General features: G+C 44.5%; 1 long non-coding RNA gene across 3 annotated transcripts; it reads right to left on the bottom strand.

Annotated features, from left to right (window-relative positions):
* Positions 1-26,115: 26,115 nt before the first annotated feature.
* LOC124250617 (uncharacterized) lies at positions 26,116-56,784 on the bottom strand. Of its 3 annotated transcripts, XR_006891584.1 has the most exons (5): positions 56,710-56,784; positions 50,240-50,378; positions 31,225-31,403; positions 30,040-30,137; positions 26,116-29,362 (listed from the first exon to the last, which is right to left on the bottom strand). It is a non-coding gene; the product is annotated as an uncharacterized LOC124250617 (long non-coding RNA). The 3 variants fall into 3 exon arrangements; XR_006891585.1 differs by lacking the exon at positions 50,240-50,378 and having other exon boundaries at positions 56,710-56,778; XR_006891583.1 differs by lacking the exons at positions 50,240-50,378; positions 56,710-56,784 and adding an exon at positions 32,766-33,223.
* Positions 56,785-72,089: the final 15,305 nt, after the last annotated feature.

Genomic DNA, 72,089 nt, shown 5'->3' with positions numbered 1-72,089 from the left:
TGCATGCACTGCCTAGGGGAACTCACAGATCAAGACTGATAAAAATTACATGGCAAGGCCCTGGGGGCAATTGTAATCCTTTTTCTAATCTCAGGAAGATTCGAAATAGCATCACGGTGACACAGCGAATGAGAGGACATCACCCCTATTGCAGCTGTCACTTGTATCTGCAATCGGGTGAATTACAGAGACTAGCCACGTCCAAGAATTACTGCACTTTTTGCATGGTTCTGTGCATGGCCCTTCTTAAGGTGGAATTGCTCAGGTTTGTGTTCAGACTCTGGAGAAAGCTTAGGAAGTTCCGTGCTGCCACCCAGTGTTCAGAGCGTGGGCCCAGGAGAAGCAGCTGAAGGCAGACAAACATCCCAGGCTCAGTAGGGGTTGGAAACATCCTGAAGCTACAGAAGATGCTGGAAAGCTTTCACAGGCCCCAGCCAAGCTTATTGTAGAGGTCACATCCTACATCACATCCAAGGTATTAAATGTACCCAGATCCCACACTAAATAAATTGACATGTAACTATCTAAGACTTGAGTTGAGTTGTTTTTGAGTTGGTTGACATGTTGTGTTTTGAAATTTAGTTGAATGTTTATTTTGATTTTGCAATTTTCTTTTTGAATTATGGATCCAATATGGAGGTTTTTGGAGGTGACGAGCGGCTCTTAAACATTACCCTAAGACAGAAATATTTGAAAAGGTCCTGGACCCTGGGCTCAGTACCTGTAGTACCTGCTGCTGTGGGGAAGGCAGGCAAACAGAGGAGTACCATGGAAGAAGGGAAAACACGGGGAGTATTGGATCTGATCACCTCTGACAACCTGTGCAGTACAAGTATTAGTCCTTTCTCATTTCCATGTAAAGTACCAGCCTCAGTCTGTTGAATTTGTCTAGAAGAGTCCTAGGCAAACCATGGCTAGGATCTCTGACACTTTAGTGTTAAGATTTCATTGTTAAATAACAAAATAGAAAACCTTTGGTCAGGTGTGCTGCCCAATGCAATTGCCAAATAAGGCCCCTGCACTCCCACAGTGATGGGTTGGGTTTAGCTGCTGATAGACAAGCAGCCAACATGGAGTTTCACGCTCTTGAGTCCCTGAATCCCTCCTAAGGTATGGCAAGTAACTTTTTGTTTTGTTTTGTTTTGTTTTGCTTTTTGAGGAAGATTAGCCCTGAGCTGACATCTGCTGCCAGTCCTCCTCTTTTTGCTGGGGAAGACCGGCCCTGAGCGAACATCTGTGCCCATCTTCCCCTACTTTTATATGTGGGACACCTGCCACAGCATGGCTTGATGAGTGGTGCCATGTCCGCACCCGGGATCTGAACCGGCGAACCCTGGGCCGTCGAAGCGGAACATGCACACTTAACTACTGCGCCAACAGGCCGGCCCCTAGCAAGTGACTTTTAATTACATAAGATAATAAATGGTAAAGCCCCTCACATAGCTCCTGCCAGAGAGACACAACGTGCAAATATTAGTCTTCTACTCCTCCCACTTGGACTGTGCTTCTGGTTAACAGGGTCAGCCAGCTCCTTGGTGTGGGAGCACAGGGGTGAAACCAGAGGATGCAGAAATAACCAGCTTTGTGTAAATGAGGGCAAACTGGACCAGGAAAAGAAGTGACGAATTCAGGCTGGAAGAGGCCGCGGAGCTCATTAGATCCATCACCCTTCTCTCAGGCAGAACTGGAGTGAATCTACTTTGGCCACCTTGTGGACCGAACGTCTCAATTCTGCACATTTGTGGATTTAGAATTTCAATGGATTTAGGACACAGGGGTTTATATTCTGTGAAATAATCTCTCTTTTTTTTTTTTTACCTCCTTCCATTACCTATTCTTTAAGCTTTTAAATTTTATCTTCAACCACACTGGTCAAGACCCTATTTCTTCCATTAACTGTATGTGATGCATTTTACTACGAGCCTCTGTGACCCAGCTTATATAGAAGGATTATGGGATCACCTGATTCAGAGTTGGCAGAACCTTTATGAACAGAGTCTAGCTCCATCTAGAGCTGGAGTCTTCTTTACAATACTCCCAGTAAGTGCTCTTTCAGACTCTACCTCAATACTTACTTATTAAGCAAGGAAATTGTAACTTTCCGAGGCAATCTGCTTCCTATAAGTAGCACAGAAGTACAGCTGCCAGAAAGTTCTTCCTTCTACTATCCCTGTAAGATTTAAACTAAGGTGAGTCAGTCATGCTGAGCGTGGGACTAGGCATTTAAACTTCTCTGCTATGGGATACAAGTGGGAGCCCTACGTGGCCCTCAGGGACTTCATGGTGGACTGGCAACATTCCGTGGAGAGATAGCAAAAGCGACGCCCCACTCTTTCCCCTCCAAATGGCTCCAAGGAGTCCAGACTTTTGCAGAAGAAGTTAGTCTATGGAATCAAGGGGACATCGAGCATAGAAAACCATGGGCAAATCTTGCGTTTGTGCCAGGGCTCAGGGCTGTTCTGAGACCTTAGAACTCTTCTTTCTAGAGGTCATCCAATAACATTCTTAAAACGCCTGAAACCAGGATCCTACAGAAGCCTACGTGTTCGCCTCCGCACACCGAGTATTAAACTCTACTCCAGTGCCATGGTTGTTATTTGCGGTTTTAGATGTGAGTGGGGGTGTGTCCTAATGCTGGAAACACAGTCCTGGGCTTCTGAAATCTAGAAGAAAAAACCATCCAAGTGTGAAGGAAAGGCAACAGTTGGCTTTCAATTCTACACCATCTGCATTTAAAAACAGAGGAAAATTAGCCCTGAGTTTCTGCATCAGTCGGAGGATGTGCTTCAGAAAGTAGACAGTAGCTTTTGGCATTTCATTAACTCAAGAGCTAATAACTGGTCTGACTAGCAGCTGGGCATGGTACTGATGCTAGGGATACAGGGATGAACACAGCAAAAATACAGATCCTTGACATATCAGTTTAAAGGAAAGGTAAATGATTAAACAACTAGAAATGTTCTTATAGCCAAATTTAAGGAGTAGGGATTATCCTTATGGAGGATATCTCAGTCTACTCGTAATTATGCACTTTTCCAAGCTTCAACTATGTCCTAAAAAGGTCCCTAAACCAAAAGCTCCTCCACATCCCTTCCTACTACCCCTTCACCCAGCTGGGCCCAATTGTGAGCAGTGGTTGTACAGGTTATATTAATTTTCTGTTGCTGCTGTAACAAATTGCCACACACTTAGTGGCTTCAAACAACTCAAATATATTCTCTTTCAGTTCTGGACGTCACCAGTCTCTGGGCTAAAATCAAAGTGTCGGCAGGGCAGTGTTCCTTCTATAAGCTCTAGGGTAGAATTTAGTTCCTTGCTCTTTCCAGCTTCTAGAAGCTTCCTGCATTCCTTGGCTTGTGGCCTCTTCCTCCATCTTCAAAATCAGCCATGTAGCTCCTTCAAATCTCTATGACTCTGACCCTCCTGCCTTCCTCTTATGAGGACCAGTGATTACATTAGGCCTACCCAGATAATCCAGGATAATCTTTCCATCTCAAGATCCTTGACTTAACCACACCTGCAAGGTCCCTTTTGCCACATGGCCTCACGTATTCATAGATTTGGGGAATGAGGACGTGGAACCAATTTTGATGAGGGGGCCTCTATTCTGCCTACCACATGTATCATTTCTTGTTTGTTTTTTAACACAAATAATCCATGTTCTTTACAGAAAATACAGAAAAGTTTGAAATTAGAAAATAAAGAATATGACCACTTTTAAAATATCTCCATTTTGTTCTTTAAAAAAAAAACAAACCCTACTAAATATTATCTAATGCACTTCCTCACTTTACAATCTAATGTAATCAACCTCCCACATCAACAGATGTGACTATATATGAGCATTTTAATGACGGTACAATGTTCCATTATGATACTGTCCTATGATTTTCGAACATGTAGGTTGTTTCTAGTTTTCTGTACATACCAATAATGGTGTTATAATGTTATTCTTCATGCATATTTGTATATTTGCCCAATATTTTCTGAGGGCAAGTTCCCGGAAATGTAATTATTGGGCCAGTGTCTGTGGCTGCTTTTAAGGCTTGAAATACATATGGCCAAGGTGCCCTGCAGGAAGTCAGTGCCAATTCACAGAGCCGAGTGCAGAGCACTCCATTACCACGCATGCTCAGGAACCTGCCCGGGATCTGACTTTCAACCCCTTACCAAACCAGTAGACTGATTGAAATCCCATTATTGTTTTAATTCACATTCCTTTGATAAGCAGTAAGGTTGAACATTTTTCACATATTTATTTTCTACTTACAGTTCTTTTGTTATGTGCCACCGTAAGTCTTTTTTCTGTATTAAAATGCTTGTATTTTTCTTAATAATTTAATAAATCTGTAAACTAACTCTATGTCGTATTTGCCACAAATAATTTTCTCCCTTCTGTGCTTATTTTATCTTATTCATTGAGTTTTTATTGCCCAGAGGTTTCAAATTTTTTTGTAGTTAAATCTATCAGTCTTTTTATTTATAGTGTCTGCCTTGGGTTTCATGCTTAGTATCATGATATCATGGTATCACGGGCCTCAGCCACCCTAATGTTACATAAATATTCTCTGGGGGGATTTTTAATCCATCTTGATTGTTTTGCCTAAAATACATGTTAACGCCATTTGCTACAAGGATCCTGTTAAGGCAGCCACGTGAAACATGAGGATGCAGCTCCCTGCGAGGTTGACATCAAGCTCTAAATAACGGGCACATTGTGTGGCTGTGTGCAAAGGCTTGGCAGCAGCGCCTCTGATTGGGGTTATGCTTGAGGTCCTAATTCATTGTGGTTTTTAAACTAAGTGAAGAGCCTTCAGAAAGAGGATCTACCATCTCTTTCAATTCAGTTGAGATCAATATGACCCTGCTCCTATCTTTCATGGAGGAACAGTTTAATTTCATTTTCCGTGTCATTTATTTCCGCTGCTCTTTGGATCACTGAAGTGTGGGCAGAGATTTTACGAGATGGGGTCCAAGCCCGTGGAGTTCTTGGCTCTGGCTGTGCTGCTGTGGGCTCCAGCCAAGGAGAATCAGGGAGTGGAGGGCTTCAGAAAGTAGAACTCAAAGAAGTTACTGCAAAAGACCCAGGGCCTTCTGTCCACCACTCAGGGGAGACCTTCCGTTGTTCTTGCCTGATCTGGAGGGGCAGCTGTGGACTCCTTCAGCAAGTGCTCCCTGCTGAGTTTGGGCTGGTGCCAGGTGGAAGCAGGAAACCCAAGCTGGCATGGTGGGCACTCTGCTGACCAGACAGATTTTGCTGTACTTTGCAAACCTAAAGATTTAGATGAAAGTACTTCTATTTTTCCAAAAATCTGAGTCCCAGGACTTTCCGTTGAATAGAGGAACAACATGCTGAACAGTCTGCTCTCTCCCTAGGTCTGCAAAAGTAGGTGGGAGTAGAGAGTCCCCTGAGGACAAAGCCTCATTGCTGAGCATCTCCCTCATTAAAGTAGGAAAGTGGACCACACCTGCTTTTTAGTGCATTTACTCAACAAGCCGTTACTGAGAGCCTACCTCCACACCTTTGTTTATGCTGTTCCCTCTGCCTTGCATGCATTCCTCTGCACCCACCTAGTGAAATCATAGTCATCAAGGCCCAACCCAAAACTGCCTCTAACTTAAAGCCTTCCTCAACATCTTTCCAACACTGCCATCTTTGCTGCCTCTTCCTCCTCTCAACCCCATCTACCCTGCAGGATTGCATAGTGGCTTTGGAACCAAAGGGACTTGGGTTTAACCTGATTCTTCCACCTCATCACTTCGGTACATTTGGGACCTTTGGAATATTGACTTAACGGTTCTGAGCTTCAGTGTCTTCATCTGGAAGGTGGAAATATGCTAATCTTCATAAGAGTGCTGTTTTGCAGATTAAATGAGATCACACATGAGATAAATAAGAGCAGGTCTCTGGCTTCCAGATGCTTATATTAATTGGTTAAAACCATAACACAGTATTGCCATCGTAAAAGGGATACAGAATGCTTCATCAGTACAGAGAAAAAAGAGCTCTTGTCAACCTGGAAAGATCAGGAAAAGTAAATGGAAGAGGGAGCATTAAGCCTCTTGAAGAAGAAGTAAAAGCCTACCAGGTAAATATTCTGATTGGGGCCGGCCCTGCAGAAGAGTGGTTAAGTTTGCAGGCTCCGCTTAGGTGGTCCAGGGTTTTGCCGGTTCGGATCCTGGGCACGGACCTAGCATCACTCATCAAGCTACAACTAGAAGGACCTGCAACTAGAATATACAACTATGTACAGGAGAGCTTTAGGGAGAAGAAGAAGAAAGAAAGAAGAAAAAGATTGGCAACAGATGTTAGTTCAAGTGCCAACCTTAAAAAAAAATTAATTAATTAAAAAAAAAAAAAGATTCTGATTGAGGGAAGTCTGTGAGCCAAAGATGAAGGGGAGAAAGGCAGGCTATGTCCAGAGAAGGAAAAATAGCAGGCTCCACCAGAGCTATTTTAAAAGTAGATTATTTTGTTTTTGTTTTAAAGCTTCAGAAACCAAAAGTTTCCGAGCACGGCCTGATATCCTTAGAATTATCTTTAGAAAGGTCAACTTGGTGATTATGTCCAGTACAGTTTAGAAAGGGTTCATTGGCCAGTTAAGAAGGTAATGCAGTCATCCATATTGAAAAGAACAGCCTTAATTCTGGAGTCAATAAACCTGACCCAAATTGCAACTTGTTTGGTTATGACAAAGGGAATGGCTGTATCAAAGAGGGCTTATTCTCAGTGACTTGGAGTATGGTAGGGCCATTAAAGAAAATAGAAACCCTTAGAGGACCACCTTTTGACATGCTGGGATGGAGATCCCAGGAAGAAGAATCATTCAGTAAGAATGGAGGTTAAGAAAAGGATTGGCACCCAAGATCAAACTTGAGGGTTTATCTACATAAATGGGAATGAAAATTGTGTGAATGGATGAGATGCCCAAAAATAGAGGAATAAAAGAGGACCAAGGATAGAACCTTAAGTAATGTCTACAATTTAGGGAGTAGAAAAAGGAAGCAAGACCAGGAAGAGCAATATCGCATCCACCTATAATATTTTCCCTTAATCTGCAATGTTCACTGAGATTCCCTTTGTTTAAATTACCATGATTCTTCAAGGTCTAACATAATTCTTACACGAAACAATTATTAATAGCTTGAATTTATTGAGCACATACTGGGTACCAGTAACTGTGCTAAGCACTTTGTATGTACAGTAGTCCCCTCTGTGGCTACACAGAGGATATGTTCCAAGACCCCCAGTGGATGCTTGAAACCTCAGATAGTACCGAACCCTATATAGACTATGATTTTTCCTATACATGTGTACCTATGAAAGAGTTTAATTTATAAATTAGGCACAGTAAGAGAGTAACAACAACTAATAATAAAATATAACAATTACAACAATATATTGTAATAAGAGTTAGCATAGACCCTAGTGACCTCAGCATACGATCTTTTTCTTTCCTTATTCAGTCAAGAACTTTCCCCTTTTCACTTAAGGGAAGCACTTTATGGCTTCTTTTTGGCATGTCCCAACTAACAGCATCACTACCCTTGAGCTTTGGGGCCATTGTTAAGTAAAATAAGAGTTACTTGAACACACTGCATTGTGATACTGCGCCAGTCCATCCGATAACCGAGATGGCTACTAAGTGACTAACGGGAGAGTAGCATATACAACGTGGATACAATGGACAAAGGCATGATTCATAGCCTGGGTGGGATAGAGTGGGATGGCATGAGATTTCATCACACTACTCAAAACAGTGTGCAATTTAAAACTTATGAACTGTTGATTTCTGGAATTTTCCCTTTAATATTTTCAGACCACAATTGACTGCAGATAACTGAAACCCTGGAAAGTGAAACTGTGGCTAAGGGGGGACTACTGTATTAACTTTTTCCCATAATGATATGATGCAGGTACATTAATTATACTCATTTCACAGATGAGGAATTAAAATTCAGTGCGATTTAATGATTTGCCAAGGTTCAACAGTTAGTAAACAAAGCTAGGTTGTCTGGCTCCAAAAATCAAACTCTAACTTCTTTGTTGTATAGCCTTTAACTAGTCTCCAGTATACTTGAGGCAAGATCAAAACATCTTTATTTTTTGAAGCTCTATGGGTGATCCTAGGAGCACCCCATTTGAGAACCTTGCTACATACTGCACAGGTTCACAGCAAATCTGACCTCCATGTTGACAACACGTGGACTAATTGCTTGACTTCTTCAGATGGAGATAACTTTACCTTGCAGGGTCAGCATAAAGAGCAAATAAGGAAAGCAGGGCAAAGTGCCTACGTGCTATTCCTGTTCTTGCTGTTGCTGTTGATAAGCACTCTTCCACCTCCCCTCGAGCTCCCTCCTCTCCTGAAATCTATTCCAGGTTACTCTCTGCAAGTCCAAGTTCTCAGGCATCACTCATCTGTCATGTTCTGTATTTAACGTCCTGCCCACCCCAGGGAAGCAGCAGTTTACAGGGACTTCCTGGTGATGCAATGTCAGAGGTCTGAATACTTGGGCAGAGACAACCTGGCTAGATAGGCCATGCAGCTGCCCCATGAGTTGGACCTGAGCCCTCATTCCCTTCTTATTTCTGATACGCCTTCCTAACAATGCCAGTGCCTTTATTTCTGTTCCCAGTGAGGGGCAACATCCTTACATCTCACCTTCAAGAGACTATGCCATCGAAGCAGACATTCCTCCCACACCAGCCAGCTCCTCCCCTTCCCCATCGGGAGCTGATGCGTTTGGTTTGGTCACATTTGGGGCCTAATTCCATGCAAGGAGCTAAATCCCGGCAAACACGGCCTCTACCAAGACTTTCTCTTGGATTTTACAATCATCTGCTCCTGCCAAACCTCCGCTCCCATGCTCTACTTCCAGGAGGGGAAGGCATATGGACCGTTATTTTTTGCCAAAACGGATCAGAAAACAGAACTCAGTTCTCATAAAAATTGCACAGTACCTGCTTCCCTTTCTTTGCTGACAATAAAAATGAAGCCGGAGCTCTGGGAGCTATCTTTCTTGAAGGAAATATTTTTCACCCAGATCTAACTCCTAACTCTGTCATTTCTCACCTGCTCAAACGCCTTGATCACTGAGGGAGAGGACTATAAATAACAGAAATTATAATTTTGTTAAGAATCGTGTTTTATACACAATCATATGGAGATCTTGCCATTGAAATCCACTGATAATTTTAGAACTTTCCTTACAGAAGTGGAAAAGAATCCACAGTATTTTTTTTTTATTTTAATTACTCACTGAATGAAATCTGAAAGTATTTAATTATTAGATTTATGCCTCAAGATAAGTTCAATGATAATTACAGGATGTCTCTTTTTTTATTCTAATTCCAAATAATTAAATCCCAAACACATTGGATCATTATGATTATAATTAGAATAAAGGTGTCTTATATTTGAAACCAAAGTCTGGCTTTTTGTGTAACCTTTTTGCACCTCATCAAAGGAGAATGCCTTGGAAAGAAATCTGTTTTAATATCTCTAATGCTTCTTTAAAACAAAATAAAAAACATAATTGTCTGCAGGAATGCTTTTCCATTGCAATACTCGCAGAAAGGTGAGGCCCGAGCTTTCGCTTTGTTTGCGGTTCCAAGGCATGCTGTCTTCTCTATCGTCATTTGTCATCCGTTGACACAAGGAGAACTCAGAAACCAGGCAAAAAGATGAAATAGATGCAGTCCGAATATCAAGGCAATTCAGGAAGAGGATCTGTGAAATGATCCATCTCCCCCATCCCCGATTTGTCAATCAATTTTGGGGTAGATTTTCTGAGCCCCCCCTCAGTTAAAGATGAATGGATGAAGATGGGTTGGGATTGGGTAGAGGCTTTAGGGGGAGCCACACGCAGACTAGAAAATCTAAAGTGAAATCCCATAAAATAAGATCTCTAACTAGGGTTCAGAAGGTATTTAATGCTTGGAGCCTGGCAACAATAATTAATTGAGAGAAAATGTGCCTTTCCTTTCCCTGTGTTGATGAGGTTGGAAACACCAGTAGGATGGCTCAGAACAGCATATTAGTTGGGCTTACCATCCTGTGGACACCCCTACACTCTGCTTTGGGATTTGGGAAGCGGGAAGGGTGGTGGTTTGTGGTTTCAAGGAGGAGCTGCAGGGCGGGAGTTCAGGAAGGAGAGGAGACAGGAGTCTTTAAAAGTAAATAAGCCAGCCCCAGATGTCTTCCCCTGACTAGTAGGCAGAGAGGAGAGCACTTGCTTATTGGAAAGCATTTGAAGGCTGGGGGGCTGAGAGTACGGGAGGAGGGAAGCGAAAAAGCTATAAAGAGAAGGCTAGAGAGCAATCAAATACTTAGAAAAATGTCACATTGAAACCTCCAGCTGCCGGCGGCTGGAGGGAAAAGAGTTCCAGACAATAGCTGAGGGAACAAGTTGAATCTTGTGTTCATTCCTGTGGTTAAAACAAGTCTGTACGACCACAAGGAAAATTCCATTCTCCTCAGACCTTAACTCCTGCTTACCTGAGTTGCAGACACTTTCTGTGGAAAGGCCCCTTAAAGTTAGAACTGACGATGCACAAAGGCCCGACGGCCCTCCTACCCCAGACTTTCTCTCATATTCACGTCCTCACATCTTGAAAATTACCCCCTCTCCTTTGAGGGGCCTGGTTGCCGCGTTGACTAAAGCGTGAAAAATAAAGCAGGCTTCAGGGGAAGGACAAGTCCCATTGCCGCCACTCCCCACCCCCACGACCACAGCCGCATTCACTTTCCAAACCTTGAGAACCATGGATGTCAAATAAAATTATTCACTAATTCAATAAATGTTTACTGAATGCCTACTATGTTTCAGGCTCCAGACTAGAAATTTAGGGAGGACAACCAAGGTCAAGCTGTTGTTAAGAACTTCCAAGTTGGGAGGCACAAAAAATAGGAGAGTGTATGCTGCTAACTGTAGCACATCATACATGGTGAACACTGGACATGGTCTTTTCCTTTCCTTCTCTGGGGCGTTCGGGAGTCCAGCTGACAAGTGGCCTGCCTGCCGGAGTCAGTCAGGCAAACATCCCACTTCACCGATATTCCCACATCTGCTTCTTTGCATCCCCCCAGACAAGCCTTAGGCTACCTTGCTCTGTAACTCTCCTGTTGGAATAGGACGATTATTAATAATTCTCCTGGGTCCAAGGGAAGATGGAAAACAAGTTTCCTTTCTTAAATAACCCCTGTGATACCCAATTCAGGGAGGTCTGCTTAGCACAGCCAGCAGAGGCAGAATCCACTGAGACAGGCGTGGGTGATGGGAGGAAGTGCATCTCCCCAGTAAGAAAATAAAACATCAATAATCTAATACGATAGGAAGGAGGCAAGGTTGGTAGACTGTGGCACTTAATGGAGATTACAACTTATTTACAGTCTAACTGGGAAAGGTTGCGACCTGACTTGTCATCTGTGCTTGTCTTTTAAAAGTTTCAGTAAACTCTAAAATGTGTTTAGGAATATGTAAAGAGAGCTACAGGAATTGATCAAGGCCCTCCGAGAGCTCGCAGAAGGGGTGTACTCACAAATTTTAACAACCAGTTTTCCCTGGGGGAAAAGTCCTGCTTTTTAGCTCTCGCCAATTTCCACAGTATAAATACTCTCACAGTGGTTGATTTTAAGGTACCAACATGAGAAGTGGGGAAGTAATGCATACCACCAGCTCTTGCTAGCTAACGTGAGCTGACTCCAGAACACCAAAGCCTTGCAGTCTAATATACTGACACAGGTAAACACAGGACACACAGACAGAATCTCCTGGTCAGTTGGCTGATTGGCGTCAGATGGAAAATGTTTAACCAGGACTCAGAAGGAGCATGTTTTGGGGGTAGCAGGAAAATTGACTGCACAGTCAAGTAGAGACTGAGAATAAACAGTGTCTGTATTTCCCGCTTCCGGTTACTCCGAAGCACAGAGAACCATGGGAGGTCAGAGCCTGCAAAGACCTGGGAGATAATCAAGACCAATGCCCCAATCCCCTGCCCTTTCAGAAGGGGGATTGGGGCATGCAGGAGAGGAGTGAGTTAGATAGCCTCTTCTTCAGACATACACTTTTGTTGATGGTTTCAGTTTCTCTGACATTAGGCTGGGATACTGAACAGGAACCTTGCAAATAAACTTGATTACTAAAAAACAAAATCAACCAGAATTCCCTGGGGCCCTCCAAGCACCCGTAGAGGACAAGTGACTGTCTATACAGCTGATGGAGAGTGGGTGAAGGTGCCACCTGGTGAAGGCACAGGCTCTGTCCCCATTTGTTATTCAATGACTTGCCCTGGACACAAGCTTTCTGGCAGAACAGAAACAAACCCACAAGTCTGCCAGCCTCTGGCTGCCTTAGCCTTTGAATCATCGGTGAGGAATAAGTTCTGCCTAGGAAGGGAAAAAAAATACATTCCCATGTGAAGAACCCCAGCAGTAATTTGCTGGGCGGGAGAGCTACAGCTGCATCTTTTGGGCAAATGTAATGGGATGGCAAAGTCTTCAGTGCTGAAGGAGCTCCAGCTCCTTCCTGCCTGTAATTCATGATCCCTGAGACAATTATGAGCAATGAAAAGGCATAAATCAAAGCAACATTGAGTAAAGCTAGATTTGGGAAAATAACACATTACATTTAAATATCCATATATATTTAATCTGTGTTTAATAATGCAAGGAATACATTAGTCAAGGTTTAGGCAGATTCCACACTGACGTTAGTTACAGAACAGCCTGGCTCTCTGAAGTTTCCCAGCCTTGGCATCATAGGAATGAAAACTTCTGCAGGAATGGAGCATGTCATTGCAAACCTGGGGCACTGCAGAAATGCAAACAGAGGAACTGCAGAGGTCACCACAAAGTCAAGCTTGCTGCAGAGAATAGAACTTGGGGTGAGCAAGAGAAATTCACAGTTCCAGGCTCTGGACTGACTTTCTCCACGTGCCACCTTCTGCATGGCAGGGCAGGGAGCGGGGTTAACACCATGCAGGGAGAGAGGGACCAGGATCTACTATTCCAGCTGTTGTTTTATCTCAAATCTCCTCTTCTGTCCTTGGGCTTTCATTCTGGACCACCAGATGGAGAATGGCTGCCTGGGCCCTAGGGAAAAGTCAGAACATGTCCCCAGGGGCAACGCCCAAGCTCAAAGGCTCTTGCTGCCATCTGGAGAGGTGAACCAAGTGAGTGTATTCAAGGATGAAGGAGGAATCACAAGCATGCCCAGCTTTAGTGCAATCATGCTCCTCCAAAAGCGGGAAAGGGAACCGGTGGGGACACAGTATAGTATATGCCAAGTGGCATCTAGGAGCTGGAGAGAAGGAATAAGAGGCTGGCCTGCCAAGATGTAGAAGAAATCTTCCCGCTGTGATTGATCGTCACCCAATACAACAATCATAAAGCCCCGAGTACTTTGAGCTTATCATGAATCTCTTATTCCACTTTGGGCAACTCATTCCCCAGACTCCAGAGTCCCACTCTACGCTCTAAGTCACTCACAACCTCAACTAAGGCAGTCTCAGGAACAAAATTACAGGAGGAAAGTATCTCAAAGACTCTCTAACCCAATCTTCTGATTTTACAGATAAGAAGACTGAACCCAGAGAGGCAAAGCAGCTCATCCAAGGTCACCCAGTCAGTAAGTGGATAGTCAGATGAAAGCCCGTGTCTCATTCCAGTGTCCACATGGAACACTGGCCCTCCTGTGAAGTACTGTTACCAGTTTTGAAGGTCTGTAGCAAAGGAAGACAAGTATGCATTAATGTCAGGCACTGTGCTAAGAGCTTGAGTATATATTATCTCTAAAAGATTAAATACTAACCTACCTCAATATAAGTTTAGGATCAAAAAGAAAGCTTGACTAATTCCAGCTTTGCCATTTTTTCAACTGTATGTTATTGAATTGGTCACTGTACTTCTCCTGCCCGTTACCTGTAGAACCTCCAGATGTCATCAACCAAATCACAGAATGAGCGCTCAGCTAGTCCAAAGCACAAAGAAAGAGATGAAGGAAAGGAAGCCTAGATCGAGGAAGAGAATGAAGGTGCCTCTCACAAATGCCTCGGGGAAGCAGAACTGTGACGATGGTCCAGATATGAGCCAATCTATATTCTTGAGTAAGTCATGAGACACCTCTATTTCCCCACCTGTACTTGGGAACAACTCGTCCTAACTCCATTCCCTGTGAGAGTCATTCCACGTGTCAAAACAGTCCAAGCTGTTCCCAGAAAACAATTGTGATAGACACCTCCTTAGTGTGTTTCAATCTTCCTTCCAAGAGCTGAGTCTGTAAAGATTCAAATTTTCTGAAATTTCCTCATCCCACAGGGCTTCTTCCTTGGAGGGAAAGTCAAATTACTTCTTAGTGTCTCTTTCAGTTAAGCACAACTCTGAGAAGCATGCTCATTCTAGCAGTTGGCACTTAGAAAAAACACAAGCCATGATTCACCAGTCGTTTTGAGCCAAGTAGCTTGAATTTGCTCAGGGCAGGAAAATGGCCATGGGGGTGGGATGGGGAAGGGAGGGGAGGACCCACATAGATGATGGCTAAGAACTATCCAAAAAGGCAAGTACAGGGGAGACTCTCAGAACATATGCTCCTGTTCTTGTGGCTTCCCTGCCAGAAGCCTCCTAAATCATTGTGAAATGGCTGCTTTCTGCCTGCCTCGATCATGTATTATGGGGCATTAATAAATAATGGGAGATTGTAGAACCAAAAGGCGGGAAAACCCAAAGGGAAGGTGATGGAGAGGCATAATTTAACAAGTAAATGAAAGAAGCTATTAAATCATAGTTAAATTATGCTGGCACCAGAAAAAAAGGATTTCCCACTACAAAATACTTTCCATAAAATATTAGAATTTCTCTCCTGGCTAACGGAGGCATCTCCCAATCATAAGGATAGAAATCTGTGGCCTGTGGCTCCCAATAGATAGTGAGCTTCAGCAAGGGCCCTGAGGATAGAGTTTCTAGGATGGATGCACATATACCATTTGATGCCCCATTTATGATCCAGCTATTGCTAGTGGCCTCAGTAGCCGGTTCACTAATTTTATGCCTATTTCTTCATTGAGTCCCTTAGAGGAGGGGAAGTTGAGGTTACCAAAGTTGTTGCTTAAAAGTAACTCTTTGATTGTATATACAGCTGTATACTTTCTCAAGCAGCATCATATCCATTAACATTTTGACATTTACTATAACTCTGTCAGGTAAGAAATGAACTCTTTCAGTGGAGAAACCATATTTTGTTTATATTTTTGCGCCCAGAACCCGGGAAACCGCACATTTAATAAGTATTGAATTGGATGGCCGCATGCATGCATGCTTGGAGAAATGAGTGAAAGAATGAATTCCCATCTAGTAGCTAAGAAGCTCGGAGAGGTTGAGTGACTTGCCCAAGACCGAACTGTATAGTGTGGGAGTTGTAACCAGCAACCAGACTTTCGGAATCTCAACCCTGTGCTCTTTCAACACAACATGTTGTCTCTCTTCAAAGTCACACAGTAAGCTAGATCAGAGCCAGTATATGGAACCCCTGTAAAATCACAGAAGCAAAAAGTAGGCACATTTTTCTTTGTTGAGATTGCGGTTTTGACTGTGCCGTAGACTATTGTTGAGCATTTGAAGGACTTGGAGAGTCTCTGTATCTGAAGGAAGTTTCTGGAATCCTCTGGCAGAAGATCCACACAGAAGCCAGGACACTTCGCAGTAAGGCCCTCCCTTTCCTTGCTTGCAGGGATGTTTGCTATAGTCTTGGCAGGAAAACTTGCTGTTATTCAATTTCTCAGACATGCTTGGGCCCCAAGCCCCAGTGGGAGCAGCATGTGTGTCAACACGCCAAGGGAATAAAGTCACAGCAGAGTAGATTTGTTTGGACAGGCAGGCTTAGCGGTCTGACAGGGTGTGCAAGCCATCCATGCTACCCTGCATTTTAAGAAGGAGCTACTAGGTAAATGCATCAGGTGGCCGGGGGCTAAGTGTATCCAGGGTCCCTGAATGGTCAGGGGTACAGAGGGTGGTTGAACACCTTTCAAGACAGTGAAGGGGACTCTGAACCTCTCTCCAGACAGTGGCGGCTCAACTCAGCCATGCTTGCTTAGAAGAATCTTCAGACCAGGAGAGAAGACAAGACATGCCCTTTAGAGGCCTGCACTTACCAGCAGGAAGTATGGTACAGCAGAAAGAGACTCTGTGCCGTGGGCTGTGGAATCAGAGAGAACCAGCCCCCACCACTCGCTACTTAAGTAATTTTGAGCAAGTTATCTAACCTCTTTGATCCTCAATTTTTTCCTCCTTTAAATGGGAATATTTGAACCTACCCTTATCAATTAGTATTAAATTCAGCTGCAAGTGACAGAAACTCTAAAACCCTAAGTGAATTAAACAAGACATTAAAGAGAATAAAAATAATCTAGATGCAAGTAATTTTAGACAAGTATGGTGGCTCCACAAATCCTCAGGGATCCAGGTTCCTTTTCTCAGGTTGTTCCACCATCTGCAACACACACTTACACCAAATGATTCAAGATGGCTCTGCAAGCTGCAGATACTTTGTCCAAAGTGCAGTCATCAGGCAGAAGGGGAACATGCCACCCCCCGGGAGGATAGTTCTCAGAAATTCCACATCCTTCCTCTTATAGTCCACCGGCCAGAACTTAGTCTCATGGCCACGTCTCCATGCAAGAGAGCTGAGAAATTTAGTTTTGATTCCTAGTGTCCATATACTCAGTTAAAACTCAGAGGTTCTATTTCTTATTAAAAAAGGAGGATGAAGGGGCCAGCCCCATGGGGTAGTTGTTGGGTTTGGTACACTCTGCTTCGGCAGCCCGGGTTCGTGGGTTTGGATCCCAGGTACAGACCTACACCACTCATCAGCCATGCTGTGGTGGCAACCCACATACAAAATAGAGGAAGACTGGCACAGATGTCAGCTCAGGACCAATCTTCCTCAAGCCAAAAAAAAAAAAAAAGAGAGAGAGGATGAGTACTGGGGGGACATCAATAGAGTCTCTTATGTCTGATTTATAGGACAAAATGAGATGCTTGTAAATCATTTACTTCCAGGCCTAGCATGTAGGTCATACTTAGTAAGTGCTATTGACTACTGTGTTTAAGGTTGATGCACCCTCTTTCTGGAGCAGACTTCTTTTTTTTTTTTTCTTTTTGAGAAAGATTAGCCCTGAGCTAACATCTGCCACCAATCCTCCTCTTTTTTGCTGAGGAAGATTGGCCCTGAGCTAACATACGTGCCCATCTTCCTCTAGTTTATGTGTGGGATGCCTGCCACAGCATGGCCTGACAAGCAGTATGTAGATTGGCACCTGGGATCTGAACCAGTGAACCCTGGGCCGCCAAAGCGGAATGTGTGAACTTAACTGCCGGCCCCTGGAGTAGATTTCTGTGGGAAGTCTGGGCAAGGCCCAATACCTGACTTCATTCCAGCGACATTGTGTAATCCCCTCAGATTATCATTGAGATCAAAGGGAAGGTCCCAATAAAGTCAAATAATAAATTTGGAGAGGGCTCAGGGGAGAGAAATGAAGACAAATAAAGCACTGCTAACTAGGGCCCATGAGGGAGAGATTAAGGAGCCATGAAGACTTCACCTAAAAGGCAGAGGTCTTCAAAGTTGCAATATCTGTTTTATCAGTGAAGGCAGTCAAACTCTGCTTTCCTCCACTGATGGCAAAAATAAAGGAAAAATATGAAATAAGGTAAGAGTTGAGTGAGACCTGGGGTCGTCATGTATATAGGTTTCCATGCAGCAGAAAGAGATGGATCAGATGGAGAAGGGATCGTCAATTAAAAAAACTGTTTTTTGGCACCTTGTGGCTATCCAATAAGTATTTCTTTTTTTTTAAAGATTGGCACCTGGGCTAACAACTGTTGCCAATCTTTTTTTTTTCTGCTTTTATCTCCCCAAACCCCCCCTGTACACAGTTGTATATCTTACTTGCACGTCCTTCTAGTTGTGGGATGTGGGACGCCGCCTCAATGTGGCCTGATGAGCAGTGCCATGTCTGTGCCCAGGATCCGAACCCTGGGCTTTTGCAGCGGAGCGTGCAAACTTAACCACTCGGCCACGGAGCCGGCCCCCCAGTAAGTATTTCCTGAATGGAAGGAGAAATATTAATCTTGCTGGAGGAATATGGATATGAAGACAGTGTTAGTCGGGGTTCTCCAGAAAAACATAACCAACAAGATGTGTATGTATGTGTATACACACACACACATAGACACAAAGAGTGTGTGAGACAGAGATTCATTTTAAGGAACTGGCTCATGCAATTGTGGAGGCTAGCAAGTCCAAAATCTGTAGAGTAGGCCTGCAGGCTGGCGATCTAGGGAACCATGGATGTTGCAGTTTGAGTCCAAAGGCAGTCTGCCACTGCCTGGAGGATTCTCTCTTTCTTGGAAGAGGTCAGCCTTTTTCTTAAGGTATTCAAGTGATTGGATGAGGGTCACCCACATTATGAAGGGTAATCTACTTCACTCAAAGTCTACTGATATTTAAATGTTAAACTCACCTAAAAAAATGCTGTCATAGCAACATCCAGACATATTTGACCAAATATCTGGGTACCATAGCCTAGTCAGGTTGACACTTAAAATTAACCATCCCAAAGACCCTCAGAGTCTTGTCCAGCAAGAGAATCATATTCACTTGGGGACCTCTTTTTGTTGTTAGGTTTTCTCTGCTTGAATAGTCTTTCGTAGACAGGACAAACTGATTACTCAAACAAATACCTTGAAATATTTTGAAATATAAAAGAAGTACATCTACGAAGGGGTTCGGCTCAAGGAACAGATAATGGGTTTTCATTTCAGAGTCAAAAGAAATTAAAAGCAAGAGGAAGGAGAGCTGAGCCTTCAGACTGGACAACATGGAACAGACTGAAATGACAGGAAATAATTAAAGCCACAGGAGGTGGCTGACGGAGAGCCCTGACAGATGAAAAGTCTGTTATTGACTAAAGTGGTAGTTGGATATTTCATAGAAATTAATTGAGTTGTTTCTCTCGTTGCTCCCAATGGAACCAAGGTGGTGGGGGGAGGTGTAGTGAGTGAGTATGTTGAGTGTGTGAGTGTGGATGTGTTTATATTTGAGACATACTTAAATGGAAGAGAGAGGAGTAGGAAGCAGAAGGGGAACAACATAAATATTTAAGAAAGCTTTATTTTCCTGAAGCAGAGAATAACATATGACACTGAGGAAATAACGTCCACCTTGACTTTCCACGACCAGCGAAAGAGAGAATAACCTATGTGTGTTTTGAGGGATGCTGTGAAGACACCTATCCTCTTCCTTCTTTTCTGGTCAGCTTTCTTGGAAGACCCACTGGGGGTCACTCCTTTGGGTTGTAGCAATGGATGGGCTGGCACTTGGAGCAGAGATCAGCCCTCCGCGTTTAGGAGCTCCAGGCCATTAGGGTCTTGAGGGATTCCTACAGCGCATTTCCAAGTCCTGAGCAGAGTCGAGGATGACTCGTCTAAAGCCCAGCCATGGTCGTGCTTTGCTCAGCTCAGAAGATGCCAGAGGCTTCCCTGGCCAAATGAATTCCGTGCTGGCATCTTTGACCCTCAAAACGTGGCCCTGACTTTCCCTTCTGGCCTTATCTGCTACTATGCCCCTGCCCATGACTAGCACTGCAGTTAACCTTTCCTAGTCCCGGCTCCCTGGACTTTTGCAGTGTCTCACTGCCCCTGTGCTTCTCCTGATGCTGTGTCCTCAGCTTGGAATCCTTCTTCCTTCACTTTAGCCCATCCACAGAGCTTTCTAAACCCAAACCCATGCTGCCTTCATCATGAACTGCTTTCTATTTAATTTTAACTGCAAGAAGAATGAATTTGTTGTAAAAATATTCATTCATATCAGGAAAGTATAAAGTAAAAGATTTCTCCACTCCGTCCCTCCCACCAGTGCTACGGAGAACAACAACCTGGCATCTCGTGGGTGCTGGGTGTAAGGGTTCTGATGGGTTTGGTGGGGATCTAAAGACCTTTGAAATTCGGGTAAACGGAGATCTCTCCAACCTCTGCAGTCCCCTGGCCCTTGGTAGCCGTCTTATGGTACTTTATCTCATTCTGGATTGTATTATAGTTTCATATGTAGATTTATCTTAATTGACCTCCACACTCAAGTCTTTCCTCACTAAAATGTAACTTATTTGAGCATCATCTACGTTTCCCTTTTTCAGGACTTAGAACAACTGGCTCCATATTTGGTTTAGCTCTTCAAACCTCCATGAGCACCTGTCCTGGGCCCTTTTCAGCTGGGACCAAGGAGGAAAAAAAGGAAAACACATCCAGCTTCAAAGAACCTGCATTTTAGGTGACCTTTCTCTCTGGCCAGAAAACAAAGACTGTTTGCAGAATTGTAAGGTACTAACTACACAGAAGCAGTAGGCTCTGGCTCCGTGGAGGCAGCACTCGCCTGAGCTAAAAATTGCTTGCCAGAAATATTTGAGAGCAGTTACAAAGCAGTCATCAAATGTGAACAAGTGATACTGAGTTCAAAATGGGGGTAAGGAATGAGAAGAAACATCGGTAAGGAGGGGGTTAATAGTGAAGCTCTCTAGAGGAGAGTGACTGAGGGGGTAGTTGGAGCACCTGGGATGTTATTTATGATGCATTGATGGCTGCCACCGGCATTCTTCCGGAGAATTCCGCCTGCATGAGGAAGTCATTAGAGAAGGAGGCGCTGCCACACCAGAAGGGATGAGACCCTCCAGCTCCTAGTTTAATCCCCTTACCCTGGAGATGCATTTCTTTTTCTGTTGACCTTTCCTGGTCCTCAGTCCTCCACTATTGTTTGTATTTTCAACCAGTGTAGCATATATATACTGAAGAGATTTGATGTCAGAAAGACTGGACCTCAAATGTCACCTCTGACACATCCTCACTGGGGGCCAGAGCAACAGAGATCCCAAATTTTCTCATCTGTAAAATGGGAATAACAGCACCTAACACCCAGGGCTGTTGTGAAGATGAAATTTAATTGCATTTGGGAAATGATTTGGCTCAGTGAGGGGCACAAAGCAAGTGTTCAATGAACAGAAACTATTTTTATTGTTAGGCTCATTATCTTTAACTTGAGCACAATCATGATCGAGAGAGAGAGCTCATCTCCCACTCCTCGGTGCTGCTAGAGACCAGTCAGGTTCCCTCACGCTAAGAGCATTCATTAACTGCCAACGAGTTTCCTGCCTCTGCTTGAAGAATGCTTCTCCCAAAGGAGACGAAAATCCGCAAGTTCCTACACCAGCTCATCACGGATGGAGCCAACAAGTGGGAGGGATGGGCAAGAAGTATCCTGCAAAGGTCTGCAAGATGGTTTAAGGGCCAGGTAGGGGATAGAAAGAGTATCAGTGTGAATGACCAGAGGAACTTTTCCATTAGACTGAGCAGGGGCTTAAAACACATTGTCCCAAATTCAGCTTATTTAGTTTTCTCAAGACAAGTTTAAATACGGAAAGAGAGAGTTTACATTTTGTTCCACGGAAAGAAGATATTTTTATAAAATATGACATCTTGTCGCAAGAGGCCAAAGCCATTGCTTGTGAGAAAATACGGCTATGAGCCAATGACCTGAAATCTTGAAACAACCAAACTCAAATCTTTGTATGGATCCCCAAGAAAGGAATATCGCTGCCAAAGAAGAGATGAATATGGATGATTTGTTCCAGATTCCTTGGGCCTTCCAAATGCGTATTTTTATACCAAATCTGGCTCTATGTTCTGTACACAAGATCAAACTTAGGGGAGATGAGATCAATATTGAAGCTGTGTCTGAGATCTCATCTCTTTAATACTTTCCTCATTTCCTTTAGTGGGAGAAATAGAGCTCATGTCTGTCTTTCAAACAGTTGTTTTGCATTTTTTGATCGGGGAGGATTAAATTGAATTAGATGGATCTGGAGTGGTTATTAGAACCATTAAATTTGGCATGATGGACATACCTAGAGAAAACATTTACATAAGGAAATCAAAGCTGGACTCATTTTTTATCCAGTGCTCTGACCTCTATTGGAGTTCTGACAAGCAGAATTTAGCCGAATATTTCTTAAGATGGTACATGTAACAATAAAATGGCATCCCCTAAGATATCTATATTAATCAACATTTCCTTTTGCTAAAAGGAATAAACTGCCAGAAAAGAAGAGAGCTTTTCAAATATTTATAGGCATATTTTCCATTTGGGTCCTTATTTGAATTTTACTCTCATTTAGAATACAATTCTGACAACTCCATCATTAATGCCAGCTCTGGCAATATTCCATGAAGAAACACCAATATAACACAAAATCTAGATGTGAAAAGGATTATGATGTCATATTAAAAGAAGGGAAAGGAGAATTAAAATAAGAAACCTATCTGAAATGATCAGAAATGAAATTCTCTTTGGGATAAAATGGTCTCTTCTAGAAATGCAGTCATTTAAAATAAGATTAAAGTGATATTTTATAAGAACTAACATAGAATGCAAATTATTTCTCCCTGAATGAACTCAAATTTGCATACAATGAAGGGTAAAAGTAAAAGAGGGCATTTTTAGGCTATTAGACTGAAGCTTCTCAACTTTGCTCAACAATTTCTCAACACACGCTCCTCCATCAACAACATTAAGGTGTTAATGAGGCAAATTCTAGGGCCCCATCACTTCAGAATCAGAATGTGTATGGGGGAGGGGGGAACTCTGCCCTTTAGACAAGCCCCCAGATGATTCTAAAGCCTATAAGTGTTTGAGAACCTCTGGTTTGGTGGGTCTCTGGGAAGTATAGGTGGACCAGGTCAGAATTCAGAGCAGAGCACACTCCCTATTTTGAGAACCACCAACTCTATTTAATTGTCCTGAGTTTGAGCCCTTCCTATCTCTTACTACCAGAAGGGGCTTAAACAAGTCACTTTGTCTCCCTAGGCCTCAGTTTCTTCATTTATAAAATGGGATAATTTGTTTCACAGGTTGCCTTGAGTATTGAGGAAGTGATATTCTTCCACAAAAGCACTGCCTGATAAAGGTTAGTTCTTGTTACCATTATTGTTACTATGTGGCCAAGAGTATGATCATAAGAGATAACTTTAACTAGCAACATGGTCACTGTTAAGAGAAGGAATATAGAGATCACAAACTAAGTATGCCAGAAAGGAACTAGCTGGTAAAATTCTGTGTGATCATCAAATACATGTCAAGAGTAAATATGAATCAACCGGTTGGCATACCTTGAGATGAAAAGAGTATTGTTGGGAATGACAAGGTAGAATTAAGTTGGGACAGAGCCATGGTGATGGGGTAATGATCAGACCGGGATGGCTGCCGGGCAGGATGTGGTTTTGTTTCTCAGAGGCATCTGGATGCTGAAGACTGGCGAGTGGGAATATAGACAGGTGGCTCTCTTGGTGGAACATCTGGGGACTGAAATCAGAGAGGAAGAAGGAAGTTCCCAAAGACTGGTGTCTGAGAGGAAGCACGTCTGGATGGAGAAAGGTGAGCCAGAAATGGCATTTAGAAATCACAGCAAAGGAACAATGAAGAATCCTGAGACTAAAGTTGATTTCCAACCTGGGAGCAAATCATCAGAGTGCCAAAAAGGATGGAATTTTAAAATATTTCCTTAATCAGCAATGAGGCAAGTTTAGTTACTGAAATCCACAGCCCTGCCTTCCTTGTGGGTTCCCTGTGTATGCGGTAGGGCAGAGGAGGCAGAGAGGGGAGGAGGGAAGGAGGGTGCTGTGCTTCTCCTAGAAAGGGAACTGAAAACACCAGGACCAAAAGGAGCCGCTCTACTAAAGGGCAGAGCTCTGGCTTCCTTTGTGTCAAGCTCTCAGAGTGTGAATTTCAACTTCTGAGGGTCCTTCCACTTGAAGCCCAGGTGAATTGATGTTCTTCCTGGAAGTTCTGTGCGGTACCCAGCTTTTCCTCATTTTGTTCCCTTGGCCCTGTTTCTGACATTTGGAGTCCTAATTATCCGTTAGAACTGATTCCAAGTGTCGACTCATCCACCACCTCCCCTTCATTCCATCCATCACTCTCTTCTCTGTGACCTGTGTTAGTGTTAGGTATCTGCATGTGGGTCTATGTTGAGTAGGTTCTTTGAGGTCAAGGACTACATCTGATTCACTACGTATCCCTCTAGATGCCTTCTTCCATACAATAAAGATGCTCAAAACACATATATGAATGATACTCCCTCATCCTCTATTTTCACTGGGCTTTGGGATATTGTTCACCCTGAACTGATAGAATACTGTTCAACAGACCCAACAGAGGAAGAAATAGCTGTGGGTTTTTCTGCGCATTACAGCAGGATTTAAAGAAGGCTGCTTCCATACCAGCAAGCCAGAAGATCTCAGTAGTAAAGGGCTACCTTAAACCAGAGACCTTTGTTAGGAAAGATTGTTTATTATTGAAGGTTAAGACCCTGGGACCCCATCTGTCCTTTTTCTGCCATCAGACCTGCCCTTCCTCACACAGTTGCATATGGGCAGGAGGCCTCACCTCAGTGTGCACTGGGAAATCTAGTCTATCCATACAATCCTCTCTATTGGTTGCCTCTTGTAGAGGTTCCCTACTGATGGAAGTCACAACACAGACCAAATCAAGGAGATTAAAAGATGTCAAGTGTCTGAACATGGCTCCTTTGGACTCTAGGAGGAGTTGTTCAGGTGTAACTCTGATTCCTATGCTTGTTTCTACCCAGGCCTTGGCTTTTAACTTCCTATATGTGAGTTTATATTAATAGGGTATTCTCAAGTTGGAAAATGCAATTCCAGCTTCTGTTCTTAGAGGGCTCAGAGACTGTCTGCACTGGAAGGGAATTTAAAATCACTCAACTTCAAAATTATTTTAGGAAGAAACTGAAGTCAGAGTGGGGAAGAGACTTCCCGAAAGGTACATACTCTGCTACTGGCAAAAGTGGGACTAGAGTCCTGATGTTTTTCAACTTCAGCAAGTCCTCCATCTCTAAGGAAAGCAACACTTCATAAAGTATCCCAGATCCTCACATCCACCCCTGTCAGAGCACAGCTTCCCACTTGGTTAACAAATGGGCCAAGAAAACCCTCTCTGGAAGACTGGAGTGTGGGGACACTCCCTTGAACAAGCTAAACTTGTCCTCCTGAGGCGCTACACCTTCCCTGATTCTTCGGCATGCCACACTCTTTCCTACGTGCCACCTCGGCTCCCACCACCTGGTTGTCTTTACCCATCACCTTCTCAGGGAGCCCTTTTCTGATACCCCTAATCCAAATAGTACCCCACATGCACACATCCATCAACCATCACCTCTCTCTGATTTTTCAGTCTCTATGGTAATTACCGTGACCTGAGATTATGGTATTTATTTATTTATTTTGTTTGCTGGCTGTCTTCTCACACCAGAATATCAGCCCCCTGAGGTTAGGGGGCCTTCTCTCTTTTGTTCTCTGTAGTGTCTCCGGCACTTAGAAGACTGCTTGGTATAGAGCTCGTACTTGGTTATCTCCAATTGTACAAGTGAGTGAATGAATGAAGTGAAAAGCAAGTGAACTCTGGAAGTCCCTTACAGACAAGCCGAAATAGCCTGCACACAGAGGGAGCAAGAAGATGATCTTTGATATGGAGCGTCCTGTCCAGTGAAGTCTAGAATGTTAGCATTTAATGGTCACGTTCTCTCAGGAAACTACAAATAAAGAGGGGGAACGAGATAATGTTGGATCAACCACTTTGACCAAATTGTCTGATTTAGTCAAAGAGCTGTTGTGGAATTTTAGTCCAGTACTGATACACTATTGTTGGCTCTACACACATGCACATAAGGGAGTGTGCATGCACACATACACTCACTCACACCCTCCTGTTGCCTCCTACCCAGTAGATACTCCAACAAAAGCTCTCAAACTAAAAATGACATGATGCTGTTCAGTGTCTCAGGGGGATCCACCTGTCCATGGAACCCAGGAGAGCAGAGAGGCTGGTCTCTTGGGAAAAATAAAAGTCTGTAAACAATTATATTTGTCATTTTTCACTGGAAATATTTGTTTAGTCCAAGAACTAGCAAAGAAATATTGAAAAAACAGAGACATTTTGACATCATTTATTTTTTCATACAGATATATCCCCTCTGCTTTAGAGGGACATCCGACACTAAGATGTGACCATCTTCCAACTTTAAAAAAAAAGAAATTGGCTTTTTTAAATAAAGAAATGCCCACAGTGCAATTTGTTTTTCATTAAGCACTGTCCATCTCCAACTATGGTGGGGAATTTAGAAGGAAACAAATTCAAACTCCAGTTTAATTTCCTTTTTCCTGTTTAGCTCCAAGCTCAGTAGGTGATCTTATAAGTTGACTGGGATAACATCGCACCTATTAGCACTCGTCAACCAAAAGTAGATTGTTCGGGTTTCAATAAATGTTTTTTGAATTGGATTTAGGTTGGTGAGAAAATAAATTGTCAGAAATTCTTTGAGGCAAATTACATATTGAAATGAACAGTTTGATGCATAACCCTTCCATCTCCCCTCAAAAAAAAAAAAAGACAGAAAGAAAGGAAAAAAGCAGACGTCTTGCTTTTTCTAGGCTGTAAGAATTTCTTCTGCTGTTGCATCTGTGAACACTTTACAAGGCAATGTCTACAGTTGGATTTTTACAGCCCATGTTTGATTGGAGTTTGCACGGCAACTGGGGCTGTATTTTTTGGAGAAACTTCAAAGCTAGTGATTTCCAGTTTTTAATGGCCAGAGTATTTATTTTCTACCACAGCATAATTTCTACAGTTATTTTTTATGGGAGCAGCGTAAAATGAAAATCAGGAAGAATTAGTAACTTGCTCTTGTATCTGTCCAGGCTCAATGGCTCTTACCTGCTCTAAGAGGCTAAAAGCCAACGTGCTGACCTCACAATGTTGGAAAAATTGAACCCATGCCGGTTGTCAAGGACAACACACTCTCCGTCACAAGTACAAAGGGAGCAGGAAAGGCTAATGAGGAAGACGCCTTGCACCCCAGACAAGTACACAGCACCCTGCCCCCTCTGCTCAGAACCCGGGTCATGTTTGTGGCCACAGATGCCACATGCATGTAAGCTTTGCATGGGTAAGAAGAGTAAGCTTTGCAAAAATGATTTCCACCCCTTTCTACCGAGAAAGCAAAACACCACAATTGAGCAGGCTGCTCCTCAGTAAGGGAATGGATAAGCACCAGCTTTCCATCGTGGTTTAATCAGCCTGGTGTGCATGCAAGTAAGAACTAGAAGAGAGGCTGCTCACCAGCAAACTCCCCAGGACTTCTGCCGCCCAGCATTAGGGGATTTTTTGTTGGGTTGGGTGGTTGTTATTGTTGACTTCCCTTCCTGTGCTTTGGATTAAGCGATTTAAACTCAAGAGATAGCAGCCACTAGACCTGTATCTAAGAAGGTAAGTGATTTGCCCGGGTTCACACAGTTAGTGGCAGAGCTAGTCTTTGCAAGACTCCTTTACATAAAACAAGGCAGGTGAGGCAGGGGTGAATGAAAAAGAGGGTACTTAAATTATTAAGAGCTGGAAGGGAAGGGGCTAGATGAAATGGAGGGGCTTTGAGAGAAAATTGATAGATGGTGCTTTTAGTGGCCCAGTCTCCCCCGCCCACCTCTGGCTCACTTTGCTCCAAGCCCTCCTTCACTCTGAGTTCCGCCTGGGCAAGTCCTGAGCCCCTGGAATGCATCTTTGCCTTCCTTATCTGAGAGTTAATCACTAAATAGCAGGTGGCGAAGATTCTGTTTTTCATCTCTCTTGTTCTCTCCCCTCCTCTCTTTTACTCATTTCCTCAGGGCTACGAATTTCTGAATCTTAAGCAGGAAACCTCCCTGATTTGTTCACACCTGGAATCTCACTCTCTCTTTGCTTGGAGACTATCCAGAGGAGCAGGGAGAATCAAGAGAAAAAGCTGTTGTCTAAAGAGAGAAGAGATGTCAGCATTTAAATATTAATACACGCACTCTATGAGGCATGTTGCATACACATATTTTAAACCAAGCATTCTTTCTTTCAACTCCTATATTTCCCAACTCATCTCTACTCCCAGCCAATGCCTTACAAGACACAGAGTATTTACTGTGTGTCACTTTAGTTATCAACACTCCACACAAATAGGTTGACAGAGGAAACAGGCAAAGTACCTTTGCAAGGCTGTTTGGGGTTGAAATAACAACTAGATTGCCTAGAGGCTCTTAGAGATTACCTTACTTTTTGCTCCTACAAATGTTAGAAACTGGCTGTGGAAGGAAGCTGTCATCAACCTCCCTGTCTCCGTGGTTGTTGGGAAGTTCCAGCCTTTAAGCTGGGCATTCTGTCCTCTTCATGGACTTTCCATTTTGGAAAGGATTTAGGCAGGTCAAGCGGTGCAGGCTCCCGCCTTTAGTTATCATTTGTCTCTAAACCCAGAGACTGGTGTTTGTGGTCTACTGAACATTAAGCTCCCTATGGGGAAAATGGAACAAAATATTGGACACAAGGATGTAAATCTAAAGCCACGGTTTCCAATCTGTGGACCCTGGGACCCCATGCGAGCACCATATTTGCATGAATCAGGACCTATAGGTTGACTTCATGGCATGACTCAAGTACATATATTCTGACACTTCCAATGTATTTATTCATTCATTCTACAAGTATACATAAGGTGCCTACTTTGTGCAGGAACTGTGCTAGGTGCTGAGTATACAGTGGGTAGTGAACAAATCAAACCAGTCACAGCCTTATGGAGTTTCCAGTCCAGGGGTGAAGACAGGCACAGAAAGTTACAGAAACACAGAGTGAAAGCAATAACTCAGATTTGGGATAATATATAGAGAAGGTTGTGATTAATAGCATTCAAATTCCTTTTAGGGTGATAGCCTCTGCTCTTAAGCACTGCTCTACGAATGCATTCCTAAAGCGTTAAGTATCTTTATCTGCAGGTCTATAAATTTTTTCAGATGAAAATGTGCTCTCCATACTGAAAAAGGTTGGACACCACTGATCTAAGTCATCCCCAAGAGATGTCTTTTTATCCCAGATGAGTGAATTAAATAGCAAGAAGTGATGTTTCCCCAATATTCTAGCAGCTTTCAGGTGGACAATTCTTCCCTAGATCTGAGCTTGCGTTGCTCTATTGAAAGTTAATCTCAAAGCTCTCTGTACCCCATCATCCAGGAATGCTACCTCTCTGGAGAACCCTGGAGGAGAAATCAACAAAGAACATACCCATTTGGTCCTAGAGTCTACCTCCCCAGGGGGCAGAGAGCAGCCCCACCTCCACCCTTGACTTGGGTGAGGTTGGAGGCAGTCTTGTGGTTGACTTTGGTATGCTGTGGAATTGCAGGCCTGGAGCCACGGGACGTGACTTGTTGCTCTATTAGACACGCTAGGTAAAGTCCTGAAACAAAGAAATAAAGCAAAGATTAGATGGGAGGATTTTCCTGTCAAGAATTATGAATGTAAAAATAACCCAGAAAATACAACTGTATTTGAAGAGGAGCCAAGCAAGATAATGGACAGGAAGCCCTGTTAAACATGAGGTCCCACTTAAATCAAAATGATCCACCAAATCTCAGCTCCCAGTGAGGTCTCTGCTTGCATATTCAAGGGGAGAAATATTACAGGGACATTTTTAGTGTCAATTCTGTCTTAGACCATGTGATGGGCACTGAATCGACAAATAACACAAAGTATGGTCCTTCAAGTGGCTTCTTTTAGAAAAGGTAAATTGTAATGCTCATTTAAAAGATAATTAAACAGTATTTTAGGCTTTGTGACAGTGGGCACAACAACCGCATGAGGGGCAGGTCAATGTGTGCAAGAACTATGTTTAGAGTCAAGAGACAGGATTTTTTCCTGGTTCTATGTCTAATTTGAGTCTGACCTGTGGCAAGTCACTTCCCTCTTATCATCAACTCAGTTTCCTGACCTATAAATTGATAAGGTTACTTCCAGCTCCTGGTACTATGGTTCCAGTTCCCATACCAGAAAGGCCTTCTTATAAAGGTACCCTTAACTTCTCTGGTCACAATTATTCTTCCTATAGAACTTCTCACAGCAGGACAGAAACTCTACCTATTTGTATCAGGCATGGGTTGTGGGATAAGATATTTCTTGATTGACAGCAAGAGCCTCTATCTTCAGGTCCTCTCCACGTGACCCCATGAGAAGACCTTAAAGGAAGGAGATCAAAAAGCCAAATGGTGAGGACAATTTGGGGGGTAGTCTGTAGGAAAATGATCTGTTTATTTAGTGGCTAGAAACTTAAATGCACGTATCATATGTCTCCCCACTCCCCTCCCGACTACCCAACTCCCGCCATGGCCACGGGAAAAGGAAAGAACACAGCAGCTCTTTAGCATAGTTAGACCTCACCCATTTTCAGCCCTGGTCTTTCACTGAGGTAATATCTTTATCTGCTGCCAACTAGACCTGTTGGTGTGTGTAACTATTGCTTCATTCTGACTCATCACGGCTTGCTTTGTGGCAGCGAACCCAGGAGGCATTGTTTCCTGGTGATGCCTGGCCTACTTCTTCCAAAATGCCGCAGGGCAGTCCTGGAGCACTGGAGGGTGGATTGACTTTCCGTAGGTCAGTCAACAGCCTTTGTCACAGCTACCTCCTGATCCCCTTTAAGCCCTCTTTATGAGTCACAACATAGAAGTTCCAGTGAAAGCCTCCCACGTTCTGCTAATTCCATAAAGGACTTTTCAAGAGTGAAAACTGGGCATCCAAAGCCCCCATAAAGTGCCACACATACCGTGCCCTCCAAAATCAGCTCATTGAGGAGACTGACCACAGTGGGAAGAGCACTTGCATTTGGAAGTCAGATAACTGATCCAGTTGGACCAATCCCAGTGCAACACAGACTGCATATCGGTCCACATAACTTGCTGTTTTCTAATTCCATGTCTTGCTCATGCTGCTACTCTTTCTGGCATGCCCTGCCCCACCCCACAGCTTCTCTTCAGTAAGCTAACTCCTGCATATCATTAACCCTCAGCTCCAACATCACCTTCTCCAGGAAGCATTCCCTCACCCTCACCAGCTGCATTAGATGCCCCTCTTAGTGCTTACCCAAATGCCCCATGTATAGTTTTATCGTTGCACATACTATATTGTTATATAATTACTGTCTTCCTCTTCTATACTGTGAACTTCTTGTCAACCAGAACTAACTCCTTTTTTTTCCTTTCCATAGCTTAACGCATAGCCTAGTAAGTGTATTGAATGAATGAATGATCTAGATCGTCCACTTACTAGCAGTGTGTTCTGGGCAATTTAACTCACATCTTGAGCCTCCCTCTTCTCATCTGTAGCTTGGAGATAACAATCCATCTTTCATTGGGATGTTGTTCAGATTAGGAAGTAACATATGGAAAGTCCTACTACAATGCTGACACATAGGATGGAGAATTAATGCACATAGGGTCGTGGATCTGCACAGGGGATGATGAAAAAGAAAAACAAAGAAGCAAGCTCATTTTAGGGCAATGAAGACTTCTATGTTCAGTTTCTAGTCCCTTTCTCCATGGATTGAATGTCCAACCAGTAGCTCCCTCACTTCGAGGAAGCCTGGAAGTCTTTTTTTGTTTGTTCCTTGTTTTTTCTTAAATGGGAAACACACAGCAGATAATTCCCAAGTTTCCTAGGACTTCAGCATCTCCAAATGGATTGACTGATTAGCATAGTTACTCTTGTCATTTCTCCCATTGACATGGGGCCCTACAAGTCTAGACTCTCCCCCACCCCCACCCCAATGCTATTATAAATAGGTCCTTTCAAGTGAGGTCAGGTTTACCCAGAGTATCTGGTGAGTTATCCACACACTGGGGAGAAAAGAGGAAGAAGCAGTGGTATGAGCCTCCAGGAACCTTGACAAGCGAACTGACACTTGGAGGGTTTGCTCCATGTATCCAGAAGAGTTTCTAAATAATGGAGATAAGCAAGCAGGAAAAGATAGCAGAAACCGGGTAGATACCATGACAGCAACTGCTGCTGGCCCCAGACCACAGTATCATGACACAGGACCAGCCCCACCCACCCCAGTCTCCCCAAAACACACATGAACATCAGCACCCCCTACACACACACACAAACACTGCCTCCCTTCTGGGAACAAGCAGGGTTCTCCCCTGGTCAAATGCCCCCACATCCTCCGGTGAATCAGGCTGAATCAGACGCTATGAGTCATCTAAAACACGCGAGCCAGGGTTAATTTATTCAACAATCATTTATTAAGCAAGTTCCCAGTGCTAGGCTCTGTGCTAGCCACTGCAGGCCAATGCCTTCTAGAATATGCTTGAAAGTCTTTCTCCCTAAGCCACCCCATGGAGGGGAAATCATTTCCATCAGAAAGTGTGGTGAGACAAGGGCTTGGCATGGAGGTATTACCAAGGAAGAGATCTGTGTTGAGGCAGGCACAGGTCATTAGCATTCAATTCATTCTGCAAGGACACACACAAGGGCCCAAAGCCACTCCCAGGGACCCACAAAACAGCCATCAAGGCAGAGCCCGGGAGCAGTAGGAAGTTATGGAAGAGGTTCAGCAATGGGGGAAGAGCAAAAGTAAGGAGGTTTCCCACCGAATTTCTGCCACTTTTAAATTCAACCATGGCCAAAGAGCCAAGAAGCACTTTAGCAAGTTCCCCACTGTCACCTCCAAAGTATCCTAGGATTCGAGAAGTGGAGATGAAGGAGTTCCTTACAGGGAAAGGGACAGAGAGTGATGGTGGGGCCTGGTTTGGATTTGGCAACATAGGCTACCGTGAAGATTTTAAAACATGTCTGCAAATACTTACATGATCCTCCCAAGCAAAGCCAGGTCTATATCCCCTCCCCTTGAATCCAGGTGGGCTTCTGACTTGCTTGTAGACAACTGATTGTGGCAGAAGTGATGCTCCGTGACTTCTGAAGCTAGGTAGGAAAAGGTTTTGCAGCTTCCATCTTGTTTGCTGGAACACTCACAGTGGGAGCCCTGAACTATGAGCCACTGTGTAAGACTGCCCTGAGGTGGCCATGCTGTGACGAAGCTCAAGTGTGTGAAGCAGCCAAGTGTGAGTGTTCTGGCTGACAGCTGTACTGAGGTCCCAGCTCACAGCCAGTGCCGCCTGCCAGCCTTGTGAGCGATGAGCCTGTAGATGATCCCAGCCTCATGGCCTTGAATTGGCCCCCAGCCTTTGAGTCTTCCCAGCTGAGGCTCCAGACACTACGGAGCAGAGGTAGGCAGTCCCTGCCACACCTTGTTTGAACCCCTGGTCCACAGAATCTGTGAGCAGAATGAGATGGTTGTTTTACGCCACGGAGTTTGGGTGACTTACAGGGAGGGGCAGGGCTTCAGTGATCCAATGATTCTAGAGGCGCGAGTGAACAGTGTTAGAAGAAGAAGATAGAGGAACACACAAACAAGAGAATAATGCTACAGGAGAAGGACATTGACCTGAATGATGCTGTTTGTGCTGTTTTCTTTTCTGAGGTGAAAAAGGAACTGAATATAATCACATTTCACACGCCATCCCTAGGCCCTCCTTTTGGTGGTGCAGCCTTGCAGTGGTCGTGAGCACTCACAGTGGTTGTCCACAACCTCCTGTCCTGACCCCTCCCTTATGCCACTCTCCTGGAAGAGGACAGGAGCCTCCTGCGCCTTGGAGGAGCCCTGTGGTGGGAAGTCAAATGACTTCCCCGTGGGACTTCGGTGCTGCAGTGGCTCCGATTGAAAGCTTGCAGTCAGGAATTCCTTGGTTCCTCACAGCAGGAGAGGGAGGTCACTTCCTGCTGATTCAGATCTGGGCAGGTGCTTCTGAAGCTGGGGCTTCTATAGCTTCTTCCCTTACCGCCCCCCAGGGGTGAATCAAGAGGCGACAAGGATTACGTCTTCCCAAAGGCGTCCCAGAAATTGTCCAGTTGTTCCTGATATGGTGGACAGTCGTCATCCTGAAAGAGACCCTAACCAGCATGGAGAATGCTCATTTCATGCCAGCTTCGGGGAGTTACTTGGGGCCAACAGCTCTCTCTGCTCTTTGAGTTTCCTTTATTTCCACTGCTTGGAAAATAGACCACCTGCTCACCCCCACCACTCCCACCAGCCTGCTAGGAATACTTATCCTTGTTTAAACAGCCCCGTATTAGAGCTCAAGTGCATTTTAAGAAACCCCTTTGAAACAGAGGAGACCCTCAACCGGCCCAAGCCAGGAGCCTGACGGCTGCCCCCATAGTCAGCTCACAAGTTGGCGAGCATCCAGGGCCTCCGGAGTCCTTGAGGAGAGTATGGTCAGAACTTGATACATTCAGTGTAGAAGTGGGGAGCGTTCTCAGATCTGCAGGGCTCCCCCAGGGACCTCTGTTTGGGTCTCCTGTAGTGTTCCATTTTCCAAGGGTCCATGCATGTTGTCAGAACGCCTTTCCATCTGCCTCAGTTTACTCTGATTTCAATCTCCTCCTTCAACTGAGTGGGTGAATTGGACCTGAAGTTATAGACTCTTTGACTAGACAGGACCTTAGAAATCCCCTAGGTCAAGCCCGAGGAAGAGAAAGTGACTTGTTCAAGGTCACGCAGCAACTAGGACTAGAACTAGGTTCTTTGGTTCCCACGCCGGGCCTCTTTGCAGTGTGCTGTCAGACTATCCAGATGTCTGTTCCCTGGAGAGCGTGAATTCAGCGAATCAGCTTGAGCTCAACCAACCTCAAGACTCCTGGGTACCAAAGGTCCTGTCTTCAGAGCCCCTCTCCTCCCTACCACAATCCCAGCCTCCCAAACCTTGAGAATATTTTGGAAGTTAGCAAAAACAGCCTGCCAAGGCAGTGCTCTGTTCTTTAGGCAACCTTAGCATTAAAGCTCCTGGTCATTCTAGAAATGAAGACTTTCCCACCCACCTGTCCCTAGCCTTTTCATTCTCCTCCCCACCCTGGCTCTGATTTCACATCTGCCTTTCTGTTTCCTTGGCTACATGAGGCATTTCACCTGGTCAAGCTTCCATATAGACTATTTCCTGTCAGTACAACTCCGTGCTTGGACATAACAATAAAACTTAACTTTGGTCAATGTGCTGTTTGGGGTTTTTCAATAAACCATATCCCTTGAACACATTTTCAAACAAAGTGAAATAGCGAAAAATGAAGAACATGGTTATTTGCAGACAATGGAGGACCCACTTAGATATAAACATTATCAGAGAGGGACAGACTCTCCTATATTGTAACTGTTTGGATATCTGTTTTCCCCACTGGAACTAACTCCTGAAGGGTTTACATCCTGTCTTTACAATTCTGCATCCCTCACAACCTCAGACATACTGCTTTTCACATACTAGAGCCTCTATAATTGTTTAAATTGCAAACCACCCCAACAACCCTGACTCCAGTTCCAATGTGTTGGGAGTCTTCTCATACCAATCAAGCCATTCTGTGACACCAGCTGGGTGTCCCACAGTTCAACTCAATTCTGACACTATCCGCCTGGAGGTAGCGTCAGATTCCACAGATTGAGCTCTCAGTCCCACAAGACTGGCCTCCACTTCAGAAGTCAATTGCAAGTCCATGTAGTCACCTGTACTTCTGACCGACTGGCTATAAATCACAAGTTTCCACAACCCCCTCTTTGGGTTTGGTTAATTTGCTAGAGCAGCTCACAGAACTCAGAGAAACATTTTGCTTACTAGATCACTGGTTCACAAGGATATAACTCAGGCACAGCCAGATGGAAGAGATGCACAGGGTAAGGTATGTGAGAATGGGCGCAGAGCTTCTATCCCTCTGGAAGCATGCCACTCTTCCGGCACCTCACATATCCACCAACCCAGAAGCTCTCCAAACCCCATCCTTTTGGGTTTTTATAAAGGCTTCATTACACAGGCATGATTACTTAAATCTTTGGCCAGGGGGGATTGATTCGACTTCCAGTCCCTCTCCACTCCCTGGAGGAGGTCAGGGGGGTGGGACTAAAAGTTCCAACCCTTTAATCACAGGGTTCACTCTACTGTCAATCAGCCTCATCTTTAGGTGGGGTCCAAAAGTCACTTCATCAACATAACAAAAGACACCTTTATAGCTCTCTTCACTTAGGAAATTCCCAGGGTTTTAGGAGCTCTGTGCCAGGAACCGTGTCAAGGACCAAATATATTCTTACTATAAATCACAATATCACATACCCTCAAGCTTAGTAGCTTAAAACAATCACCTTCTGTTATTTCTTATGGGTCTCCAGATTGGTTAGCCAACGCTGTTGATCTAGGCTCAGCTTGGTCAATGTCAGTGGAGCCCCTGTAGTCACCTGGAGGGCAGCTGGAGGAAGTTGATCTAAGATGGCCTAAGCTGGGGTAGCAGGAGTGACTGGGACCTCTCCCCATGTGATTTTTCATTTGCCAGTAAGCTAACCCAACCGTATACTCAAGGTAGAGATAGCAGGGTTCCAAAAGAGCAAGGGGAAGAATGCAAGGCCTTTGAGGTTTAGGGTCAGAACTGGCATCACTTCCGCCAAGTGTTATTGGTCAAAGCAAGTCACAAGGCCAGCCCAGATTCAAGGGCTGGGGAAATCAATTTCACCTCTTGATGGAAGGAGAAACAAAGTCACATTGCAATGTATTGAAGGACTGTGGTCATTTTTGCAATCAATCTACCACATAAGTCCAATTTTAAGATGAAGAAAGAAAATAGAGAGACATTAAAAGATTTATTGAGAGTGTTATAAGATTGCATTGTGGTAATGGTTGCATAATCCTATAAATTTACTAAAAATCATTGAACTGTACACTTACAATGACTGACTTTTCTGGTATGTAAATTATTCTTCAGTAAAGCTGTTAAAAAAACTGAAAAAAATTTTAAAAATTTATTGAAGATCATTCAACTCATAATTGTCCAAATCTGCACTTAAACTCAGGTATTCTAGCACAAAACGTAGCAATCTCTCCAATGCACTATATTTATCATACCTAAAGTTTTAAATTCTCAGAACTAGGCAGTCGAAGAGCTAGAAGAATCTTCTACAGACTATTTTGTGTGTCCCTTCTTCAAGCAGTTGAATGAGTAAGTCTTCTGGCACAGGTGTGTGAATCCTCTTCTTGGGTTGAAAAATGGGAACAGCGCTGCAGAAAACCTGGGCCAGGTAAAAATATGTCTCATCTTCTCATATGCTTTTGGGATCCAGGGTGATTAGCACTGGAAAGTTGACCCACTGTTCTTTCTGGAACCAGAGCTGCAAACAATTCTTTTGATTTTAGGTCTTCTTATTTTACGCTGACCATATCTTAAGTAGCCAGGGTACCTAATGTGCTTAGAATCTGGTCTTAACAGCGATAGCATTTTTCTTCTCTTTTATTTTGGGTTGAAAGTGGTTGTATTCAAATTAAAGTTCTCCCAAGAAACTTGCTTTGTGGGTAAAAATCTCTGACATGAGGACTCTAGGAATAAAAACAGTTAAAAAAAAAAAGGTGGATTTGTACAATATGGTTCTTCTCCTGTGAGCATTAAGGGATCTGTGAGGATGATGAACAAATGGGAGGTGGCATGGTTTCATCCTATAATTTGGACTTGTTTCTGGAGAGAAAAAGAGTGAAATCCCAGGGAGACGCATCCAAGCTCTCCATAAACAGAGCTTTGAAGAGCAAATGGAGCAGCTTTCATCAATCACACACGGACCACATCAAAAGCTGCCTGAGGAGAATCACTCACCCGATGTCAGGCAGGGTCAGACAAACGTTATCAAACGCTCTTTCAAGATATTATGAACCCGAATGAAAGAGAAGAGGAGGTAAAGAGGAGTGCCAAAAATAAGACCATGAGAGGAAGGGAGGCAAATGAGGCAGAGAGTGAGATGCAGTGGCAAAGACGGCGAGGAGGAAAGAGAGAGGAAGACAAAGGGGGAGGAAGAGAAAGACGAGGGATATAAATAGATAGCAAGAGACAGAGAGCAGAAAGGAAGATGCTGCAAAATAGAACAAAAATAATCAACAGCTAAAGAGAGGCAGAGAAAGGAAAGCTCAGAAGCAAAGTGGAGAGAAACAGCCTTTATACAGGGTGGAGGCCATGTTGGCAGCCGTCTGTCCTGAGGATGCGTAGTCTACACTGACTTGTGTTGCAAACTGGCCAGAATGGTTCTATCTTCAGCACCTAGAGGAGCATCACCAAGTCTCAGCAAAAGGAGGTGCGATGGAAACCAAAAAAAAAAGGAACACTCCCCCCTCTCTGGCTCCCCAAACTATCTTGCATCTACTATGAAGCGCTACTTGATCATCCTGGCTGGCTTCACTCAGGCCCTCAAAATCGGAGGGAATGGTCATTAGAAACCCAGGCACATGTCCACACAAGTCCCCACTGGAGTGATTTCATCTTTTATTACAACAAAGTGAGGGCAGTAATATATCAGCTCAGGCTATAAGTCTGCCTTCTTCATTGATCAAGGTCGATTTTCCAACTAATTGCAGGGAAACAAATCCACTCCTGGGTCAAGCCAAGTAAATTTCCCCTTCTCTGTAAAGGGGCTGGCTCTGTCTTAATCAAGAGCTGAGGCCCCAGGTGCCTGGGTGTTCTAGTGTGGAGCACTGGGGAGCCCAGGGTCAGTGAGAGGATACCAGGTGCAAGAGGGGGAGCCTGTGCAACAGGGAGAAGATATGAAGAATGGGCGATGGAGTGGCTTTCTCCAAAGAAAACTTTGCTAATTGTACATTCTCACCCCATAAAGAGGTATTGGAAATAACACTGCATTAAGAAACGGGGTCCTCGAGACAGCCTCGCTCCTGGCGCTCTGTGCACCTTTGTTGAAATAAGGAAAGATACTAAGAATGGTTCCATAGTGGTTCCCAATACTCAACTGCAGGGTTTAGATGGGAGCTGAGAGAATAACAATGCTAACGTCTATTGAGCCAATCATTTTCCACGCATCATTTCATTTAATCCTCACAACAACCCATGAGGTAGACATTTTCCTTATTATTCCCTTCTTTTTCCAATTTTTTTTTTTTTTTAGTGAGGAAGCTTCTCCATGAGTTAACATCTGTGCTAATCTTCCTCTGTTTTGTGTGGAGGACGTCACTGCAGCATGGCTTGACAAGCGTTGTATAGGTGCACACCTAGGATCCAAATCTGCGAACCCTGGGCTGCAAAAACTGAGGTCACAAACTTAACCACTATGCCACCGGGCTGGCCCCTTATTGTTCCCATTTTACTGAGGAGGAGGCAGATGCTCAGAGAGGTTAAATGACTGATCCAAAGTCACAGAGCAAGAAAGTGGTGGAGCAGAAATCTGAGGGGCGGCTGACCCCAGAGCTGGTAGTACGTGGGCGACATTGTTCAGGTAGCCAGCAGATGTGATGGAAGAGCACTTTGGTCCTGTCCACTTTCAAGCAGCATGCAGGATCCAGAAGAAGGGAACTTGCAGCAGCCTCAGTCCAGTTGGACAGGATCAGGGCCTTGAATAGGATGGTAACAGTCCGTGTCGCAAAGAGGCCAGTTTACGAAATGACGATTTTTTGAGCTTTGAGATAAATGGTTCCGCCATATGCCAAGACAGAAGGTAGCATTATTATGGGCAGCAACAAGTTTAGAGAGCTCTCTAAACTCTTTTATTTCTCTTTATGAAAGCAAAAGGCCAGAAAATTATCCATAATTATGGAGCCATCAGCACTGAATTCCAACGTCTCTTGCATGCGCCAACGCGGCAAGAGACATCACAGCATGAATAAGGGTCCTGAGGTCCCCCTCCCACCCCCAGCTCCACCTTGGGGTACGCTGGCATGAGCAGCCCTCCAGGTCCACTCCATTACAGCAGTCAGAGCACAAGAAGTGTGGTCAGCCAGACCTGTGTTCAGCTCTTGTCTCTACGACTTACTACCTGAGTAACTTTAGACACTTTATTCAATGTCTGAGCCACAGTTTCCTCATCTGAAAAATGGGGCCATAAAAATACCTGAGACCCAAGTAATGTTAGGATAAAACACAAAGATGAATACATAACATCTAGAACGATGCTAGCACCTAATAAGCATTCTTTAAAAAAGCTATTATTATTATATTTTTCTACCCCTTCATCTTCCTTATTTGAAGCTAAAAGAGGAAGAGGCAAATCAAGGGAAACTGCTTACATAAAAGCTAGAGAGGGCCTGGCTGTTCCACCAGAGGCAATAATTACAAAGCTGCTTCAGAGTACAGAGAGTTCCAAGAACGGAATACACATTTGGAACAAGTTCATTAAAAAATTGCTTACTCATAAAAGCCACTATCATTATAGCCTGACAAATGGAAGACGTGGCCCCGATAAATAAGAAGCCGGCGGTATACAAGGCGACTACTCCGAGGTCACTCGATCCCTCTCTTCCCATCCATCAACGGTTTCTTAACGTTCTATGGGGTTGTAATGACAGGTCGTTTTGATGTGGCTGTTTGCTCCGAGTTTTCCCCAAACTCCAAATAGAGAGAAGCAGCCTCCAGACTTCTCTGCCAGGTCTCCCAGCCGTGGCACCCAGCAGGCCTGCTCTCGCCTCCTTGCCCAACAGTCAGCTGCAGGTTTTTCCCATCTCTTCAGCCTCTTCAGAGACCTCCAAACCCTCACACCTCTGCTCCAGTGCCTCCCCTCAGGCCTCCCCTGTCCACTCCAAGAATTGTCTCCTGGCCAGTCTGGGCCTGGCTGCCTTGCCCCAGCCTGTGCAGGTCACCCTCAGGATAGTGCGATGAGTCCTAACTGGAAAGTCAGGAGATGGGGATAACACAGCATGGCCACTTAGTAGCTGGACATTGTCACTGAACTTCTCTGAGCCTCAGTTTTGTTGTCTATAAAATCGGGATAACAACATCTCCCTCATAATGTTCCTGTGAAGGTTAGATAAGTCTATGGTCATGAACTTTCCCTACATGTGACACAGTGTCGCAGATAGTCAATGACAATGATTAAGTCCCTTGATATCTGAGCTCTGTCCTCTGAACTCAGGGTCAGGGGTGACAATAGCAAGTAGGGGGAAGGCCCCCAGGTATCTGCCCTCAGAGTTTTGAGTCACAGTGCAATAGAGATCACTGAGACTTCAAATCGTTTTCAAAGAGTTTGTTTGTTTATTTGTTTGGTGAGGAAGATTGGCCCTGAGCTAACATCTGTTGCCCATCTTCCTCTTTTTGTTTGAGGAAGATTGGCCCTGAGCTAACATCTGTGCCCATCCTCCTCTATTTTGTATGTGGGATGCCACCACAGCATGGCTTGAGAACAGTGTATAGGTCCATACCCAGGATCCAAACCCACGGACCCAGGGCCGCCAGAGGAGAGCAAAGCAGAAGGAGAGCAGGCAAATTTAACCACTATGCCACCAGGCTGGCCCCTCAAAGAGTTGTTAAGTGCAGATATGACCCGAGGAAAAGGGGCCAAAAGAACTGGGTGCTGTCACCTGTCCCCTGTACCCATGCTGTCCCTGCCCCACTCCAGCCCTGACAGACTTGGCTATGGCTTGTTCCCTTGCCAAAGAAAGCCCACTAACATCAGAAAGGAAGCAACTCAGTGTTTTTCTAAGGCCTGGGGCCAAACAAACTTTTGCCAGGATTTACCAGAAACCATGGCAAATCTCACAAATTCTTATGTAACGAAAGCCGGTAATCTCCACATATTCCTTTCTCACCCAAACCCCGCCTACTTGACTACTGTCTTTCTGGAAGTTAAAACAAAAACTATGTGTCAGTTACACAAATCAACAGCCAGTTTGGGCTTTGAAAACTTTCTTTTGTACAAAGGGGACTAAACACAAAGTAATACGTTTTGGGAGTCACATCCTTCCGAAGCAAAATTGTCTGGAGAATTGCTTTGTGTGTGTGGGCGCTCAGAGGCAGGAATGGCTGGCTTGAATTTGAATCGCAAAAGCTAGGCTTTTAGGCATCCACTCTGCTATCCTAGAAACCTTTATTGAATTTCCACCACGTGCAGAGCATTATGCTAGGTGCTAAAGACACGTGCATGTCCTACACGTGATTATTCCTGTTCATCAGAAACACCTGGGCAGTTTTGAAATAATGCAGACACCTGGGTCCCACCACTAGATAATCTAATTCAATTGAAATAGGGTAGGGTCCAGGTGTGCCATTTCTTCTTTTCGCACATAAATCTAATGGCAGTCAAGGTGGACAACCACGGGCTACAGAGAACAGTACAGGTGGAGGAGGGACAGGGGTCCAGGCTGGAAAGGGGCAGGGCCAGTGGTGGCCAGGTTGACTCATTCACTCTACAAAGAGTTGTATCTCAAGGACTGTGTTAGGTGCTGGGCATGTGAAGGAGCCTAAGCCCTGGCTCCCGCTGTCAAGGAGTGGACAGAATAATGAGACAAGTACAGTTATTCTGTGTGTAGGTTCTGTGATGAACTTGAGCACAGAGGCAGGCTCCTGGCCCACTCTGGTGAGTCAGAAAAAGACTTTTCAGAGGAGATGATGCCTGAGTCACATCCTGATAGAGGAGAAAAAGCTAAGCAAACACAGGGACAGATGCAAAGGACATTCCTAGCTGAGGGAATCACCCCTCCAAAAGCCCAGGGGCAAGAGAGAGCTCACTGGGTTCTGGGAGCTGCAGCAGCGGTGCAGAGCAGAGGAGGGGGCAACAAAGGGGCTGCAAGGTCAGCGGGGAGGGACCAGAGCATGATGGGCTTCTCATATTTCAGACCACTTGGTTGTCTCTGATCCCTAGTACCTAGCACAGGGCCCAGCGCATGATAAACATGGAATAACAGTTGGTTGGCTAAACCAATACAAGCAGAAGGCTGAGGACAGAGTTTGGGGGAATCACAGACACTTCAGTGCTAAGGAAGAGAAACTACAAAGAGACTCAGTTCTTATCTGTAAAACAAGGACAATCCCCCCCAACTTGAATGATCATTGTAATAAGTAAATAAAAAATGTTTAGTGGAGTGATTGGCTCCTGTAACATTTCAAGTTCTTTTTTTTCCCCATCTTTAATTGAAAGAGGTCCACTTAAAAGTTGGTAGAGTAGAAAGACTTGTATCTCCTTGTATCTCTCCTCTTAGGAGTTTAGTGGCCTCTCGCATGTCACTAAACATGGTACATACACTTCAGCTTCCTCAGTCAAATGGAGACACTGGTCCCTGTCTCATAAAGCTGGGCTTTTAGATTTACTGAGAATATAACAGTAGAAGGCATTTGCAAAAGTTAAAAGTGCCATTGACATGATGTGATTACTATCCAGGCAACACAAAAAAGAACCTTGAGATGGGTGACCAATATTTCCTGAGAGTCTGGTTGAATCATTGATTCACTCTTAAAAGCTCTAAGACCTTAGGGAAGCTGAACACAAAGCTTCTACATCTTGACCTCTAAAAGGATTAAAATTTTTTAAAGTGTATGAAGCTCTCTGAATATAGTAAATGTCAACAAATGTTACTTTATGGTCTTGTAGGGGAGGAAGACATTTCCTCTACCCTCTCTGGGTTCTTCTGGCTGGAGAATGAATTAAATTCACATGAGACAGAATAACAGGAGAAAATTAAACAAAGGTTTATAACATGTATACATGGGAGGCTCAGGCAAGCTGAGCAACTCACCAAAATGGCTGAAGCCCCCACCTTAAATATCATCTTCAGCTAAAGACAAAGGAGGATGTTGGGGGTGGAGGGGGAGCTGATCATGGGAGATAACCAAACAAGTACAGTAAACAAATGCAGATTTAAGTCCTTGCCTTTGGCATTGATTAAGAGTTTCTAGAGATAAGGTCATCCCCCCTTCTTCCTGGTACAGAGAGGGAGACAACTTTACAGACGGAGATTTCCTTCACAATGTAAATGTCTCTTAACAAAGGGTAAGTAAATTCTACTTTTCAGTTGCTTTCCTGTCTGCAGTTTATTAAAAGTAACCAGCCCCAAATAATCCTCATGCCAAAGAGACATATCTTGGGGTGGCCAATTCCCATCCCCCACAGTCTCCTCATCTGGACCTTTTAAAAACAGTATTGTCTTCTATCTACATAGAATAGTATGAGTGGGATTTGGCTTGGTTACAAAGGAAAGACAAGAAGGTTCAAATTCAAGTATAGGCAATGGACATTAGAAGACTCAAGAAGTAGAGACGTGCTGTTTCTAAACTAAGTTGCTGGTGGAGACCCTCCCTCGTGATCTTTTTAGCTTTAACAAGCATCCTATATTTAACTAAAGTCTTCATGCCACCAACTCTTGCCCCAAACCAGCACCTTGACCAGAAGATAACAGTCAGTCTCTCTGATTTGACTGCAAGCTCCCAAGAGGGATAAGAACAGTCTTTTTTTTTTTTTTTTTTTAACAAACATACTAATCAATGAATAATTACAGAGACAAAGACTTTTCTTTTTACTACTTGTTTTTTTGGTGAGGAAGATTGGCCCTGAGCTAACATCTGTTGCCGATCTTTTTTTTTTCCTTCTTATTTTCCCCAAAGGCCCCTAGCACATACTTGTATATTCTAGTTGTAGGTCCTTCTACTTCTGCTATGTGGGATGCCACCACAGCATGGCTTGATGAGTGATGCATAGGTCCACGCCCAGGATCCAAATCAGCAAACCCCAGGGCCACAGAAGCAGAGCGCATGAACTGAACCATTCAGCCACAGGGCTGGCCCCAGAACTGTCTTCATCATTCTTTTTCCCCAGCTCTATGTTTAGTGCCTGCTTCAGCCTTCAGAGGCACTCTATCGTGGAGTTGGTAGACCTGGACTCCAATCGCTGTGGCATCCTAAGCAGGTGCCATTGACAAAGTGATTCAGCCTGTTTAAAGCTACAGTTTCTTCATCTGTAAAATCGAGACACTTCTGATACACAAGGATTGGAGAGAGGAACAGAGCAAGAGTCTGTAAGGAGCTAGCCTAGTGAACCGCCACATAGTAGGGAATCAGCACATCATGGAAGCTCATGTTATTGTTAGGAATAGAATCACCCAGTGTGCCATGCGAGGGAGCCCAGTGAGATCAGGGTGCAGGCAGGGGTAATAGAATATGGACAGTCAGATCTTACAGCTAAAAAAAAGTAAAAAAGGCTCAAGTGAAATTTGTCCCCGTTTCACTAAAATAATACGCTCTGAGCCTGAGACCTTTTTCCTCCTGTCTACTGCCCAAAACTCATTTCTCCAACAGAGATCTAAGCCACCATAAATCCCACCAGGGGTCAAAATGGCTGACACAATTTTAACTACAAGAGAGCACAGCATAAATGGCGTCATTATTATCCCCAAGGGCTGCTCTCTGCCTTTTCTAGGGGACAAAAGAAAAAGTCATATTTTTTAACCTGGAAATATATAGTATTCTAGCACTTTTGAGAGACAGATCCAAGAACTCAGAAGCACAAAGGCTGTTAAAGTATGACAAGACTTAAAGTGAACAATCTTTCTGCTGTTTTTTAAATCTCTTTGTTGCTCTCCTACCCAAAAGCCCAGAGACACTGTTTCTAAATAAAGTCAGTTCTGCCTCCAATGTCCTGTGACTATGCAGTCCTCCATATTCCTCTAGATTCTATAACCAGATCTCATCTGGTGACAGAGCACTCGCTCCCTCACTGAGGCCGCACACTTTTTCCCGGGGAGGTACAATACTGCAATCCAATTCTGACACTGACTACTCGGAGTTAGTTCAGACTTCACGAGTTAGAGGCACAGTCTCCAACCAGACTGTCCTCACTTCAGACAACAGCCACAAGTTCAGGGGTCCCCCAGGCCACCTGCATTTCTCACCAACTGGTTACAAATTCAGAGGTTCCCATAGCTCCCTCGGGTTCAATAATTTAGAACGACTCACGGAACTCAGGAAAGTGCTATACGTATGATCAAAGTTTTATCATAAAGGATACAAATCCCCGGGCCAGCCCAGTGAAAAGATACACAGGGCAAGGCGTGGGAGGGTCCTGAATGTAAAGCTTTGTGTCTTTGCCCGACGGATTCAGGAGGCACCATCCTTCTGGTACATGGATGTGTTCACCAACAAGAAGCTCAAACAAGCTTCAGCATCCAGAGTTTTCATTGGGGGTTTCATTATATTGGCATCATTGATTGAATCATTGGCCATGTAGCTAAACTGAGTCTCCACTCCCCTCCACTCCTGAAGGTTGGGCCAATATCATGTGGCTCAAAGCCCCAGTACTCTAATCCTACGATTAGTCTTTCCAGCATAGCCATCCCTCATCCTGAAACTATCTAGGGGTTCACTATGAGTCACTTCATTAGCATAAATTCAAGTGTAGTCCCAAGGGCTCACCATGAATAACAAAGACATTCCCAACATTTTGGAAATTCCAAGAGTTTAGAAGTTCCATCTCAGGAACTGAGGGCAAAGACCAGACAAATACATCATTATACAACAAGAGGGGGTTCTAACCTCTAAAGACTTGATATTCTCACTCTAGACCCAATGCTTGTTCACCAGTTGCCAACTTCAGCAAGTCAAACACTTTCTTGCTGGCATCTCAGTCTCTTCACCTTCTGGCACCATTATACCCAGCCACTCTCATTCCACTATTCTCTGTCACAAAATCTGCACCCTACTACTCCTGCTCTATCTTAGTCTCCCCAGATAAGTCATGGAATGCTGAGATAACCTCAGGAACATGGATGAATAAGACCCGCAAGGATCTAGGACATGAACCCACTCTAATATTTAAGAGTGAGCAGAGGAAGAGCAACCTAGAAAGGAACTGATGAAGTAGGGGAATGTAGCTGCTGCAGGTGGCCATGGAGGCCCCGGAAATGAACTTTCAACATGCAGGGAAGACCCAATAGTGTCAGCTACTACTGGGAGCTTAAGGAAGAAAATGGCTTAAAAGTTTCCATTGGATTTGGCAATAAAATTTTCATTGTTGACCTCATTAGAAGCAGTTCCAGTAGCATGATAAGGGCAGGAGCCAGATTGCAGAGGGTAGAATAGAGAATGTGAAGTAAAGAGGAGAGAAGCAGCTATATCTGTCTTTTTAAAGAGAAAACAGAGGCTGAAAGGTGCCAGGGGGCCTGAAAGGAATAGCATATTCAGGATAGAAGACTTGAACGTGTTCAAGTGCTGACAGCAAGAGGTCAAAAGGGAAGAAAGAGGGAACATTGATCAAGCCAGGTTGCTAAGGACTGGGAGAGAAGAGCTCCAGAGGACAAGTAGAGGGATCAGCCCAGGTGGAGATGCTCCCCTTCCATTATAACAGAAGTGAAGGAGGGAAACATGGAGAGAGTTCTAGCTAATTTTTAAGTTCGGTGGCAGTAAGTTAAGTGGAGGGGATTGTTCCCATCTTTGGCTTCTACATTCTCTGTGAAATAGGAAGAATTGTCATATGCTTAACTTATGACAGTCAAACATTTAAGGAGAGGAGAGCGAAGAACGCAAGAAAAAGTCTGTCAAGAACTAGAGAGAGAACTAAGAAACCACAGAATGATTCCAGGGCACCAGTGGAGAGCCAGTAGCATCTGAGAACCCTGAAGTTGCAGTGAAACTAATCTGCAGATCTGTGTGGGTTTCTCTATAACACTTAGCAACACTGGTAGAGAAGGCGGATTGTTAATTAGATACAGAGTTGAGGTTTTACCAGACAGTATAAACGAAAGCCAATGGAGCAATGCTATGGTCTAGACAGTGGCTGAAGTAACAGGAAGCTGCAGAGAGAATGAGGAGTGGGCTTATAGACACGAAGAATATAAAGAGAGTGATCAATGGTCTGGAGTTCCTAGTTTAAAAGACAGAAATAGTGTGACTTATTTAGTAAAAGAAAGAGAAAGATAGGAAGTTATTATGGTCAGAAATTAGGTTGTGACCTAGGAGATGACACTGTACATGAGAAGATCCAAGAACAGGGAGTCAGAGTGTTGCTGGGGCTCCCTCATGAACACTGAGCTAACCCAGGATGAGGCGAGGGGTTCAGATGCAAGGAAAGACTGTGAGCCACATCCTGGTATCTTTAGTGGAAGGAGGAAGATGAGTAAGAGATTGTTACATGATGACTAAGAAATATAGAGTGAAAATCACAGATCAGAGGCTTACGGGCCAAATCGGACCAATAGCAAGACTCTATTTGGATGGCACAGGGTTTTTTGCTTATTTGTTTTATGATGAATACCTCCTGTCATTTAAAAATCAGGAGAGTTCATATAAAAATCTGGATTCTTTGGAAGGCTGCTCTTAAAAACTATGAAGATCTAGCAACATGAGGCTCATGGCAACATGGCCCTCCACTGTGACCTGTGGAGCTGAGGATCAATTGTGGCCTTTAGAGTATTGTGGGGGATCACAATTGACCACCACAAGAGATATGTCTTGGGCATGAGGATTATTTTGGGCTGGTTACTTTTAAAAACTGCAAGACATGAGAGAAACTCTGAAAAGTAGAAGTTATGCTTTGTAAGAGACATTTACATTGGTAAGGGAAATCTCCATCTGTAAAGGTGTCTCCTTCTCTGTACCAGGAAAAAGGGGGGATGACCTTATGTCTAAAAACTCTTATCAATGCGGAAGGCAAGGACTTAAATCTGCATAATAACCTTACTCTTGTTTACTGTGCTTGTCTGGTGATCTCCCACAGCTGATTCCCCCCACCCCCAACATCCTCCTTTGTAGCTGAAGATGGTATTTAAGATAAGAATCTCTGCCATTTTGGTGAGTTGCTCAGTTTCCCTGAGTCTCTCCCACGTATACATGTTATAAAGTTCTGTTTAATTTTCTCCTGTTATCCTGTCTCATGTGAATTTAATTCATAGGCTGGCCAGAAGCACCTAGAGTGGGTAGAGGAAATGTCTTCCTCCCCAACAGTATCAAGCTGTCTCTAGCTCACCACCGCCTCCACAGGTTTACTTCACTCATTGAAGTTACTTGCCTGCCTTCTTAGGCATTTCATTGGTGGCGTCTAGGAGAGGGCAGGCAATGCCAAAGCACACAAGTCTTAAAGGGGCTGAAATTTTTACGTGAGTTATTTTGGGGAGTTGTGGTGAGAAGCAGAGATGGTGCCAATATCACCTGTTGACCCTGAGGTATAGGAGAATGAACAGCTCCCCTTGAGAAGGGAGAAGCAGGTTCAGATAAAAAGGTGGAGGGAGGGGCTGTCCCAGTGGCGCAGCAGTTAAGTTCGCACGTTCCACTTCTCAGAGGCCTGGGGATCACTGGTTCAGATCCCGGGTGCGGACATGGCACTGCTTGGCAAAAGCCATGCTGTGGTAGGCATCCTATGTATAAAGTAGAGGAAGATGGGCATGGATGTTAGCTCAGGGCCAGTCTTCCTCAGCAAAAAGAGGAGGATTGGCAGTAGTTAGCTCAGGGCTAAGCTTCCTCAAAAAAAAAAAAAAAGGTGGAGGGAGTGGTTAATGAGAAGTCTGAGGTTATGAATGAATTTCTTGATTGTGGAAATTCTGGAGTACAGACATAAAAGTTTTGGTAGAAGCTGTGTCAAGTGAGAGGAAACAGAGATCAATACTAAAGGACAGGCCAAAGCAGATGACTAGAAGCCACCTGGGAAAACAGATATCTGAGACATGAAGCATCTAATGTGAAACTTCAAAAATGTCTAACTAATTACTCTTGGGAGCAACCTGGTAGCTGAGGTGGGGTCACTGACCTGGACCCTGGGTGCCCAAGTCACCTTGGCAAAGATCTCACCAGGACAGCTCAGGAATACCTAAAGAAAACTCTGACACCAAATCACAAGGAAGCAAATCAGACTGAATTTCTAATCCTCTTTTTCCTCCACTTTGTCCACAGATCACAGAATCTCATAGGAGGAACCTCACCTGGCTTACCCACCTGTTATCCAAAGCAAGAATCCTCTTTATATCATCCCTGGCAACGATGCATTTAGTTCCCTTGGGGGCAATGCAAGGCCCTGGTAACCAGAGAGAGAGAAGCAGAAAAGGAAGATGCCAAAAACATGCTAGGTCTCTTCAAAATTTCACCAGCGCTTGGCTCAAGAACCAGGAGAAAGGAATGGAAGTTCTTCTATCTCCTCTTCTCTAACCACATGGATTCTTGTCCCTAGCCCACTAAAACTCTTAGCAATACATTTCAGCCAAAATAGTATATATTAAATGGACTTTTGTGAGCAAGCCAAGAAACCTGACCACTGATTTAAAAGGACTATTCTCAAATAAATTGAGTTCTGGGTTCTAAACACCCAACTTGGAAACTTTAGGCACACAGCTTATGAGAACGGTCAAGACTGCCTAGATTTTAAACCAGATTTGAGAAAACGTGTAAGTTTCAACTTGCTTTGTTCAAGGATCCTATCAATCAAAGCATGGTGGCTTGCCTTCCTACAATAACTACAGATTCATCAAAGGCTCCCTTCTCCTTTTAAGGTGTAAATCCACTTCCCCTGATGTTTGTTCACCTTATGAAGAGCTCCGTGCCCAGTCCTTTCTGGATTCAGTCCAGGCTCCTCCTGAAGTGGCTGGGGAGGTGTCAGAACCCCGTGGACACAATGACCCTGTGGGCTTCAATGCAGACTTCACCCTCCAACCATGGGATTCCTAGGGTAAAGGGTGTGAACGCAAGAATCAGCATGGAGACAATGCCAATCGGTTGGTCCTTTTGTTCTAAGACATTGAAAAGCATTCCATACTCTCTCCACGGCCTTCCTCTCTCAACACCTGGCTATCACATCTTAAACAAACTGAAACTCATCTTGGTGCAGCCTTCCATTCAGATTTCCGATGGTAGATTTTCCTCCTCTTTTACCTTTTTGCCGTTCTCTCCTTGTCAAAAAAAGAGCAATAAAAGGAAGCAGAGAAGCACTCACAGTTTCTCACCTTGTCTTGCTTCAGTCTAAACAAGAAAATGTCTTATTAAAAAAAGAGGGTGCGCTGGGGGGAGAAAGGTGATATTTCATTTTATTGGGGAGAACGAATCATTGCTAGAGAATGCCTGTGGCTAAATGAGACCATCAAACCAAGAGCAGAGCGGCAAACAGCGTGCACAAATATGAAGTAATATCTTTCTACTCTGAGGGAAGCTGACACTCAATTTCAGAAGCTTCAGGCAGGCAGCTCCGAGTTTGAAGAAATCACAGCCACCTTCTTGGAACCATTTACAACTGCTTCGACTCTCTGCAGTGAAAGCTGAAAAATGCAAATGAAATGGGGCCATTTAAAGAAAAATATCCCTGCTAACTGTGCTCTGGGAAAGAAAAAAAAAAAGCCTATAGCTCAGAGGGCAATCTTAAAGTCAATGAAACTCAGCAGCGCCGGATGGAGCTTCATTCTGATGGCTAATGTGCGCTGTGCTTCTCCCTCATAAGATTAAAAGTATTTAAAGAAAGGGTAACATCACCCTGTTTAGGAGATTAATTTCTTTTCTGAAAAAAATGTCTGTTTTTGCTGTCACTTCTGGTTTGACGAAGAGTAAAACCAGAGCTTATTCTAAACGTTTGCTGCTGAAAATTGCCAACAGGGGGACTGGAAGTAAAAACGCTGGAGAGGTCAAGTTCTTCCCCATTCCCCAGGCAAACTCATGCTTATATTATCCAGGAAGCCATTGGAAATGTATTTCTTCAGGGACACAGATTCTAATAATACGTGCGACATTTATTAAATACTGAATGCCAGGGACTAAGCCTAGCAACTAACATGAATTATCTCGTCTTCACAACCCCCTCTTCCAACATACACACACAGTGTGTCCCCTCACTCTATGCGTTCTACAGGTGAGGCAACCTAGCTTGGGGAGATCGACTAACTTGCTCAAGGTTACAGAGCTAGAAAGTGGCTGGGCTAGACAGAGTTCAAGGTTAGGTTGTCAGCTCCCGAGCTCAAAGCTACACAATGCTGTGAGGCCCACAACAGCCTCTCAAGGCAGTTCATTTCAATTCAATCCAGTAAGCCTTACCAAACTTCAACATTGATATAATTCAGTAAATTAAGTCTTGCTTTGAAATTTCTTTCTTTGAAGACTGTATTTCAAATACAGTCAAATACAGAATTTGATGAGCAGGCACCATAAACCTAGGGTGGAGGAGCAAAGTGGGGACAGCTGGCTCACAAAAGGAAAAGGATGCATGAAACTTCCTGCCCTTCATGTACTTAGGATATAATTGGCACCCCATCTTTATTAAGCCATTTAATTCAAAAGAAGAACCTACATTAATTCAGAACCTAAATTCTTCTTGATGCAACTCAAGTACATTTTCCTACTTTATGATGAGATAGTAAAGCCAGGCTGCCGACCTCACCACCTTCTCTAATTCTTAGGTAAAGAGTGTAGTCTGAATCCGACAGTATGCAGAGCAATGAGAACCCTTGTACACTGCTGGTGGCAGTGTAAATTAATACAATCAGTAGGAACACAGTTTGCCATTCTCTTGAACATTTGGAGATATGCGTACCTGACAACCCAGAATTTCCACTCTCAGGTACTTTCCCTGGGGAAATTCTTGCACGTGAGTACCAGAAGTCATGCACATGAATGTTTCTAGCAGCAGCGTCTGCAAAAACTAAAAGCCAGAAACAGCCCAAATGTCCATCAACAGGACAAACGAAAAACAAATCGTGGCACATACACACAAGGGAACACTCTGATCTATTGAAAATGAATCAATTACAGCTGCATGCATCAACATGGATGAATCTTGTAAGCATAATGAGCTAAAGAAGGAAGTAACAAATGAAAACATTTCATACGATGCACATACCATTCAAAACAGGCAAAACCAAACTGTGTTGTTTGGGGATGCATAATAGGTAGTAATAGCCTATTTTTTTAAAAGGCAAGGAATAGGTCATCACAAAAATGTGGAGAGGGGTCATCTCAGAGGTGACTGGGAAGGGACACATGGCATAGGTAGGGGCTGGGCTTCTAAGACATTGGCACTGTTCCAATATTGAACCTGGATGGGGGCTAAATGGGTCCTCATTTTTTAAAATATTCACTAAACAGAATATATTGAAATGCATATTTGTTATAAAACATGGTCTTATGTACGTATGATAGATTGTATAAGAATATACTCTGTGTATGTAATATAATATCAAGAAAGTATGTAGCCTGGCTTAATCTGTGGCAGAGAATGAGCCTGTTTTCATGCAGAGTTACAGAAGTTCTGAAATCCTTGGCATCGATCCTTCTAATCCTGAAATTCTCTTAGAGAATGCCACCCTGAGACTTTCCAGTCGCTGCTTGCACACTACAGTTATGGGAAACTCAATACCTCTCATAGTAGCCACTTCTTTTTTTCTTTTTTGAGGGGGTTGATTCTTTAGGCAATGGAGCCCCATATTTGTTGTTTAACTGGGTAAGATATACATAACACAAAATTTACCAAGTTTACCATTTTTTAGTGCACAGTTCAGTGGCACTAAGTACATTTACATTGTTGTGCAACCATCACCACCATCCATCTCCAGAACTTTTTCATCTTTCCAAACTGAAATTGCATACCTATTAAACAACAAATCTCCATTTCCCCCTTCTCTCAGCCCCTGGCGATCATCATTCTACCTACTGTCTCTATGAATGTAATGACTTCAGGCACCTCACAGAAGTGGAATCATGCAACATTTGTCCTTTCGTGGCAGGCCTATTTCAGTTAGCATAAAGTGGTCGAGGTTCATCTATGTTGTAGCATGTGCAAGAATTTCTTTCCTCTTTAAGGCTGAATAATATTCCATTGCATATATATATACCTCATTTTGTTTATCCATTCATCCATTGATAGGCATTTGGGTTGTGTCTATCTTTTGGTTATTGTGAATAATGCTGCTGTGAGCATGAGTGTAAGACCATTTCTTTTTGACTACAAGTCCTTATATTCAACTAAAATTTGTCTCCTTATAACTTCCGCCTCTTGGTCTTCATTCTCCTACCTTAAGTCCTTGCAAAGCAAACCCTCCCCCTTTTCCTCACAAGGAAACCTCAAATATTGCAAGACAACCTTGACATTGTAGTTACCTCTTCTTTAGCCCAGATATGACAAGGTCTTTTGTTATTTCAACCATTCCTCATCCGATGCATTCTCCAAGCCACTCGTCAACCTAACATGCTTCTCTGGATACATGTCAGATTACATTAACTTTTATGGAAACCACAACCCACTATTGTTTCACCTTCTGTTTATGTTCCAATAAAAAGCCCTTCACCTAGAAAGCCCTCTCCCTTTCAATATCAATATCTGCAAAACCAGGTCTCCTGATTCTGTGGCTGTGTAATTGATTTTTGAGCTTCAATGCAGCAGATTAACATTTATATGTGTTAAATCTCATCTTCTTGAATTTAGTCCAGACTTTCAGTCTATCAAGATCGCTTTTAATGTTATCTCATGTGACTCTATGTCATACAAGAAAACTGGAAATTATATTTGTTACCATGTTCCTTCACATCGTTGACGTATATATTGAACAAGACATGGTTAAGGCAAAGGTAAATTTCACTGACCTCTCTTTCCAGATTATCACTTATTAACACTCTTTAAATACATAAATTCAACCAACTGGAAATCCATTTAACTGCAGTGTTGCTTAATACACCTACCGTAGTCTTATCCACTATGATATCATAGACAATCTTGTCAAACATGTGGAAATCAAGATATGCTGGATTTATGGACCTTCCAAGAGTCTTTGTTCTTTTTTTGATGAGGAAGATTGGCCCTGAGCTAACATCTGTTGCCAATCTTCCTTTTTTTTGCTTGAAGAAGATTGTTGCTGAGCTAACATCTGTGCCAATCTTCTTCTACTTTATGTGGGATGCTGCCACAGCATGACTTGACAAGCAGTGCTAGGTCTGCGCCCAGGATCCAAACCTGTGAACCCTGGGCCGCCAAAGCAGATCACACAAACTTAACCACTACGCCACTAGGCCTGCCCCTGGACCTTCACAGGTTTACCAATGTAGCTGGTCCATCATGGTTCAGTTTATGGCAGCAGTATCCATACTGGCTGCTAGAGATCCCCTCATTCTTTTCTAAGCATGAATAAAGCATGAGTTTAATGCACTGTTGAAGACTTTTATCAGATCCAATGTCCAGTTCCCTTGGAGGTGGCTTCCAAAACTATTTTTTCTCTCTTTTTGAAAATTAGAGGAATATTTCTCTATGTACGTATTCTGGGGAATTTTCCATTCTTCGCGATTGCTGAAAACAAGAGTTTTGAGATTTTATCAGCAAATGTCTTCAATACATGAGGATGCAACCACCTGGACTTGGAGACTGTGATCTGATTCAAAATGACTACATGTTAATATCTTTCCACCCCCCTTAAGTCATATATTGTAACCTCTCTTATTTGACTTCCTCATTCTTGATGAAGACTGAACCTAAACTTCCACTGGGCTTCCACCTTCTCCACTCATCTGTTAACATTACAATTGCCTTAAGCAATTGGCCCATCCATTTTAGGTAATTTCAATTTTCATTGTTCTTCTTGCACTTTTAAGCCCTTTTATTGGTTGGGAAAATAAGATTTGTGGTCTTCAGTGGATAAGAAGGAAAAAATAGATATATCCAGGTACCAAGACTTATAGGCTTTGATTGGTTCTTCCATCTATAATGGAGAAGGTCTCTTCACTCCAGCTGTGCAACTACTGTGAAAATTGGCCGAAGGGAACAAAAGAAATGCGATCACATCAAAGATAGACAGATGAATCAGCCCCATTCATTGCCATTTTATTGACCTGGGGAATATCCGGCCTCAGTATCTTCAAAACTCAAATGATGAGCTGGACTTAGTCCTCTAAAAAGGGGCACTACTGTCACTTTGGACCAAAAAATTCTCTGCCGTATGGAACTATATCACACCATATAGCACAGAAGCATGTAGAATGCTTAACATCTGTAATTTCAGGACATTAAATTCAGTTGTGTTACTCAGTCACAGTCATCGCGACAATCCAAAACAACAATATACATTTCCAAGTGCCCTTGGTGGAGACCCACTGACAGATGATGTTTAAAGTCCCTTTCAGCTCTGAATTTCTGGATCTATAATTCTTTGCAGACAGAAACTTTAAAGTTTTAAATCATTAATAACTTTATGTTAAGTTTTGGTCAATAACATATTACATTATTGAAAGTCATTTTCTGGATGAAATAGAGGTAGTCTGTTCAATTTCAGCAGGCATGCAACATTTTTATCCAATTTTTTTTAAATTGGCGGGAGTAACTACAAATCTAGACATTTAGAAAAACTAGCATGCAATCAATCACTTGAGTCAATCGGATGAAGAGCCTAGATGAATAAAAAATGTTGACAAGTTCTTACCACAGTATCACAACAAAGAAAACAAGCTGCTAAATCTATATGCATTTTGCTTTGTTTTAAAGGAGCAAAAGCCTAACACGTTTCTTATCCCCCACTGTATCTTGAAATTCTCCGGCAGATCAAAAGAATTTCCCCAAATCCAGGAGAACTATCTTCCTGCTCAGAACTGTATATTTGCCTTATCTCAGAGCAAATAATTTAGTCCATCAACACTGTGCCTTCCAAGAAGCTTATTTTTTATCCTTTCCCTTTACAATACCTTCCTGCTCCACACCCCCCCAACACACATATGCCAGCCCCTTTCCTCACCCCCATCACTACCATCACTGGCACTGCCACCACCACCCTCACCCAGGGAGAGCCAGAGCCATGGCCGGTTGGCCTTCCCTCAGCACAAACTGGCACAACTACTCTAGTGCCATGCATGGGTCTCTCTGCAGTCAACATCTGCAGAAAGTATTTTCCTCTCAAAGCAGAAGGGTACCCTCCTACAAAAATATCTGGCTCCTTCCAAGGCTTCTGAGCTAGTCCAGACAGAGAGAGCGGGTTGTAAAACTGAAGACACCTCTTTTATTTTTTTCTTGGTAGGGGAGTAAAAATGGGGAAGGAGTACCTTTAAGACAATGCATTGTGTCAGGCTGCCTTCCCTTCCCAGCAGTTCCAGGATGCAGCATCAGCAAAACATGTTATGTCATGTTCTGATGTGCAGACAAAGAAAGAGGGGAATTCAAACACTTTGCAAGGGGTGGGGCTTTGAGACTCTCGGCTCCTCTTCCTGCTGTCTCCTTTCTCCCTGGTTTTGGGGAAGGGGGAAACACTGCAAAGGATTTGGGGGCTGCACCAAAAAGAGTGAAGGGACAGAGTATGTGAGAAGCTGAGATGTACGTAGCTACCTTAAAGACACTGGAAGTTGAGCCTCAACTTCAATTCATTTTTGTTTTTCTGCTAATTATCTGGCATAGAAAGCCAGTAACAGGGCAGCTATTCTCCTAGCAAAGGGATTCATGTGTCCAGCCCGGATTGGAACCAGGCTTTGGATAAAGGCTGTACAATCCCCATAGCTTCTTCTGTCACACACAGAAGAGATGGGACTAGCTATTCTTTCTTAAGGACAGAGCCAGTGAAAATGAGTTGATACCATAACCACTGGGATCTAGGTTACATATGGCAATGAATCCTGCAACACAGGAATCTTATGCGATGTTTCATCCAGAGGTCTTAATATCTGAAGAGTTTCTCATCTCTCCTCTGTGTCTAGTCTGGTCTTTTCCAGAGGCAGTGGTTGGTGACAGCTTCATTTGTCTTTCCTTCTTTTCTCCATTTCTTAATTTAGCAAACTTTTCTCCAGCATCTATTGTGTCTGTCTCTATGCTTGGAACTGGGAGGAGAAGAAGGGAAAACTTTTCCTTTGATTCTAATCCAGGTGATTTATATCTGTAGTTCGCACCAGTGTAGCAGCAACAGGAATGGACAAAAATGGTTGCATTCAAGGCCTGTTAAGGTGGTGGAAGTGACAGGTTTTGATGACACATAGGAGGTGATGGAACTGACAGGTTTTGATGACAAATAAAATGTGGAGAGTAAGAGGACGAAAAGAATCAGGGGTGACTCCTAAATTTCTGGCATGAGAAACAGGGTGAAAGTAAATGCCAATTACAGAGCAAAGGAACACAGGAGTGTCTAAGGGAGCAAGTTTCAGGAAAAAGATAATTCAATTTTAGACAGGTTGAGTTTGAGTTGCATGCAGGATATCCAAGTGGAGATGTTCAAGAGAAAGGTGGACAAATGCATCTTATGCTTAGGACAAGGATCTGGGCTAAAGACATGAATTTGGGAGGCACTGCATTCAGGCAATTTGTTACACATGCTAGGAAAAGCAGGGTTGAAGGAGGTCTGTGTATCTTTCCAGCCCCCAAAGAGATAAGAAAATCCAAATGAAAATCCCACAGTGTTTTGGGAATTGATCACCAGCCTAGATTTCAAAGAAAGGTGCTGACTGAGTGAGGAAAATCCCATGAAGTCACAAAAGGCAGCCTTGGTGGGCCCAAAGGACCAGCATCTTTCAGTAACAGGCAAACTGAGCCTTTGTGCAGATCCAGCTGCATAGAGAAAGATTCCCATTCTGCCAGGCTTGGCCAATGATGGTATGACCTTTCAAATGTCGGAAGAGCATAGTAAATAAGGCTTTACAAGCAAAGCCCGTGGGCTCAGCTGAAGAGCACCAGCAAAATCAGCTTCCCCAGAATGATTTCACAGGGTGGGGATTTAGCAGCATATTCAATACTTTTAAAAGAATTTTTTTAAGGAGCCGGCCCTGTGGTATAGTGGTTAAGTTCAGCACACTCCACTTAGGCAGCCCAGGTTTACCAGTTCGAATCCCAGGCACCAAGCCACACCACTTGTCAGCCATGCTGTGGTGGCAACCTATATATAAAGTGGAGGAAGTTTAGCACAGATGTTAACTCAGGGCTAATCCTCCTCAGCAAAAAAAAAAAAAAAAAAAAAATTTAAGGGAAGTTGACCTGCCTCCATCCTAAGAGCTTTAACATCTTCCCAACCTCTCTTGGACTTGCCTCTGTCCATGCGGCAGCACCACAATAAGCAGAGTTTCTTCCCAAGTCTAGCACAGAGTTCTCAAAGGAGCATTTTTTCCTACAGACATAGAACCTCTATGGGTGCTGCTGGAAAGAAGGGTGTTAGCAGGTGAGGTGGAATGAAATGGCAGCGGCTGAGCTGAGCTGAGCAAAGAGGAGGGGGAAGGGTGGGGTGCCCCAGTGCACGCCCAGAGCCAGGGTGGGGCTGAGGCGGCCGGCCAAGGCATGAACCCACTTCAATTCCAGGTACTTGGACGTCAAACCAAGCCCACCCCTCTGGGGCTAAAATTTGTTTATTCTTGGCTGAGGAAGATTCCAGGTTTTCAAAAAGGAGAGAGGAAATGAGAAATCAGAAGAAAATCCTAAAGGTCTTATTATCAAATGACACAAGTTCTTCTGTCAATAGAAAAGCACCAGAAACATACAACTTTTCCCAAAACTTCCCCACCCACAGCACAAACATGCTTTTAGGTTACCAGGAAGAGTTTTTCGCAGACGTGGCCATTAAAACATTAGCTAATGAAAGAGACAAACAGCAAGTTCATTGTCAGGATTGACTTAAGACCCATGTCATCCCAACTTGCGGTCAAATAAAAAAGATCACACTGGGAAGGGGCATAAAAGAGTAACACCATTTTTCTTCTCTTTCTTTTTCCTTTTATTTTTGGATTTTTAATAAATGTTTTATTTTAGAATAGTTTTAGATTTACTTTTCCTTTCTTTTCAATGTCCCACAATACCATCTTTTTAAAAAAACAAGCATTTGACTAATCAAGTCCTGATGAAGCCTTTTTAAGAACTGCCAACAGGGCCACCCAACTTTGAAGAAACCTCGACTCCAGGGAAAACCTCAGGCCGTCACCCTAGACCAGCTGTCAGCCTCAGGGGTGTTTGCAGCTCCGGGTCAGCACTGTTCGTAAGCCCAGCCAAAGCCAAACTCTGGGTGTTCTTACAGATCAGAATTGATATAAAAACAGCCCTTAGTTTTTAAGCACTTTAAAATCGACAAAAAGGGCTTCCACATACCTCGGTTTATCCTCACAACTCTGTGAGGTTTACCATGCTGTGTTATAGACAATCCTGGAGAGTAGAGAAACCCAAGGGAAGGATGCTAGAAAAGGCCAGAGCTGGGACTATACTGTAGATCTTGTAAGTCCACACCGAGCTGCCATACCCCGGGTGCTGACGAGAGATGACAGTCTGGCAGGATGGGGGAAGAGACACAGTCAGGAAGCACACATGCCTGGTAGTCATGCTAATAAGGCCTCGGTGGTGAGCACTTCCCTACTGGAAACATGGACCCCCACCCCACCCCCCTCTGAAATGCTGGGTCTCCAGCATTTCCCACCACGCATTCTGCTGGGCCAGGTGGCACCCCCTCACCTCCCTCCTCAGCTAAGCCCAGGAACAAGGCTCATGGTCTCCCATGGCTGGTTCCCCATCCAGGGGACGACTAACGTTCTGAAGCATTAGAAGTCTCAAGAAGGAGATGTGGCCCAAACTTCCAACCCCACACACTACAAGGAAAGATGAGATGCTCCCTTGGTCCTCATGTCACCTAGCTCTCTGGGTCACAGAATTGTACAGACCAGTGCTTCTCAAACTTGAATGAGTTGCCTGGGGATCTTGTTAATCTAGGGGTACAGATTCTGATTCAGTAAGTCTCAAGGGGGGCCTGAAATGCTGCGTTCCTCACAAGCTCCCAGGTGCGTGCTGCTGGCCTGAGGACCACACTTTGAGGAGCAAGGCTGTAGAGACTGTCAGAGCTAGAACGGGCCATAGAGATCATCCTTCTCAGTACTTTTCAAACTGTGTTGCCGGGAAGTTCTGATAAGGTATTTCAGGGGATAATTTGAAAGACCAGGAGGAAACCAAGACCCCTCTGCTTCCACCAGAGTGGCTCTGCTTTTCCGTTCTAGGAATTGAAATTCTTCATAAAGTTTCATTTTATAAAAGGGTTCCTTTGTTTTATAAGTTTGAAAGCTACTGCTTTAATCCAATGACTTCACTTTACAGAAGAGGAGTTTGAGAGTAAGAGAGGACAAGTGAGTCATATGCGATGACACAGCTAATTGGAGGCCAAGCCAAATCAGAACCCTGGGCTCTTCTTCCCCACGCTACTCTTGCTGTCTTTAGGGGAAGACTTCAAAAATGCCACAATTCAGTGGTTTCTCCTCTTTCTCTTGGGTTTACTTTGGTAAGTACCCCACAGTACCCCAGCTCTTGGAGGGCAGACGCCCGGCCTCTCCCCACCAAGGGCTGGCTCTTCAGAGTTGCCCCGCCATCTACACTGGACAAGTCAGGGCAGCCAGCAGAGGAGGAAGAAGCTTACTCGAGCAAGGTAAAAGTAAAGAGCGTTCCCAGAGGCAAGATGGGGGTTAGCTGTGGAATCGTTCCACAGAAGGCAGGCGTGTGCTTGCAAGACCTCAGAATTCCTTGTCTTCAAGGAGGGGCCCAATTGACTCACCAGGGCACTTACAAGTGATTTACTTCAAGCTGATTTGCAGCAGGCATGCTAGGGCACCTGCAGGGCCGCAGCTGCAAAGGAAGGTGTCACTGGCAAGAGCAAAGCCGGAGGTGCAGGAGGTGCACGCAGGCAGGGGAAAGTCTCCGGTGAACAGCATGTCTAGCACAAGCCTGTGACCACGAAAGATCAGACACTCTGAGGCCAACAAGCTTAGGCCAGGGGGTGATTTAAGAAAGGCAGAAGACACGGTCCTTGGCCCCAAGAATCTGGAGAGATTGTGACGAGGCAAACAATGTGAAACAATTAGAGGACAATACCAAACAGCATGGAATTAAAAGCTAGACTGGAGGGTTCAGAATGTAACAGCCACAGCAGGTCAGTGCAAAAGAGGTTACCATGGGCTGTAGCATTTGGGGAAAAAACCCTGAGAAAGATCACACAGCAGCACAGAGGACGGGTAGAGGACGCAAGGAGAGAAATATGTCATGGATGGTGATCCATGTGGTCAGAGGAATGAAGGGATGCTATAAACAGCATCTGGAAGGGCGAAACATGAATTAAATCTGCAGGAGAGCAAGGGAGGATGTGGCTGGCTTGGAATCAGACTCCTCCTAGCGGAACCACAACTGATCGAATCTGGCCAACCCAATTCCAATCGCCTCTGCATTTCCACAGGGCTTTTCTAATTTCCCAGGCTATTGGGCAACTCCAAGAGCTCTGCTAAGATATAGGCAACAGGAGAAATGCTGAGCTCTACTTTGTGGTGGTCCTGAGCCAAGGTCAAGCTCACGTGTCAAGAAATCAATATCCATGCATTATTTCTGGCTCCAGCTAAAGCTTCTCTTTCTAAAGACTTGGATATACCCAGAGAATAGAGTCAGGTCAGCCCCAGGAAGGAAAAGAACCCCAGAGATTCAGAGAGACTAAATGCTTTGTTGGAAACCACTCAGTCAATTATGAAAGGGAAATCTATCACCACTTCTTTTCCACACACTCCTGTCCCTGGTCTGACTCCAACTAAAGACCAAGAGTGAGCCTTCTCAAAATCTCATCCCTCACTCACACACAGTCTTCCCGCATCTACATTTCTGAGATAGGTAAGTTTGAGTGAAACCCGCTTCCCCAGGGATGCACTGCTCAGTTTATAAACCTAAGAATGGAATTGCAAAGCCTTCTATTTCCTGCCTCACCACGTCATCACCCACCTCCATGGTACCATCTTCTGACTCCTGCACTGTGTTCAGCCAAAACAACTCAGCAGCCTGGCATTCTTCAAGCTCATTGGGATTACCAAGGGCTGTAAATAACAACTCCTGGCATCTAGTTCCTTGACCCCAGACTCTCTTTGACCCATCCTAGCATCATAACTTTCCTACCGTACTTCAGCAATCTCATTTGAGTTCTTCCCAAAGTTTATCTACAACCATCTGAAGAGTTCAGTTCTACATTAATAGTCATCTAAGACTGTTAGAGCCAGAAGGAGCCTTCAAGTCCATCTTCTCCAGCCCTACCACTTGACAAATGAGAAAACTAAGATCCACAGATGTAAAATGACTTGTCCAGGGTCACACAGATCCTTGGTAGTGGATGTGGGTTGGAATCTTGGTCTTCTAACTCCCAGACCACAGAGTGTTTGGATTACCTTATGAGAAGATGGCTTGTTGCCCAAGACCCTACCTAACCTCCACTTAACCATATCTCCTGAGCCATTTGCAAGTGAAGACACATATCCGATGACCACATGGTACATCAGCGATCCTGGCGGTGGGAAGCAGATGCGCCTGGGTCAGCTATTTGACATTATTTTACTTCACTTTAAAGCATCAGCCAGAAAGGATTAAGGTGCTGACTAGATGGCACACCTTTATTGCACAGTCGCCTCAAAAAGGAAAGTAAAGCATATTGAAGGGAAGTCTGTGCAAACTGCCTCATTAAACAGCGAAGTGACAAAGCAGAGTTACCACTTTGTTACCACACTCTGGTTACATCGTGAAACAATTGTGCGATTAACTCAGGTCACTCCCTGATGCTTCTTTTGAGACATTCAAACCCCTCATTGTCTGCAACCGTTTTGTCAAGCCCCAAGCAACAGAAATCCCACGCTCCTTCCATCTTCAATTCTGCTGAAAAGAATCCGTGTGGGTCTGGCAGGCTGTCCTGAGTGAAATGAGCACTGGGCTGAGAGCCCAGGACACCTGGGTTTCTTTGTTATTCACTGAGCAACCTTGAGCAAGTGGGTTCACCTCTCTGTAGTTCACCTGTGTGGGAGAGTGAAGTTGGAGGCAGAGAGGGAAACAAAACAAACTGTCCAGGTGCCTTTCCATGTAAGGAGTCTGTGACATTGACCGATACCAATATCCTTTCTCCGCTTCCATTTAGGGCAGAATGAGAGCAAGGGAACCTAATGGTTATTGAACATCCACTATGTGGCTGGACTGTGCTTGGGCCCACACCAGCCTATGATGTGGTATTGTGTAAGCCCCACATGTGGAAATAGTGATCAGAAATGTGAAGCTGCTCATCCAAAGTAACACTGTTAGTGAACAAGGGAGCCAGGATTTAAATAAATGTCTCTGCTCAAAAGACCTTTCTCTTTACACTATATCACACTGTCTTTAATAAAAGATGAGTTCATAAGACTCATATGACACCTCCCCTCCCCCACCGTTTGCAAACTCTGGACATTTAGAATAATTTCCTAACCACAGGAGTGAGAGAGACTGAAATATTGCACTTCAGGACCCTGGGAAGGCCCCATCTCTGGATTTCCTTTTTAGAGAAAGTGAACTTTCTGAAACGTTTGGAGCCAGGATACGAGGGCACTATGAGTCAACCAACCCCACCAATTTGCCGGGACGCACACCAGCAATTCTTCTCTCTCTCGGGGAGTCAGGGGGAGCCATACCTGCATGCCACCAAAGCCAGTAGGAGTACCCTTTTTTTCTAATAAGCAACAAATTATTTGAGGGGACTTGGTTGAAAACTAGTTCTACCCCTATAGTTAAATCCAATTATACCATAATTACAGGGAGTCTGCACACATCAGAGCCTAGCTGGAAAAGAATAGGAACACCACAGTTCTTCAAAACGTTGGCCGGAGGCAAACCTATAATTTCACCTACTGTCGTCCTGGCAGAACTTTCATGGGAAAGAAGGTACACTTGGCTCTTGGTTTTCCACGAGAGGACAACCCAGAGAAGGCCTCTTTGGCACTGTGTAGTGTTGCGTCTTCTTATAGTTCAGAAAAGACACAAGTAGAGTGGTGTCTCATTTCCTTTCAAACTGGCCAGAAAAGAAGGGTGGGCTCATTTTCTCAGCCCAAATAGGATCAGGCACCAGGCCTAAGGAGAAACAGGAAATTCCCAGTCATTGTTACATCCTTACCATTCCCTACTTTTGTTTATTTTTTTCTTGAGGTGAGGAAGAAGGGGACACTTAGATTAAAAAAAAAAAATTGAATCAGAAACGACAAGGAAAACCCTTAGAGGTCTCTCTCATTCATTGCAAAAAAGCCTCTTGTCCATTTTCCACTCTCTCATCAAAACCCCTGATCCTCAAATTCGAGGGAAATGTGAAATTGTTGTTGCTGGCTACAATGCGAACAAGAGGCAGAAGCATTTTACGAACCCTTGGAAGGTTTGATGTGTGCAATATTATAACTGCAAATTTTGTTAAATAACAACGTTCTTCTCCTGAAAGTTCATGGGCACATCCGTTCCTCTGTTGAAACCCTTCTGGCCTGCCTTTACACAGACTCAAGGCTCCGTGCCTCCCGCCAGAGAATATTCTCAGGGCTTTCCAGAGGACAGGGTCCATTTTGCAGAAGTAATATCATGCTACATAATTCCTCTCTAATCCCCGTCTTATTTTTGTTAGAAAATACGTGACTGAAAGGAGGGGAAGTTTTCCTCGATTCATCAAGCAGGCATTAAACCCTGACACTGTGCAGGACGTTGTGCCGGGTTCTGTGGGAAGAGGAAGAAGACTGAGAATGTGAAAACGAATGGGAAGAGCGATGGCAAAAGCCCTGGCCCGGGGAGTCAAAACAACCTTTTCTCAAAACTAAACTCTAACACTTACTAGCGATGTTCCCTCATACGAGTGACTTAATCTCAGTTTCCGTATCTGTAAAATGTCAGTGCCGGGAGGATTACAGGAGGAAAAGCCTGGGCTAATCATTGGCAGAGAGGCATTCAGGGCACGGTAGGGGAATCCGGCCCTGCCTCCAGAGGAAGGCACAGCCAGGACCAGGAGACAGCCAGCACCCACCCGCCCGCCACACGGGAAGAGGCGCCACAGAGAGGCCCACGTGTGGGGAGGAGTATGGGGCCAAGAACAGGGAAGGGAGAATGGGGTGCAGAACGCTTCAGGAAGGAGGTGGTGCTTCAAGATTGGGCCTATTCAGAATATTCAGGAGAACATTCTGGATGGAGGGAACAGTGTAATCAAAAGCAGAGAGTAAAAAAACATGAACAGCATCTCCTGGAAACAGAAAGCAGCCCTGTGAGACTGGCGTCTGAGTTGCAGGACCAGAACCGGGGGCTCTCCAGGGCCCCCAGCACCCCTGCTCCAACATGCTGCGTGTGACTGAGGAGCAAAGCAAGGCCGGGCAGCCAGCCCCAGGGCCTCAACACGCAGAACCAGTGAAGGGGCAGGGCCAGAGTTGTGCTGGTAAAGGCTTTACAACAGATTCTCAAGAGGACCCTGATTTGTGGCATGGTCTAAGGACTCCCATGATGGCCGATTTCAAGCTACCAACATGTTTAGCAACCAAATGGCAAACTATTTCTTGAAATTTTAGCAATGGGTTCTCACCAGCAGATGTTAGCCAGCTGCAGTTCATCTCTGACCTGGGTTGAGGAAAACTGGGGAATGCCAGTCAGGTCCTCGGCACCAAACACCAAACCCAGAACCCCAGAACTCAGAACACAGAGCCACCCCTGAGTCCATAAAACTCTGCATTTTAACATTTTGGAATCTCAGTTGAGACAAACATCCATAATGATTGTGAAGCTCTTCATAGTTCGGCGGGGAGAGTTTCATGCATTATCCAGGCATTAGTATTATGTCCATTTTATAGAGGAGGAAACAGAGCATCAGAGTCCATGTGACTTGACTCAGTTGACCAATTAGCAATTGATGGAGTCTGGACCCAAACCTAAGTCTGTTCTCTCTTCCGCCTGCCCACCCCCACCACAAACAGGTCTCCCTGCCTGCCCCACACCTGGTTCGTTCCAGCTCAGGAAGAATGAGTCCCTTCCCTGGCTCCTCCCCATCCGGAGTTTCAAATGATGCTGAATACTTACGCTACCGGTCCTCCTAGCCTTCAAAAAGGGAATCCCAGAGTTGAGGCTGAAGGTGGGGCCCCCTTGGTCCGCAGCTCCCGCTCATCCCATCCCCCACGTCAGTTACGCAAGCCCCAAATTCCTTCCCACGTGCTTCTCCAGGCAGTCTCATCACCTACTAACAATTTACTTCGGTCCTGCGGCATGTTGCTGCTTATTAAACTGTAGGATTATCTCATTCCGCTGCAGCGACAGGGCTCCTCGACTGTTTTATTGCTCTATGGCTCAGAACTGCTGAACTCAGCACAGAGCTTGCTTCTCCAGGACTCCGCAAGATGGATGAGCTGGCACTCGCTAGCGTGTTCTGAGAGCAGAGACTCTTTTGGAGCTCTTGAGCCCCAAAACGATTCCCCAACTGAAGGTGTGGTTTCTTTTATGTCTAAGGGTGGCAGAGACGAGAAGAGAGACCCAAACGTGGCTTATTTCTCCCTCTAACGACTCAGCAAGCGTTTGTTATGAAGCTTTCACAGAAAAGTTTTGCAACCATCCAACCCTCCTCCTCTTTTTCTAACTCATCCATTTTGCCCACCTAATCTCCTTTCTGTGACTATTAGGCAAGCCAAGCTAAAATACTCTGATATTGTAATTTCCTATAGGTACACGTGCGCACCCGCACATACACACGCATGCGCACCGCAGCCCTCCCGGGTGCTGAGCCTGGCAGCCTGGAGGCCTTAAGCTGCCTGTCTGCCTCTGCCCGCTCTCTGGTCAGTTTCTCCCCATTAAAACTCGCCCGTCTCCTGCCGACCCTTCCTCTTTATTTAGCAATTCTAACTGGCATCTCATGAAACAAACACAAAAACCACGGGGAAGCAGCCAACAGAGATTGCCAAACTTGATAACCTGAATAGATCCATCTTGCAGAAATGCTGATGAGGAAGAGTTTGGCTTAGTTTTTTTCCTCTTAGGCAGGGTGGGCTCCTTCAATCCCCTCCTATCTTTCACCCCAGACCCCCCAGGTAGAAAATCAGCATCTGCCTAGTGACCCAGGGTGGAGTTTGAATTTTTTTTTTCTTTTACTTAGGAAGACAACCTAGACATCCCTGCTCAGCCCTACTGCCCAATGACATCCTTGTGCAGAATTCTCTCTTTTCTAAGTTTGGCACATTTTCTCTCGCACTTCCAAGCTCAGCTGAGTGGCACCTCCTCTTTGAAGCCTTCCTTATCTACAAGGCAGGGATAGGAGGTCCTATCCCTTGGCTCCCACAGTGCTAGTACAGGGACTGCCATACTTGCCCCTCCCTCCTGCAGCACGTGTCACCATGCTGGTTCCCTCACTGCACTGCACTGTGTTTAGGGGCAAGGTCTTAGTCATCCATTCATCTCCTGCACCTGGAAGAGTATCTGGCACATAGTAGGTGCACAATGAGGACTGAGTGAAGATGTGAATTAACAAGGGACACCTGTCTCTCCTCTGTGTTCTCCATGGCCTCTAAGTCTCCAAACAATGAGAGCCACGAGTCGAGGACTGAAGGTCCCAGCTATCTGTAGCTTAGTGTTTTGGGATCCCCCTCTTGGCATTTAATAAGAACTGCTTCGACTTGGGCTGGCCCCGTGGCCGAGTGGTTAAGTTCGCGCGCTCCGCTGTAGGCGGCCCGGTGTTTCGTTGGTTCGAATCCTGGGCGCGGACATGGCACCGCTCATCAAGCCACGCTGAGGCAGCATCCCACATACCACAACTAGAAGGACCCACAACAAAGAATATACAACTATGCACCGGGGGTGCTTTGGGGAGAAAAAGGAAAAAAATAAAATCTAAAAAAAAAAAACAAAAAAAAGGACTGCTTCGACTTATCAAAGCCTCTTCTATTAAGAATGCTCCCCCACCCCTCTGCTTTCCTAAGGTCGTATTCAGATGTTAATTTAGAAAAGTAAAATCTCAAACAACCATTCTCCATGGAAATGGAAGTCCCCCAAACCCAGAAGGCCTACAGGCAAGTCGGCGAGATTGTTTGTGATGCTTCATTGGGACAGACAACTGTAGGGAATGTCCAGAGTGGCCAGGCTAAGGACAAATGACTTCACCTCCCATGTGCTATAATGTCCCCTGGACTCCCTTTTCTGTCTTCAACAGGAGGAGGACAGGGGAGGGCATTGGAGTCATTCCCTGGCTTGAAGGACTAGCTGGGGCCTTGGAGGGAGGGGCCAGTGAGAGGACACCCCAACAGTCAGGCTTCAGCCTACCTCACTCCCTCTCCAGTCTCCAAAGAATACGCCTGCCTCAAGAATGAGGGGCCTCCAGCCCCAGCCCAGAAACAGAAAAGTGGACAACGAGCTTTCAGATCTCCAGAGCACGGCAGCATCTGGCCACAGCCCCCTGAAACTTTGGGACAGATTCTGATCAATGTTGGAGTGGAGAGGGGCCAAGAGAGGGAAGGGAAGGGGGTGTTAGACCCAGCCCGCAAATCTCCTCAGGAACAGAGGGTCCGACTTCCCCCAGGCAGCCCTCTCTTCACCTGAACCCACCAACAAATGGCCGTGGAGCACATGCCACGTGGCAGGAACTTCTAGGTGCTGGAAACATTGGGCTTTCTTTCCTGTTAAGAGGTTTGTGGTCTAGTGAGAGAGAAAGACAAGAAATCAATGATATAGGATGATGTATTACAGAGGTGTGCACAGATCACAGGTGTTATGTGCAGGGTGGGGACGTGCCTTCAGGAAACAGTTAATGTACAGAGGCCTGGCTAGCGCAGACCAACCCAAAACGAAACTTCCGGCTCCACCACACTTGTACCAGGTGAGGGAGGGTTTATTCAAGGAGGGAGGGAGGAGAGCAACAATTTTTTTGATGCTGTTCTTCAATTTGATTTACTGACTTGGGTTTAGGGCTTTGGCCCCACCTGTTCAGACAGGTGTTCTGTACCACCTGGTGGGAGTACACCTGGTCCCTCCACTTACCCCTTAGGGAGAGACTTTACCCTCTCTCGGGGAACTGTATTGACTCCAGAATCATCTGGTTTCTTTTACTGCCTGCCTGTGTCCTCTGTGGTCTCTTTCTAAGAAGGTACTTCTATGGGGAACTGGTGATAGGAAAAGAAATTGCTCCTAATTCTACCTCATGGGGCCACTAAGAAGAAATATAAACCTCTTCTACGTGGTACATCTTCATGTACTTGAAAACAGCTATTGTATCCAGCTCCCTAGTCATCACTTCTCCAGACTGAGCATCCCCTATTTCTTAATCCTTCCACAGATTGACCTGTTTTCAAGTCCATCCGAACACTTTCTCTCACTTTCAGATTTGTATTTACCCCTCTTAAAATGTGAAGCCAATAACTAAACACAATAAACCAGGTATAATCTATCAGTACAGAGTAGAGTAGGAATATCACCTTCCTTGTTTTCTGTCTCATATTTCTAATAAGACAACCACAGATAGAATTTGCTCTTTTGGCAGCCATATCACATGTTGAGTCCCACAAAGCTTACCATAAGCACAAACCTTAAGCTTTTTTTCCCCCTATTTCTGCTAAACCACATCTTCCTACTGGATATTTGTGCAGTTGCTTCCTGGGCTAAAGTGCAAAACCTAGGCAATGGCAGAAGAATTATCATGCATGCCTCCTGATTTGGGGCTCTAACTGAGAACCCTCAGTATTTGGAGCAGAGCTCAAGGCCTAGGACCAGTGTGAAGTTGGTGATGAGGGCTCAGTCTGCAGGCAAACCAAGGGCACTCTCCCCTCCACCTCTGGGTCATGGGCTCTGATGTCCCCAGCAGGTTCCTGGGGTCTTCTCACAGCAGTGCTAGGCACGGAGGCAGAGCTGCAAAGTTAGATGAGTTTATCGCCAGGATTTAGTGAGGAGGGACAGGTAGATAGCTCCAAGGCTAACCAAGTGTTAGAACACGTGAGAGTTTGCAGTCTTTTACCTGTTTCCTCAAAAACCAAAGATGTGACAGTAAGATGTGGGGTGAAAGTCAGAGCCAAGGGAATGGCAGTGTTTCCAGGGCCAGAGATGCATGTGGAGGTCAAAGACCTTCTCAGAGCTGAGGGACTGTGGCTCAGGCATGTTGAGGGGAGAAGGAATGAGGATCGGGGGCTATACAGTGCGTCAGACCAGCCCTAGATCAGAGGGAGTGAGGGAGCACCGCTCTAATGGCTAGTTCCTGAGTGGGGACGGGGCCCCTGTGCTCCCCAGCCTAACCACCCTGCCCTCAGGCTCCATTCTTCTCTGCCCACAAACACTCTGGGGCAGGTGCAACAACCCTTGGAAGCATCTAGGGAATCCCTCCTTCAGACTCAGAACTGGAAATGTGGGGGAAGGGAGGACATTTAGGGCTTTCGCCTCTCAAGGGACTTTGGACCTAAGAACCAGACTGAAGGGTTGCAGGAGAGGAGGCTTCCAGCAAAGCCACCCTGATGTGCTTCCCACTCCCCTCTAGACCCACTATACAAACCAGCGTCCAACCAGTTGACAGAGCATCCTGCTGGGCCATGGTGAATCAAGTTGAGGGGAAGACTAATAATAATGATAATAATAATTTAGAGCAGGTGAGTCTTTCCTAGCTATGTCAGCTGGGTTATAGTTTGTTTCCATTTTTCTGAACAAATTTAGACATCAAAGACGACCCCTGGAGGGGAAAGAGTATGACCAACAAGACTTATGCTTATTTTCTGCTCTAAGGACCCCTCCTTCCCCTCCCTTTACCCCGCATTTGGGGGCAGTCATACTCCTCAGCCGTCAGCCACCGTGCCTCTGGTCCTACCCTGGACCAGAGGCAGCACCATCCCACGGTGTGAGGGCTCCTTCCTCAGGGCTTTCATTCACACTGGTCCTAACCAACCTCCTGTCCTTCATCTTTTCAGACTCAGCTCAAATGTCACTTTCTCTGTGGGGCTTTCCCTGAATCTCATAGACAAAAATTGACAGTTCCATTTTTGGGGGTATTTATAGTCTTTTGCTCATTGGCCTGTTTTTTATGTCTATTCTTGTAGATGTATATTTAAGTTGGGAGCTCCTAAAGGGAAAACACAGCCTCTCACTCACCACAGAGTTGATGCTCTTGTGGACTGGACTGGGGCAGTGAGGGAGAGACTGAATGAATCAATGAAGGAGGGAATGAATGAGTGAATGCGTGAAATACAGGAAGGGAGGGAAGGATGGACAAGGACACAGGGTCTCTAACCCACAAGTATATGTGTATCATCTTGGCCAAGGACTCTACTCCTTTGTCTACATTACTAATTGGAAAATAGAAGAGCTGATGCTAAGCTGAGACAACCTGGGTCCAGCTGGCAGGGACATCATGTGCCCTGACAGTTTGGGGGAGGAATCCCTGTACCTAAGAAGGCTGTCACCTGGAAAACCAACCTCCCCTCATCCCCAGTGGAGCCTTTTCTTCTGGAAGGAGTATGGAATGCTCCAGACAAATGTGAGCCCCTCCAGAACCAGAGAAGGCAGCATGGAGAATTTGTTATCAAGAGTCCTTAAATGGAGGTCAGGACATCCAGGGAGACTAGAATCTTGACCCCACACTGGCTATGTGAACTTGAGATGGAAATTCTCCTCCCAGAGCCTCAGTTTCCCCATCTGTTTGGTAAGAGGTTTAGAGTAGCTGATTTCTAAACAGATTTTGAGCAGATAGGAT

The sequence above is a fragment of the Equus quagga genome, chromosome 13 (assembly GCF_021613505.1).
Source record: "Equus quagga isolate Etosha38 chromosome 13, UCLA_HA_Equagga_1.0, whole genome shotgun sequence".
NCBI classification, from domain to species: domain Eukaryota; kingdom Metazoa; phylum Chordata; class Mammalia; order Perissodactyla; family Equidae; genus Equus; species Equus quagga.
This window is presented reverse-complemented; position numbering and strand designations above follow the sequence as displayed.